The sequence below is a fragment of the Aquarana catesbeiana genome, linkage group LG06 (assembly GCF_042186555.1).
Source record: "Aquarana catesbeiana isolate 2022-GZ linkage group LG06, ASM4218655v1, whole genome shotgun sequence".
Classification (NCBI taxonomy): domain Eukaryota; kingdom Metazoa; phylum Chordata; class Amphibia; order Anura; family Ranidae; genus Aquarana; species Aquarana catesbeiana.
In genome coordinates this window covers 33,906,498-33,978,586 of record NC_133329.1, presented here as the reverse complement: position 1 = coordinate 33,978,586, position 72,089 = coordinate 33,906,498, and the positions used below count along the sequence as shown (strand labels likewise).

Here is a 72,089-nt window from a genome sequence, read left to right as displayed (position 1 = left end):
AAAAAAATGTTGGGTGTCTCATATCCCACTAGATACACTCCAATATGGGAAAATGATAGACTTTCTCAAATTTCGGCTCTTAGAGGCTTTCAGAGATGGGCAAAATTAGGAATAACTACTTTAGCTCAGCTATATCAGAATGGTATACTTATATCCTTTGAAGATCTGAGGGGAGAGTTGTCTGTAGAATACAACTGGTTTTACCAATTCCTTCAATTAAGACATGCTCTACATGCCCAGTTTTCTTCTGCTAAAATATTTTTCCCCCTCTAACCCTGTCTTAGATAAAATAGTACAGGCAGGGTCAACAAAGGGTCTTACCTCGGTTACTTATAGGGTACTATCAGATGGGTTTCTATTGAACTTCCTCATCCATTCTCGGGTTGGCTGGGAGAAAGATATTGGTCCCATCTCTGAGGAGATTTGGGACGATGTCCTCCGGTCCAGGGTGTCTCTTTCTCCATCACACAGACTGACCCAGATTTTTATTCTCCATAGGGTCTATAGAACTCTGCAGTTTCTCTGTGCAATTGGACTGAAATCTAAGCCAGCCTGTGCTAGATGCGGTAACACAGGTACATTAATACTTCTTTTGTGGCGATGTCGAAAACTTCAAAGATACTGGGTGGAGGTGATTGGTACCATAAATAGGGTATTGGATATTAATATTCCGGTTGAACCGCTTATATGTATATTGGGTTACTGTGATACCTCTATCTATTGGTAATACTATAAGGCGCCCACTTTTTGTTGCCCGTAGACAGATTTCTCTTAAATGGACCTCTCCACATCCACCAACTGTGTCTGATTGGATTGTAGATCTCAATAGGATCATTCTTTTTGAAAAGCATATATATTCCCTAACTAAGTTTGATGTTATCTGGTCTAGATGGCTTCAATCTATGGCTATAATGTCAACCAATGTGTACTGTGTACTTTGTAATGCTGGATATTGTTATTCTTTTTTATTGTTTGTCATATACACTCCAAGTGAGTGGGGGGGGGGGGGGGTGTCAGGGCTTGTTGAAGGGAAGTGGTTTGGGGTTTCATTTTTATTTTATTTTTTTATTCTGGGGGGCTTTGGTTTGGTGTGATTTCTATTTTTGTGGTTTTGTCTGTATTGTGTCAATGTCCTTTTCATATAAAATAATAAAAAGGATTTGGTAAAAAAAAAAAACGAGATAGGAATAGAGATGTGGGCTATAGAATGAAATAGAGGAAAAACATCTTTATGTGACTTTTTTAGCTGTATCATTTAATACTATTCTACTCAATTATTATACAGACAGCAGCATTTCAGTAATCATTTAATTTTCCATTTATTCACTGGTGTTCTTTAGAATAAATCATAACCAAATTATAAAATATAATATTTATGTGACATCTTGTATCCTTTAAAACTTTACTTTCCTTTGCTCCCAACTTACAGTCAACTAACGTGGCACCCCATCACCCCTGTGCAGCATAGTATAACCCCTAGGAATTATGGTTAGCAAGCAATTTAGCATCTCAGTGTGGATGCTTAGCTTAGGGTTTTGAAAAACAGTTGGCCACCAGTCACTTTAGTATTAAAGGTGTATTTGTTCAATTTATTGGTAGAGATATGGGTTAGGATCAGGATACTCCCAAATCGCAAAATTTCTCAGGCCTTCTACAACGTATTAGCAGCAGAATTAATTGGTGCAAGTGCATGTAGACAGGAAGAGGCCAAAAGAGACTGGAGGAGATCAGCAGCACTGAGATGGAAAAAATTGAAAATTTTAATTTTATGGAAAAAAAACATAACAATTGTTTATAATAAACATTGCACAGAAAAAAACTATAGTATATTTTATCCATTTAGAGTTTAGCACTACTTTAATAATTCCCGTGTGTTTCTTAGTACATAAAACCTATGTATTCTGTAACAAAAGGATATGTGGAGGGCGCTACAGATTTGCATTTTGAAACTGTAAATTTCCTTTTTTATTCATCACTCAACCTCAAATAATATCTCAAGTGAATGATAATTCAAGCGAATTAATTTTCAATAAAAGGTGTGATATTTATCTAAATGAATAGTAAGTGTATTGAAATCAAATATAATTTCTATAAGCATATTTGTTAAATATATGAATTACACAAAAAATGCCTTTGTATATTATTATTTTTAGATACACAGGAAATTGAAATGTGTACAAAATTGTCCAGTGAAATTATTTGCAATCCTTTTAAATCTTAAAAGACAACAATAGTCACCAATAAAAAAAACAGTATACTGTTTAACAAAGGACAATAGCATGGAATTATTTTATTCCAATTTTTCTAATTTTATTCCACATTTAGGTCTTTGTTTCCTGAGTATTTTATGCTGTCTTAAGGCTCTTAAGAGCTTGATCCTCTGTTATTCCATGCCATTCTTTTGGAATATTCGCTGGTTTGGCCTTCAATAGATCAGAAAAATCATAATGTAACTCTTTAAAAACAAACTTCCAGTAATCAGAGCTATTATCATTTGTGTCTGGGTAAATAGCCCAATCAGGGTAAATCGTTTGGTAATCTTTGTAAGGATGGGTTTTCCAGTTGGTGTCAGCATTCCTAAAACTCCTATTGGAGATAACATTGGTAGAACATATTGTATGGTCCAGAGCTCCTGTCTGTTCATCTTTGTGTTGTGCTAATCCTCTTGGCCGATGTCGTGAAGCAAAATGCTCTTTATGATCAGCTCCTCCAGCTTCACAGGGGGCTTTACAGAATGGACACTGCTTGCCGCATCCGATCACCTTCTTGGCCAGTTCCTCCTGAGGCTTCAAGTTCAGCTGTGAAAGAATAGAACTGACACTTGCTGAGGTCATTTCCATGCGTAATTCCATCAGTAAGTCTGGAAGATATGCCTCAATGTCATTAATAAACTTTCCTATATTAACATTACTTTGGAAAGAGACAACTTTTAAATTATTCTGAGAAATAACCAGATCTTTTTTCAAAATATTGCAAAAGTTTGCTAAAAATACGGACACACTACTGAATTGAACAGAACCTAAATGATTTATAACTTGCATTATTTTCTTAGCCAATGATTGTAAAATTCCAAATTGCAAAGCCTGAAGATGTCTTTGATCCTTAAGGTGTTTAAGAATGTACTGGAAAATCCATTTTTCAACAAAAATTTCATAACCATTGATGTAGTTTGTGTAGTTTTCACATGATTTCTTTTGTAGTAACTCTTCAAGCAACACACTCTGAAATATAGTATGACTCTTAAATTCCCATGGTCCTCCTTTCTGCAAAATCTCCTCCACTATTTCCTTACCAAGATGTCTGTTGACGTGATCAATGATTGCCGGCTTTAAACACAGTTCACAAAATTGTTCGGCTCGTCGCTGGCATTCATTCCTCTTCTCAAACACACTTTGGAAAATAGAAAAGTATTCTGGTCTCAGCATCTCCAGACAGCTTCTGGGGTCATTTTTTTGGACAAAGTCATTGTGCATCTTCTGAAATTCAGGAGCAGCATTTCCTAAAATATGAAGCTTTAGATTCAGTTCAAATCCTTTGATAATAGTTAAATGCCTAACATCTTGTCTATTCAAAGTTCTGTTTATGATTCTTAGCAATTCTTGGGACAACATTTCATTGAAGTTTTCTCTGGTATTAACACACTTAAAGACATAATCATTGCATTTTTGGAGTAAAGAGGAAGCCAGATCATGTATGAGGGTCATTTCTTCACTAAAATTGCTGGAAAGCTCTATTTCATTGATCATAAATCCCTCTTTATATGCAGCAAGGCTTGTGATAGTTTTCAATTTTTTGAGGGCCTGTTCATCATTCTTCATATCATGCGTCAGTTGCTGGATGATGATTTGTTCAATATTCTGTCTTTCCAGTTTACTTAGCCGTAATCTATCTAAAATACTTTTCCAGATCATTTCAAATTCTCTCTTTAGTTGCTCAGGACTGATATAATTTTTGTTCCTTCGGTTATCGTCCATTATTTCTGCCACTTTTGTCTCAATCATATTTATGTATCGCTCTTGCATGGCTTGTATTTCACATTTTTCTTTCTGGATGCGCATTGTTTTCTCACATTTGGTAACCAGAGTATTTTCCAGCTCTTTCCTGAGATAGTTGACACTCCTGAAAAAGTCTCCTCTGAACATGTCCAAAAGATGAGCATTGTCATAGTCATGTTCAAAGTAATTCTCAAGTGATTGTGACATGATTTTCTCCTCTTTATCTAACAATTGATACATTTCATTTATAATTTTGTTCCAGGTCTCCTCCCCTATTTTGTCAGATGACAGATTATAAATTAAAGTCTCAGTTTTTATCATCCAATGATGAACATTTTTCTGGAATCTCCATTCCCAGTCTGAGTACTCCATACAGAGCTGGTTGTAGGCTTCAGTCACCAATCGATTTCTGAAGCTGAAAATAAATTTCTCATGTTTCACAGCATTCCACAAGCTTTTTAACCATTCAGTGAACTCCAAGATTGTTTGTGGCTTTCCAGGCATAGACTGCAGGGATTTAATTATGGACTTTTTAAATTCTTTTATATTCTTACTGTAACCTATGTTTATTGAAGCCATGGGGGGTATGCCATGCCACAGTCCAGGAATGTACCAAGAGTGGCGTTCAAGGTCACAGTAAATGATGTCAGAAAAGCTAGCTATACCACTTCTTTTCTCCATTTTTGCTGCGATCTTAGTCAGTTCATTAAGTTGTTCAAGAAATTTCTGTCTGGCTCTTTGGTTTTTCACATGAGCGGACACATCACTCACATTCTGGTGTACAAACTGGCAGCTCGGTTTCTTTCCTACTTCTTTCATCCTCAGAAATGCATGAACTACAATCTGTAAAATGTCTTTCATCTCCTCTGTATTTTCCATGGCCATATTGATGATGGTGATGTCGCTCAACCCAACCACCACGGTTGCAAGTTCATTATCGTGTTCATAGCTACCATCAAGGGAAGACAGTTCCATAGATTTCAGCCCTTCAGTGTCAATCACCAAGATGAACTGACAGTCCAGCTCCTCCTGGAAATTGCTTTCTACATTTATAAGGGTCATAAATGCTCCTCTTGTACATCTCCCACTGGCTACTGGGAGCTCCAAACCAAACATGGTATTTAGAAGGGTGGATTTCCCTGTACTCTGCACCCCCAGTACAGTTATCACTCTTATTCTACTTTTTCCTCCTGTCTTAATATCTAATTCTTTTAGAACATCAGTTATCCAAAGCAACGGAATGTTAGAAGCATCTCCATCAATCAACTCTAATGGAAACCCATCAAATAGCATATCTGACACTATTTTGGGAAGTTCACTATATTTTTTTTCTGTAGCATGACCCATGAAGTTTGCTGCTTCATAAAATTGCCCCAGCTCACGAAGAAAATGTTCAATGCCTAAACTACTATCCGCTATCCTTTGGTCTATGTTTTTTAGCTCATTTGCATCATTTGATAAATCCTCTAATTTTTCTCTATACTCTCCATGCAACTTTGAAAGATTACTTCTTCCAGTTTTGTCAAGATGAATTGCCAACCATTTTATGAAAAGCCTCTTCTCTGTGGGAGATGTCTTTGCCATTGCATCTTTAAACATTTTAAGGATTTCAGGCATTTTTTGATAACTTTGCTTTATTCGAAGATCATGTATTTCTGTTTGAAGTTTTGATTTATATTGCTCTGGATCTTTATCACCAAGTTCTCTCATTCTGGACAATTCCTTCTCTGCTTTGGTTAGTTGTCTCCAAAGGTCTCCTTGTAGTTTCATTGTTTCCTTCTTAAATTGCGTTATGTCCTTAATCTTATCTATAATATTGTTGGCTTCTTTTGATATTAAGATGAAAGAGCCCTCATCTACTGAAATGTGGTTTTCATTTTCCTGAGCTTTGTTAATAATCTCCCTGTCTGCAATTTCATGCAAACTTAAAACTTTTGTGTTGTTTGTAAGCAACACTTTCATGGTTGACTGCAATTTCAGTACAACCTGTGAGTCATTCACATTTTTATTTTTAATTATCACATTGATTTTCTTCAGTTTTAGATCTTCTGATAACTTGCCTAAGAATTTCAGCGTGTCGTCGCCTGGTTTTACGTTGCTTGCATTAATAATAAAGAAGTACTGTGTGTCTCTTTTTTCTGATAAAACCGAAAGCAGTTTATATTGTTCTTCATTAATAGTCTCAACAAATATGAACATGGCAGATGATATGGATAACAAGAACTGGAATTGATCGTTGTGAGATTTCAGGTCTCCCCGAAGATTGGTGACTGCTAAGGGCTCACTGAAAACATCTACAACTTCCTGCCCTGATGGAAAGTACCAGCTTATCTCTACCAGTCCATCTGAACTCTCCTTTGTAATGTTTCCCCCTTCCATATCTCTATGTACAAAGAAATTGTGAATTTGTTGGGTGGGACTAAGAACCTGATTGAGAATTTTAGACTTTGACAAGCCACATGCACTCAATCTGATAAAAGAGAAGAAAGGCATAGGAATATTTACTAGGTTGTCCTCTCTGAACCCTTTTGTGTCTGTTAAAAATTGAGGTCTCCAACGCTTTACAATGTCCCTCATCGCCCACAGCATGAAGGTCCAGCGTGGCCCCTCATCAGAAGGAAGCAGCAGAGGGATAGCAAACTGCAACATGGCCATTTTTGTTGTAATTATTTGCTGTAACATGTAGTTTGTACAAAATGTATTAAAAACTTCACACAGAATATCACAAGGATTTAAAGCATGAAATGAATTATTGACATCATTATCAAAATCTATGGCTGCCGTAGATTGCCGGTCCATATCAACAGGATTGTTGCTCCGTGCAGTACCATCCAATTCCATTACCTTTTTGATAAACTGTAACAAAGCTGCTTTAATCTGTGTGCAATTCTCATTTCTGATCATTTTGATATCGTATGAAAGATCTGAAAATGGAAGCAGGAGAGAGTCATGAAAAACAGCACCAACAACCACAGCCAAAAAGGTATGAGTGCATTCATATATGATATATGTGTTTAACTATTCTCATCAAATTTGTTTATTATTTTTTAAATATAACAAAGATTGACAAATTGAGTATATATAAGGATGGTGGTACAACATTCAGATATGTTTAACTATTCTTAGCTAGTCTAAAAAGCTGCATTAAAAACATTAACAATCATAAATACCACTAAAGATTTATCTGGTTGTTATCTAAGAAAAGGGCACAGAGTGTCTAAGTTCTTGACTTTATTGTGTTGTGGGATCAAATCCCTATTTTTTGTATTGTTTAACCCTGAGCCTTCTGATTTTCTCTCATAATACTTTCAACTTAAATGAAAATTATACAGGGTAATAGTTAGACTGCAATTTCTGACTTCTGTTTTGAAAGTCCCACTTTCCCCACATACTGATCTACTGATTCCCTTTAAATTGGTACTTTCTCACCTGGAACATATAATCAGATAATCTCTCCAGTTGTATGCCTGTTCCAGTGGCTTAAAATATTGTAGCCAAAGACAGCCAAGCAACTAGCAAATTTGGAAAAAACTCAGCATTGGCAGCATACAATGATTCTTCTAGTACTGTACAGTGTTAACATAAGTAATAAGTGATCCTCTGCGCTACTATGGGAAAATGTATATCCAAATAGCCTTGTGGAGAATTGCTGCAATACTTGATGAATTCACAACTTCACAAGCATATATAATAATAGAGTAGTGATATTGCTCTATTCCATATGTGTAAATATAAAAATCATACAATATACATTCAAAACGAAGAAGTCACGTAACGTAACACGTAGGGCGTGACCGGAGTATACAGTGGACCAGAAGTGATGTAAGAGGCGGAAAACACTGATGTTTTTATCCTTTCAAGTGCAACTTGCTGAATTTAGATGTGAGCAGTTATTGTTTTAATAAATGGTCTTTTTTATTGGTACTACACTATTGGAGGCTATTTTGTCTACTTCGTCTTTATATGTGAGTCTGGATCTCTATCTGAGGATAAGCGGAGGAGTCTCTGGAGGGGTAGACCATCTTACCCGTATTGGAGGTTGATCCAAGGCTTATGTTATGTACCTATGAGGTGGGAGTTCTGCGAGCACTGAGGTGTTGGTGGCAACAGAAAGACTCTTTGGGATTATTATCATATCAAAGGACTACTCTATCAATTCTATTTGAACATGTGAATTTCAAGTCTGTTTTGAACACTTTATCTACACATTTACAATCACAATTATCACTGTTATTTGTGATTTCTCAGAATTTTGGATGTATATTGCATGATTTTTATATTTATACATATGGAATAGTGCAATATGACTTTATTATTATTTATACAGTTTTAACATGCTATTAGGCAGCCCATTCATTTTAATGGCCTTCTTAATGCACCAATATTCACCAAAATAGTTGCGTGCACTATTTATTTTTTACCAATGCAGCATACCTCAGTGCATGGCTTTGCATTGCTCTTTGTTATGGTTTTCTGCATGCAGGTATATTGGGAAAGATGTGTTGGGATAGCAATTAGGGGTCTTTACCACAACACAACTGTGTGAATCTGGCGTAAGCATTGTGACTAGGGATGAGCCGAACACCCCCCTGTTCGGTTCGCACCAGAACATGCGAACAGGCAAAAAATTCGTTTGAACACGCGAACACCGTTAAAGTCTATGGGACATGAACATGAATAATCAAAATTAGGGGAGTTTGCGGCACATTCGAAAGCCGCGGAACACCCTTTAAAAGTCTATGGGAGAAATCAAAAGTGCTAATTTTAAAGGCTTATATGCAAGTTATTGTCATAAAAAGTTTTTGGGGACCCGGGTCCTGCCCCAGGGGACTTTTTTCCGGGAGCAGTGATTTTAATAATGCTTAAAGTCAAACAATAAAAGTGTAATATCCCTTTAAATTTCGTAGCTGGGGGGTGTCTATAGTATGCCTGTAAGGGGGAGCATGTTTCCCATGTTTAGAACAGTCTGACAGCAAAATGACATTTCAAAGGAAAAAAAGTCATTTAAAACTACTTGCGGCTATTAATGCATACACATAAAATACACATTCCCCGTGACGTCAGAGGGGGTCACCCATTATATAACGGGTGACCCCGCCCCCTCTGATGTCACAGGGAATGCCACAGGGAAGTCCCTGTCAAATCCCTGTGCGTCAGAGGGGGGCATGGTTACCGGGTGGCTCTGCCCTCCGTTATTTAAGAACCGTCAGAAGAGGAGAAGCGTCACACAGCGGGAGCCTCCCATCCGATCATGGATGCAGAGCGGCACGAGAAGAAGATGAAGAGAAGAAGATGAAGAGAAGGCGCGCGGTGGAAGATGCCAGACGAGGAAGAACTAGAAGAAGAAGAAGATGGAGGAAGAAACCGAAGGAAGATAGAAGATAGAAGAAAGAAGAAGCATTTAAATAAAGAAATTGTCAAAAACTGTCTCTTGTCATTTTTAACATTTTTGACACTTTTTTTGTGAAATGGTAGGGGTACTTTTGTACTCCCTAACCATTTCACAAAGGGGGGAGGGCCGGGATCTGGGCATCCCCTTGTTAAAGGGGGCTTCCAGATTCCAATAAGCCCCCCGCCCGCAGACCCCCACAACCACCGGGCAAGGGTTGTGGGGATGAGGCCCTTGTCCCCATCAACATGGGGACAAGGTGTTTTAGGGGGCTACCCCAAAGCACCCTCCCAATGTTAAGGGCATGTGGCCTGGTACAGTTCAGGAGGGGGGCTGCTCTCTTGCCCCCCCTCTTTTCCTGCGGCCTGCCAGGTTGCGTGCTCGGACAAGGATCTGGTATGGATTTTTGGGGGTACCCCACGCCATTTTTTTAAAAATTTTGGCTCGGGGTTCCCCTTAAAATCCATACCAGACCTGAAGGGTCTGGTATAGTTTTTGAGGGGGACCCCACACCATTTTTTTTAAAACTTTGGCCGGGGTTCCCCTTAATATCCATACCAGACCTGAAGGGCCTGGTATGGAATTTAGGGGGACCCCCATGACATTTTTTTTTAAATTTTGGTTCGGGGTTCCCCTGTGGGGAACTTTTATGTGTATTGTCAGACCGGTAATTCATTAATAGCCGCGAGTAGTTTTAAATGACTTTTTTTCCTTTGAAATGTCGTTTTGCAGTCAGACTGTTCAAAACACGGGAAGCATGCGCCCCTTTACAGGCATACTATGGACACCCCCAGGTACGAAATTTAAAGGAATATTACACTTTTATTGTTTCACTTTAAGCATTATTAAAATCACTGCTCCCGAAAAAAACGGCCGTTTTTAAAACTTTTTTTTGCATTGATCCATCTCCCCTGGGACAGGACCCAGGTCCCAAACACTTTTTATGACAATACCATGCATATAAGCCTTTAAAATTAGCACTTTTGATTTCTCCCATAGACTTTTAAAGGGTGTTCCGCGGCTTTCGAATTTGCCGCGAAAACACCCCTAATTGTTTGCTGTTCGGCGAACTGGCGAACAGCCGATGTTCGAGTCGCACATGAGTTCGACTCGAACTCAAAGCTAATCCCTAATTGTGACCAATTTAGCCCCAGAGTGTTGTAAAATGTGTTTTGAAATGTATTGTTCTTATATAAATTCAGGGACTACATTGTTTTTTTCTTTTACCTTAGACCTCTCCCTCTCTCTCCTCCTCTCTTTCACTTTCTGTGTCTCTCATTCCCTTCCCCCACCACCATTTGCCTCTTTGCCATAATTATACTGTAAATGCTTTATGAATGAAGGACAGGCGGATGAATGAATGGTCCATCTCCTTCATTTATAGAGTGTTTTCATTCATGGAAGCTATAGTACAGCTTCCATTTTATGAATGGAGGCATGAGGCAGAAAGAAAAGGTATAGCTGGCACTCTAGATGAATGACTTTGAGAGGTCCCTGGGCTTTATTAACCCCCACAGTACTGGAATATTATTGCTGCAGAGTGCATAAGGAAGGTCCAGAGTAGAAAGGATTGACAGCTCTCACCAACGCAGGGGATGTTTTGGATTAAACATAAGAACCGTCACTTGTGCTAATTGTTTTTTTTATGTTTTTCCTGAACTTAGGCTTTAAAGTAGAAAAAAGTAATATGGTTGCCTTATATGTAATGATTCTATCATTCTTTAACAATTGTTTCCACCATGGGATTGAACCCTTCAAAAAAGTTTTGCACTCATTTTAGGACTAAATCAATATTTCATTCACTACCGTACTTCCATTTCGGTCCTTTTCTGGTACTTTTTGTTCACATGTACAATTTTGTTTTGTTAGAAAATGTCTTAGACCCCCCAAACATTATATTTTTTTTTTCGCAGAGGCCCAAGAGAATAAATTGGGGGGTTTAAAAAAATTTGTGTCAAAATGTCACACAGTATTTGCGCAGCGGCGGTTTAACCACCTCAATACTGGGCACTTAAACCCCCTTCATGCCCAGGCCATTTTTCAGCTTTCAGCGCTGTCGCACTTTGAATGACAATTGTACAGTCATATAACACTGTGCCCAAATTAAATTTTTATAATTTTTTTTTTCCGCACAAATAGAGCTTTCTTTTGGTGGTATTTGATCACCAGTTTAGCTCGATATGTATTCGTCTACATATTTTTGGTAAAAAAAAAATCACAATAGGTGTATATTGATTTGTTTGCTCAAAAGTTATAGCGTCTACAAAATAGGGGATAGATTTATGGCATTTTCATTATTATTTGTTTTTTACTAGTAATGGCGGTGATCTGCGATTTTTATTGTGACTGCGATATTGCGGCGGACATATCAGACACTTTTGACACTATTTTGGGACCATTCACATTTATACAGCGATAAGTGCTATAAAAATGCACTGATTACTGTATGAATGTCACTGGCAGGGAAGGGGTTAACACTAGGGGGCGATCAAGGGGTTAACCTTACCTGTGAGGGGAGGGGACTCACAAGGGTAGGAGACCGATCGGTGTTCCTCTGTACTGGGAACACACCATCGTCCTCCTCTCACCTGACAGGACGTGGAGGGTGGCGGGTGGCAAATAGTTAACAGCAATTTTTTGGAGAAAAATACACTTTTTTGAAAATTAATGCAAAAAAACACAATATATAACAAAATTTTTTTGTAAAATATAAAAGATGAAGTTACACCAAGTAAAAAGACACCAAACATGTCACGCTTACAAATTGCGCACACTCGTGCAATGGTGACAAGCACTGTATATTTTACTATCCATAGGCAATGTTTTAAAAGCCCCTACCAATTTGCTGGAATTACTGCCCATGATCTGATGTTTGCGGTAATACCTCATGTGTGGGACAATCGCTGTTTGCGTACGTGCGGGACCAAAGCATGTCTTCACCTTTGCGTGCAAGCACGGGAGGACGGGGCACTTAAATTTTTTTTTTTTTTTTACACTGTTGCTTTAATTTTTTTGTATCACTTTTATTGCTGCCAAAAGATATGTAAACAACCTTGTGACAGCAATAGGCATGAGAGAGGTGCTCTTTATGGAGAGCTCTGGTATCTATAAGACCCCAAATCCCTCCTCTGCACTTAAAAGCATTCAAAACACCAAGATCTGTGTTTTTCAATCCTTTTGATTTTTAAAAAATGGCGCCAGTTTCTGAGTAAACCGAAAGTGATAGGAATGCTTCTGGGTTACTATTGCAAACAGCCAATCAACATTCCAGATAACATCTCAGTATAACCACTGAATGTCCAGCGACTTACCGGTAGTGGTTGAAATGGAATGATATCTGGGCTAAGGGTGGGCCAAATTTTTCCCATTCATTCCTATGTTCGATTGGAGCTGAACGTTATATATAATGTTGTCAATCACAGCCAGTGAGCCAATGAGGAGAAAGCAGGGTGCAGAGTTGTGCCTTGTACTATGTGTGAATGGACAATGTCCATCCACAGGAGTGAGACTCTGGAGTGAGGTTTGCTAATGGGGCACTCAGTAGGGGGGAGGAGCCAGGACCACCAACAGAGGGCCCAAAAAGAAGAGCTTTTTCTGGCCTGGCTGGCCAGAAAGGGGGGACAAGCATGGAGCCCCCTGAACTATACCAAAGCAACATGCCCTTAACATATGGGGGTACCTTGCCCGGGGGACATCCTGGCAAAGCACCTTGTCCCCTTGTTGATGATGACAAGGGCTTTTTCCCCCACACACCTGGCCCTGTGGTCTTGGGACCCTCACAACTACCAGGTCAGAGTTGAAGGGTAGAGGTCCTTTTCTTCATATGTACCCTCATACAGTTGGTTCCCTCCTCTTTTTATGATGTGCCTTTTCCTCATAAAAATTGGGACAATGTACTCTGGCAGGATGGTCCCCACCAGCAAGGTCCCCCCCCATGTTGAAGACATGTGGCCTGATGTGGTTCAGGAGGGGGGGCACACGCTTACTCCCCTGTCCTGGACACCCAGACTACATGCTTGGATAATGCTCTTATGTTTTTTGGGGGCAAACCACACATTTTATTTCTTGATATTTATGTGGGGTTCATTCTTAAATCCATACTAGATCTGATGATTCTGGTATGTTATTTGGGGGACCTCATTTTTTGGGGGCATTGTATGGGACCCCCCTTAAAATGTATGCCAGACCTGAAGGGCCTGTTACAAATGATGGTGGATCCCTACATCATTTTGTGTGTGTGTGGGTGTTCCCCATGAAAATCTATACCAGGCCCTCATCTAGGATAAGGATCTGATATAGTTGAATAGAATCTCTGGCAGCTTTGTTTATACACAGAACAAAGCCTCGGTAACTGTCATTTTGATGGCAATTTGAACACACTTTTTTCTTTGTAAATGCCAGTTTTGATGTAGAAGATTGTACATTGTACAGATGCATCACTTCACAGTTAGGGTCAGGGATCCCCCAGGCACGCTATTTAAATGAATTTTGCAATTTTATTGTTTTAATTTTTGTTTTTCTGTCGGCATTTTCGACGGACTTAGATATAGAGCCTGTTTTAAATTTTTCCATCGGAAATGCCGACTGAGTTTTGCCCGATGCAAAGTCCAGCCGTGTATACGCCGCATAATAGTCTAAAAAATGTCCAGAACTGTTTTTTTTTTTTATCATTTGACTCCCCTTGACTTCAATGGGGTTTGGATTTGGCACCCAAAGTTTGCTCACATCCCCCAAACTGCTTGAACCGAACCCAGGTCATTACTAGTAATAGCAGAAAATGTGTGTTTGCTAAACTCTGTTCTTGCTGAAAGGAATTATTGTTTTTAAGCATTTTAAAGGACCAATTCTATGATCAACCATTCACTTTTTGCTAGATGTATGAGCAGCATTAAAGAGTAACTCCACTTTTGTTTAGAGGAAAAAACAATCCCCTTTGGGTAATTAATGTACATTGAATGATTTTAACAAACGTTATTGCAAATGCCTACCTGTTTATGCGCTAAAGAAAAAAGCTGCTTGATTATGTAAATTTGCACAGTGAATGTGAATGGGAGTGACTTTTTCATTATTAGTCAGTTGAAGCATCTGCAGAAGTCTAATGAGGAAAGCTGCAGGGTCTGTATACCTTTAGAAGTATTTAGCCATTTGAGAGTATCTCACCAAAAATGAAATTTTTGTTTCAGAGGATGCTTAAAATCTGACTTGTATCTTAGTGCAGACTTCTGTAAAAAATCAGCAAGCCAGTCACATAAGTAGAAAGTGACATTTTTGGGGGGCGTTCTGTATACCGTCTATGTATGGAACATCTACAGGTTGCCAAATTGCATTGAACTTTACAGAAAATTACAGCGGCTTCATTACAATATAACTTGTGTAGCAATTGTATATGCTGTGTTATCATTATTATTTTTTTAATTTCCTATATATTTTTTACTATTTTCCTATACCCTTTAAGGTCCCCTTCACGCCTTAACATGCTTTGTGATGTGTTACATGCATGTCAATGTGCATTGTGTCACATGTTAATGTTGTGGTAAGCCAACCTATACCTTTAGAAAGCAGCACACTGCCATGTGCAGCGTATGCATTGTCGGGCACTACAGTGGGGACGTGTGATGTGCTACCGTAACTCTGTGTTGGGATACCATCTTTATTCCATTTTTCATTTTTTTGTTGTTTACTTCGAGGGTCAGATGAAGCTGTAAAAGATGTAAGAAATAATGGTTAGCTATTCAAAATATAATATATACACATACATAATTATATATGACAAAGGCTAAAATAATTTCATAATGCATTTTACCCAGTGCATGCTCCCGTGGTCTTTTAGAACTGTGTTCAGGGAAATCCACCTCTAAAAACAGAAAACACATCAGTTATTCATCCCTTAAAGGACATAAGAGGGGCTGAATAACCAATATACTTGTTATTTTGCAATTTGTGGGGGGAGGATATAATTTTATCTTCCTGGAGGGGATCCAATATTATTAGGGACAATTCCAGGAGAGAAACCAAATTAATTTACACATTGAAATCTTTACATCCGGGTGGTTTAAATGCTGAAATAGGTTTAAATTGTTTCATTAGTGATATCTAGAGTTCCACTTAAAGTGGAAATGTATTTATAACTTGATAAAAAATAATGTTCTTTAGCAAGGAACATGCATTTCACATGAATAATTATGCCACCAAAATGAGTGTGTGCTGTAAATTGCCACCAGCATTGCTCCTGTTTCTTCTTGCTGGAGGCTGCCATTTTCCTTGTCAAATGTGTTTATTGTTTTGAATAAAATAAAGGAGAACAATCTGAATTTTACAAAGATTGTGGTACATATTCAAAGGGTAACAAACTAAAAAGCACCTTGTCCCCTTGTTGATGATGACAAGGGCTTTTTCCCCCACACACCTGGCCCTGTGGTCTTGGGACCCTCACAACTACCAGGTCAGAGTTGAAGGGTAGAGGTCCTTTTCTTCATATGTACCCTCATACAGTTGGTTCCCTCCTCTTTTTATGATGTGCCTTTTCCTCATAGAAATTGGGACAATGTACTCTGCCAGGATGGTCCCCACCAGCAAGGTCCCCCCCATGTTGAAGACATGTGGCCTGATGTGGTTCAGGAGGGGGGGCACACGCTTGCTCCCCTGTCCTGGACAGCCAGGCTGCATGCTTGGATAATGCTCTTATGTTTTTTTGGGACAAACCACACATTTTATTTCTTGATATTTATGTGGGGTTCATTCTTAAATCCATACTAGATCTGATGATTCTGGTATGTTATTTGGGGGACCTCATTTTTTGGGGGCGTTGTATGGGACCCACCTTAAAATGTATGCCAGACCTGAAGGGCCTGTTACAAATGATAGTGGATCCCTACATCATTTTGTGTGTGTGTGGGTGTTCCCCATGAAAATCTATACCAGGCCCTCATCTAGGAAAAGGATCTGATATAGTTGAATAGAATGTCTGGCAGCTTTGTTTATACACAGAACAAAGCCTCGGTAACTGTCATTTTGATGGCAATTTGAACACACTTTTTTCTTTGTAGATGTCAATTTTGATGTAGAAAGTGGTACATTGCACAGATGCATCACTTCACAGTTAGGGTCAGGGATCCCCCAGGCACGCTATTTAAATTAATTTTGCAATTTTATTGTTTTAATTAAAGTATTCACTAAAATCATTGCTCCCAGCCAAACAGTTTTTTTTTGTTTTGTTTTTTTGTGGCTTTCGTATATGTACCTCTGAGCAGTGCCCACTTCTTTCCCATGTTATTTTTTGACAGTCCATTGCCTAATAGTCTAAAAAATGGCCAGAACAGTTTTTTTTACCGTTTGACTCCCCTTGACTTCAATGGGGTTTAGATTTGGCACCCAAAGTTTGCTCACATCCCCCAAACTGCTTAAACTGAACCCAGGTCATTACTACCCTGTTTCCCTGAAAATAAGACCTAGCGTGATTGTCGGTGATGGCTGCAATATAAGCCCTACCCCCCAAATAAGCCCTACCCTGTTTCCCCGAAAATAAGCCCTACCCTGAAAATAAGACCTACAAGGACTTTAACTATGGCTTATTTGGGGGGTAGGGCTTATATTGCAGCCATCACCGACAATCACGCTAGGTCTTATTTTCGGGGAAACAGGGTAGTAATGGCAGAAAATGTGTGTTTGCTAAACTCTGTTCTTGCTGAAAGGAATTATTGTTTTTAAGCATTTTAAAGGACCAATTCTATGATCAACCGTTCACTTTTTGCTAGACGTATGAGCAGCATTAAAGAGTAACTCCACTTATTTTTAGAGGAAAAAACAATCCCCTTTGGGTAATTAATGTACATTGAATGATTTTAACAAACGTTATTGCAAATTCCTACCTGTTTATGCTCTAAAGAAAAAAGCTGTTTGTTTGGTTATGTAAATTTGCACAGTGGATGTTAATGGGAGTGACTTTTTCACTATTAGTCAGTTGAAGCATCTGCAGAAGTCTAATGAGGAAAGCTGCAGGGTCTGTATACCTTTAGAAGTATTTAGCCATTTGAGAGTATCTCACCAAAAATGAAATTTTTGTTTCAGAGGGTGCTTAAAATCTGACTTGTATCTTAGTGCAGACTTCTGTAAAAAATCAGTGAGCCAATCACTCAAGCAGAAAGTGAAATTTTTGGGGGGTGTTCTGTATACCAACTATGTATGGAACATCTACAGGTTGCCATATTGCATTGAACTTTACAGAAAATTACAGCGGCTGCAAATAGAAAAGGAATTTTTAATAATATTGAATTACAACATAACTTGTGTAGCAATTGTATATGCTGTGTTATCATTATTATTTTTTTAATTTCCTATATTTTTTTTTACTGTTTTCCTATAGTCTTTAAGGTCCCCTTCACACCTTAACATGCTTTGTGGTGTGTTACATGCATGTCAATATGCATTGTGTCACATGTTAATGTTGTGGTAAGTCAACCTATACCTTTTGAAAGCAGCACACTGCCATGTGCAGCGTATGCATTGTGGGGCACTACAGTGGGGACGTGTGATCTGCTACTGTAACTCTGTGTTGGGATGACATCTTTATTCCATTTTTCATTTTGTTGTTTACTTCGAGGGTCAGATGAAGCTGTAAAAGATGTAAGAAATAATGGTTAGCTATTTAAAATATAATATATACATATATATAATTATATATGACAAAGGCTAAAATAATTTCATAATGCATTTTACCCAGTGCATGCTCCCGTGGTCTTTTAGAACTGTGTTCAGGGAAATCCACCTCTAAAAACAGAAAACACATCAGTTATTCATCCCTTAAAGGACATAAGAGGGGCTGAATAACCAATATACTTGTTATTTTGCAATTTGTGGGGGGGAGGATATAATTTTACCTTCCTGGAGGGGATCCAATATTATTAGGGACAATTCCAGGAGAGAAACCAAATTAATTTACACATTGAAATCTTTACATCCTGGTGGTTTAAATGCTGAAATAGGTTTAAAATGTTTCATTAGTGATATCTAGAGTTCCACTTAAAGTGGAAATGTATTCATAACTTGATAAAAAATAATGTTCTTTAGCAAGGAACATGCATTTCACATGAATAATTATGCCACCAAAATGAGTGTGTGCTGTAAATTGCCACCAGCATTGCTCCTGTTTCTTCTTGCTGGAGGCTGCCATTTTCCTTGTCAAATGTGTTTATTGTTTTGAATAAAATAAAGGAGAACAATCTGAATTTTACAAAGATTGTGGTACATATTCAAAGGGTAACAAACTAAAAAGCACCTTTCCCCCTTTTTGATGATGACAAGGGCTTTTTCCCCCACACACCTGGCCCTGTGGTCTTGGGACCCTCACAACTACCAGGTCAGAGTTGAAGGGTAGAGGTCCTTTTCCTCATATGTACCCTCATACAGTTGGTTCCCTCCTCTTTTAATGATGTGCCTTTTCCTCATAAAAATTGGGACAATGTACTCTGCCAGGATGGTCCCCACCAGCAAGGTCCTCCTCCATGTTGAAGACATGTGGCCTGATGTGGTTCAGGAGGGGGGGCACACGCTTGCTCCCCTGTCCTGGACAGCCAGGCTGCTTGCTTGGATAATGCTCTTATGTTTTTTTGGGGAAAACCACACATTTTATTTCTTGATATTTATGTGGGGTTCATTCTTAAATCCATACTAGATCTAATGATTCTGGTATGTTATTTGGGGGACCCCATTTTTGTTGGCGTTGTATGGGACCCCCCTTAAAATGTATGCCAGACCTAAAGGGCCTGTTACAAATGATGGTGGATCCCCACATCATTTTGTGTGTGTGTGGGTGTTCCCCATGAAAATCTATACCAGGCCCTCATCTAGGATAAGGATCTGATATAGTTGAATAGAATCTCTGGCAGCTTTGTTTATACACAGAACAAAGCCTCGGTAACTGTCATTTTGATGGCAATTTGAACACACTTTTTTCTTTGTAAATGTCAGTTTTGATGTAGAAGGTTGTACATTGTACAGATGCATCACTTCACAGTTAGAGTCAGGGATCCCCCAGGCACGCTATTTAAATGAATTTTGCAATTTTATTGTTTTAATTAAAGTATTCACTAAAATCATTGCTCCCAGCCAAACTGTTTTTTTTTGGGGGTATTCGTATATGTTCCTCTGAGCAGTGCCCAGTTCTTCCCCATGTTATTTTTTGACAGTCCATTGCCTAATAGTCTAAAAAATGACCAGAACAGTTTTTTTTTACCGTTTTGACTCCCCTTGACTTCAATGGGGTTTGGATTTGGCACCCAAAGTTTGCTCACATCCCCCAAACTGCTTAAACTGAACCCAGGTCATTACTAGTAATAGCAGAAAATGTGTGTTTGCTAAACTCTGTTCTTGCTGAAAGGAATTATTGTTTTTAAGCATTTTAAAGGACCAATTCTATGATCAACCGTTCACTTTTTGCTACATATATGAGCAGCATTAAAGAGTAACTCCACTTTTGTTTAGAGGAAAAAACAATCCCCTTTGGGTAATTAATGTACATTGAATGATTTTAACAAATGTTATTGCAAATGCCTACCTGTTTATGCTCTAAATAAAAAAGCTGTTTGGTTGTGTCAATTTGCACAGTGAATGTGAATGGGAGTGACTTTTTCATTATTAGTCAGTTGAAGCATCTGCAGAAGTCTGATGAGAGAAGCTGCAGGGTCTGTATACCCTTAGAAGTAATTGGCCCTTTGAGAGTATCTCACCAAAAATGAAATTTTTGTTTCAGAGGATGCCTAAAATCTGAATCTTAGTGCAGACTTCTGTAAAAAATCAGTGAGCCAATCACTCAAGCAGAAAGTGAAATTTTTGGGGGGCGTTCTGTATACCAACTATGTATGGAACATCTACAGGTTGCCATATTGCATTGAACTTTACAGAAAATTACAGCGGCTGCAAATAGAAAAGGAATTTTTAATAATATTGAATTACAATATAACTTGTGTAGCAATTGAATATGCTGTGTTATCATTATTATTTTTTTAATTTCCTATATTTTTTTTTTACTGTTTTCCTATAGTCTTTAAGGTCCCCTTCACACTTTAACATGCTTTGTGGTGTGTTACATGCATGTCAATGTGCATTGTGTCACATGTTAATGTTGTGGTAAGTCAACCTATACCTTTTGAAAGCAGCACACTGCCATGTGCAGCGTATGCATTGTGGGGCACTACAGTGGGGACGTGTGATGTGCTACTGTAACTCTGTGTTGGGATGCCATCTTTATTCCATTTTTCATTTTTTTGTTGTTTACTTCGAGGGTCAGATGAAGCTGTAAAAGATGTAAGAAATAATGGTTAGCTTTTTAAAATATAATATATACACATATATAATTATATATGACAAAGGCTAAAATAATTTCATAATGCATTTTACCCAGTGCATGCTCCCGTGGTCTTTTATAACTGTGTTCAGGGAAATCCACCTCTAAAAATAGAAAACACATCAGTTATTCATCCCTTAAAGGACATAAGAGGGGCTGAATAACCAATATACTTGTTATTTTGCAATTTGTGGAGGGGGGATATGATTTTACCTTCCTGGAGGGGATCCAATATTATTAGGGACAATTCCAGGAGAGAAACCAAATTAATTTACACATTGAAATCTTTACATCCGGGTGGTTTAAATGCTGAAATAGGTTTAAATTGTTTCATTAGTGATAACTAGAGTTCATCTTAAAGTGGAAATGTATTCATAACTTGATAAAAAATTATGTTCTTTAGCAAGGAACATGCAATTCACATGAATAATTATGCCACCAAAATGAGTGTGTGTTGTAAATTGCCACCAGCATTGCTCCTGTTTCTTCTTGCTGGAGGCTGCCATTTTCCTTGTCAAATTTGTTTATTGTTTTGAATAAAATAAAGGAGAACAATCTGAATTTTACAAAGATTGGGGTACATATTCAAAGGGTAACAAACTAATTACTTAAATTAGAAAGAGAGAATTAAAATTAAAATGCAATATCGCACTATGGGGGTTATTTACGAAAGGCAACTCCACTTTGCACTAAAAGTGCAAACTACAAGTGCAAAGTGCACTTGAAATTGCACTGAAAGTGCACTTGGAAGTGCAGTCGCTGTATATCTGAGGGGTAGATCCCAAATGAGAGGAAGCTCTGCTGATTTTATTATCCAATCATGTGCAAGCTAAAATGCTGTTTTTTATTTTCCTAAGAGCCCTTACACACTGGGGCAGTTTGCAGGCGCTATTGCGCTAATAATAGCGCCTGCAAACCGCCCCGAAAGTGCCGCTGCTTTCATCCCAGTGTGAAAGCCCCGAGGGCTTGCACACTGGAGCGATGCGCTGGCAGGACGGTAAAAAAAGTCCTGCCAGCAGCATCTTCAGAGCGGTGAAGGAGCGGTGTGTATACCGCTCCTTTACCGCTCCTGCCCATTGAAATCAATGGGACGGCGCGGCTATACCGCCGGCAATGCGCCTCTGCAGAGGCGCTTTGCGGTGGTATTTAACCCTTTCGCGGCCGCTAGCGGGGGGTAAAACCGCCCCGCTAGCGGCCGCATACCGACGGTAAAACGCCGCTAATAATAGCGGCGTTTTACCGCCGACGCCGCCCCCTGCCCCAGTGTGCAAGGGCTCTTATCATGTCCCCCTCGGATCTACAGCGACTGCACTTCCAAGTGCACTTTCAGTGCAATTTCAAGTGCACTTTGCACTTGTAGTTTGCACTTGTAGTGCAAAATGGATTTGCCTTTCGTAAATAACCCCCTATATAAGCATCAAATAGACCGTCAAAGTCAAATGTCGAAAATATCATATAATTGAAAAGAAAGGTAGATTGTTGACTGTCAGTCTAGTTTAAAACCACGGTGATTAATAAATAAGTAAAGCAAAAGTACATTTCAATGGGTATGGAGAACAACCCTGTGAGTACCACATAAGAACTGATAAAAGGGAAAGGGTCATGAAAAAGGAGTAAGAGAATAGAAGAAGTAAAGAAAAGGGAAAAAATACAGCAGGAGTAAAGGGTAAATTTGATAGAGGTAGTGCGGATTCAACTGAATGAAGGTTGATGAAAGGATAAATTAAGTATTATTGCCATGGCAATAATAAAGTGTCATCAAAGTCTGGAGGTAAACAATGTTTAACCACTTCAGCCTCGAAAGGATTTAACCCCTTAATGTCCAGGCCATTTTTTGCGATACGGCACTGCGTCGCTTTATCTGACAATTGCGCGGTCGCAACATTTATGTGCTTTTTTTCACACAAATAGGGGGGGGCAAGAGAGCCCACTCCTGAACCGTACCAGGCCACATGCCCTCAACATGGGGGGGATGCTTTGGAGTCACCCCCAAAGACCTGAGGGGCCTGGTAATGGACTGGGAGGGAACCCATGCCATTTTTTTTAATGAGTTTTATCTATATTGCCAAGACCCTAAAATTCATTACAGTTGCGATCAGTTTTAAATGACTTTTTTTCCTTTAGAAATGTCATTTTACTGTGGTATTGTTCTAAACATGGGAAAAATGTGCCACTTTACAGGCATACTATAGACACCCCGCAGGCACAACATTTAAAGGAATATTAAATTTTTATTGTTTTACTTTAAGCATTATTAAAATCACTACTGAAAAAACTTTTTTTGCATTGATCCATGTCCCCTGGGGCAGGACCCAGGTCCCCAAACACTTTTTATGTCAATAACTTGCATATAAGCCTTTAAAATTAGCACTTTTGATTTTTCATGTTTGTGTCCCATAGACTTTAATGGTGTTCCGCTGCTTTTCCAATTCGCTGAAAACACCGCATAATAGTAATGTTTGGCACTGATGGGTGGCACTGAACAGCACTGATAGGTGACGCTGATAAGCGGCACTAATAGGTGGCACTGATGGGCACTGATCACTGATGGGTGGCACTGACGGGCACTGGTAGGCACTAGTAGGTGACACTGATAGGCAGCACTGATCGGTGGCACTGATTATAAGACACTGATGGGCATTGATTGGCAGCAATGGTGGGCATTGATGGGTGACACTGGTAGATGGCACAGTGGCACTGGCAGCTAGCACTGGTGGGCATAGAAAATGCTGCCGCGACTCTCTGTGTGAGAGACCAATGTCCCTGTGAGAGAAGCCGGTGATCGTCTTTTTTTTCCCCTCATGCTGGAAAAAAATATACTGATTTGCAATCTTCTGTTTACATCACATGATAAGCCATCATTGGCTGACAGCTGATCACGTGATAAGGGACCGGGATCGACCCCTTACTCTAATCTGTGATCAGCTGAGTCTCAAAGACTCGGTGATCACAGAGCACACCACGTGCCTCCCGCGACCCGCAGGGATGTGCAGACAGCGCTTGTCTGGGAGGACATCCATGAATGCCCCTTCAATTAAGGCCCTGCGCTGTAGCCATCTTTTGGCTATAGTGCGGATGGGAAGTAGTTAATATTGTTAAAGTTCTTGTTAATATTTATTTTTGGAACCTAATTCTGCATAAAACATTTAACAGTGTAATTTCATGAGATAATTTAGAAGGGTGTGTTTAGGGGCAGACTTAGGGGCGGGGCAGGGTAGGGGTTGGGTGGGTCAAGTAACTCTTAAGGCCGGGCTAGTGGCTCAGGACTTGAAATTTTGAGCCCTGCATTGTACTTTTACATCAGTCCCTGCCCTCAAAGAGCTTACAAGTAGGCACTTGGTACCCACTTTTAATGTACAGAGGGGAAAAGGTGGAGCCTAAAGAGGAAGGGGTGTGGTTTACAGATGACAGGGTAGGTCTTAAACGTAAAGGGGTATGGCCTTGGCAGGAAGGAGTGGGTCATATTTAAATTAAGGGGTGCACTAGTTTAATCAGGCCTAGGGCAGCACAAAACCTAAATACACCACTGTGTGGAATGCATGCATTTTCAGACCATCTTCATTTTGGAATGTATATGTGTGGATTCTCAACTCCAGTTCTTTATCTTTTTTTTCTGAGGGGAGTCCCGGTTTTGTGAAGTGCTGCCTAACTGGAGCTAGTGTGCTCCATGACAATTTCAATGACCTTCTTGTTCTTGTATTTAAAAATAAAAACATGATGTTCTAGCCTTTCTCTACTATTATCCATTTGTGTTACAGGCATTATTTTATAAATTATTACCAAGTGCAATGTTCATCATATTATTAGTATAATATTGCATGTATTAGTGACTGCATATCCAATGCCATAGTTATATTAAAACTAAAATAAAAAATACTTCATCCCCACATTCTGCAAACTTTACTCTAAACCCCTTTTCTATTCACCACCCCCTCCTATTGGCAAATCTGACTATCAGAAGCAATTCATGTAATCTTTATTGCCCACTTTTTGCAAAGGCTTCATGAAAATGGTGGCACCTGAGCCCCACTGTGCATGCTGAAGCCAGCATTCTTTTGAAAAGGAAGCAAGTCATGGACATGCAAAGAAGGCCTTGCTATCACACAATGGCTGATGCGGCTGCCATTTTCCTGAAGACAAAGGGCATTGGTATCCTCAACAAAATGGTGTTAGAGCAGGACATGCATAGTAGACTGTGAGGCATGTCCTTGATCCCACCATTTTTCTTTGTAGGACATTTGCAGTAAGACATGAAATATGACATGTCCATCAAAGATGACATTTTGTTGAGGACCACAATGCTGTTTTGCCCTAATGTAATTAAACCAGCAGAATGGCACACTTCTTCAAAGACTGTCGATGTAATGACACACTTCACCATTGACGCCAATGTAACAGAGCACATTTCCACTAAGCATCAATATAGCAGTGCACTTTACCTCTGCATACAAATTTAAAGGCACACTTCACTGACTGCTAATGCAATGGCAAACACTGTATGATGTACTGTAAGTAAAAACGTTAGAATGCTGCAATATCTGTACAATGTCTTGTACATTATATAAACTAGACATTTATTTATTTTTTTTCAGGAATTTTTTGAGGTTTATAATTAATTGTTATATTTGAATTGTTATACGATTTACACCTAGCAGAAAATTTGAGATTTTTCATTCAGCACTGTATTGGTTGTCACCATTCTTCATATCATTTGATTCTTTTAATTTGAGCACAGAACTTTATATTTTGAATGTTTGCATTACCGTATATACTAAAATTTCATTTTCCGAACTGAGTTTGGGGCCCTGTATCTCAGAGCCACTTAGAGCTAGGAACCCCAAATTTGGTGTGCAAACCCAGGAGAACTGGTACCACAACATATCCAAAGATGAAGTTTCTAGCACCAAGTGGCCCCGAGATACGGGGCCCCAAAATCGGTTCGGAAAATGTCATTCTCTGCTGCAAAAAAGTGCTTGACATTTTCTGAACTGATTTTTTGGCCCTGTATCTCGGAGCCACTTAGTGCTAGAAACCCCAGCTTTGGAAATGTTATGGTACTAGTTACACTGGGTTTGCATACCAAATTTGGTGTTCTTAGCACTAAGTGGCCCTGAGATATTGGGCCCCACATTCGGTCAACTGTGTCCATCTGCAGCAATGTCTTTTCGGGACCCTTTGGGTTCAGAGACCCCAAATTTTGGCTGCAGCTAGGGGGCATCTAGGAACCCTTAACTACCGAGTTTGAAGTTCAGGGGACCTATGGCTGCAAATGGGCACAGTGAGGCATGCAAATGGGAACAGTGATGCTGCAAATTGGCATTGTTGACCCTCTTTTCCACTTACAGTAGCTGTGCATTTCTCACCCTCGTCTTATACTCGGGTCAATAAGTTTTCCCATTTTTTTTGTGGTAAATTAGGGCCTCAACTTATACTCGGAACGACTTATACTCGAGTATATACGGTAATTTAGAGTTGATTCTGAGGAGCGTGGATTGTCTCTGAATTTTGGTGTTATTACCCAGCTTTAGTAGCTGTAAGACACGCTGTTCTTCCTAAACGTGTATCTAGTATTTATTTAATTATCATTGTTTTGTTTTTTTGCACAGGTTTATCACATAGTCTGACTCACTGCCACTGGGTTCTATATTCTATGCTGTATATTACATACCATGGACCAATACAATATTTTTGCCGGGCTATACACCCTATTTTTTCTACTAAAATGTGAGTTTTCCTACTTTTAATAAATGAGTTTTTAAACCCCGTATACAGTATCACGCTATGTACTCTTACATCTTTTATATGTATACGCTGGATATCTGAGTGGATTTACCCCCTTTGCACAACTGAAGTACCGGGTCACCTGGACCTACCCTCATGTTATACAGACATCACTGTGGATCCCCATAATTACAAGCCAGATTGACCTAGTGGGTGTACACCCATCTGTGTCCAATCTTTCCGGTAAGCCCCTATTCAATAGGGTGGTGGATCTCCTATCAACACACTTATTAGCTGTCTTCACTTTTTTTGGTGTTATCTATCTACCAAGGACTTTAAGGACATTATTAGTATTTTACACTACGGACTTTAAAATTTTTTTCTTCATATAAATTTATATATATTTATGTGATTTATTTAGTGGGCTTAACCATGAATATGGTTACAGACTATGTCTATGGTTGTTAGCGCTACACTTTTCTTTATATTGCTTTATTTACAAGACCAGGTCACTTGTATGTGTTAGCTGCTTACACACGTTTCTTTTGACAGCGCGGTATTTTCATATACATTTTCTATACACCACATACCCCTATCTGTGGAGCTCTGGTGCTCCAATGTACATTCATCACTCTAGGATTTTAATTTTTTTTTTAAGGAAATTGGTAATTCATTCCCTTGAAAAAATCAGGCACACCTTTCCTTATCCATTTTCTAATGGCTCCAGTCTTCTACCTGTTGGAGGCTTGTAGGCTCGTTCCTGAGTTCTTGGGTTTCTTTCCTGGGAGATGTTCCATTGTCTAGGAAGATCCTGAGCCCATCCTTCTTGGGGAAACTTCAAATCACTTCTCTTTTGGTGATAGTTTGGTTTGTGACTATGTCTATAGCTTTCTGTGAAGAGAAAATAAAAAACAATGTTGTGGAGGGGGAGGAGAAGTGTGACTTTGCCTCATTGTGTGCCTTAAAAACTTGGCTCTGAGTGGCTGCACCAAGACTCAGTACAAAGCAGGAGAACCCACATAATGCAGACTCATATGGGACTTCATAGATCCTGGTTGCACAAGGGGCACAATAATCATCAAGCAGCATGGCAAAATCTAATCTCCAAGACAGAGTTTTTTTGTTTTATAAATATCAAATACATGTAAATTGTGTTATTTGGATCCGATTTAAGAAAAAAAAATTAAATACGTGAACATTTTATAGAACAGCTCAAAGGGCACGTGAAATGTGAAATCCAGTATTCTCTATCACATAACTAAATGTGGTAAATTTAAATTGTTGCTAAAGGTTTGTGATAATTGTTAATCAATCAGTGTTTGAAAAAAATACTAACCTTGATTTTCCAACCAATTCAGTCACAATTGTGTGTGGCCAGAGTAAAGGTTTCTATGTGCAATAAAATCATTTATGAAATGTACAGTGTATGTCAACCACATGACTCAGTAGACCTATGAAACAAGCCAAAACATATCTCACAATAAGATTTTGCTTTCCACCAAAAGTATCCCAAAAATCACACTATATAACAAAATAAATAGTGTCCAGTGAATTACATAAATTGCTTATTCTTTATATTCTTCCACCACTGTGCCACATAACAGTTCATTCCTTGATGCACCCAGTGTCAAATGAAAAGAGCTCACTCACCAAACAATGATGACCCCTTGTTTCAAATAAGCAGGTCAACGTGCACTTCACTTTACTGGAAATTTCATGCCACTCTGCTCTGCTTCCAGGATGCCAAGTCTGCAGGAACTTAGCTCTACATCTCCTCACCATGCAGAAAGGTGCTCACTCACAAAACAATGATGATGTCTTAATTTAAATAAGCAGGTCAATGAGCACTTTACTTTGCTGGAAATTTCCCTCCATTCTGCTCTGCTTTCAGGATGTCAGGTCTGCAGGGACTTATCTCCCCATCTCCTCGCCATGCCACCAAGGAGCTCACAAAAATCAACAAAAGAGCTTTCAATGAGCCATATATCTTTATTAAACACTTGTGCTTCCTGAAGATGTGATATAGACGAAGCGTGAGATGCATGTAGGTGGGACTTTGTGTCATCACTTCTGGTTACGTCCCATCTGGTGATGCAGTTTCTTATAACTTGAGTGGGTCACCTATCATTTTATTATTGTGGGCACAAGTATTTAATAAACATATTGTGCAATGAAAACTCTTTTTGTTGGCTTTTGTGAGTTCCTTGGTGGCATGGTGAGGAGATGCAGAGCAATGTCCTTGCGTATCTGGCATCCTGGAAGCAGCGCAGAGTGAAGTGGAATTTCCAGCAAAGTAAAGCATACATTGACCTGCTTATTTTAATTAAGGCATCATCAATGTTTGGTGAGTGAGCACTTTTTACTAGACACTGGGTAAATCATGAAATGAACTGCTATGTGACATAGTGGTGGAGGAATTTGAAGAAAAAGCAACTTATGTAATTCACTGGACATTATTTGTTTTGTTATATAGTGTGATTTTTGGAATACTTTTGGTGGAATATTATTTTGTACTTTGAACTGGACTTTAATAATTTATTTTTTGGGTTCATGGTTAATTTTGAAGGTAATGGTGTTGCATGAATACAATTCTTGTACTATTGCTTCTGTCCTCCACATGATATTAGTTATCGATATTGCTACTTGCACCTGTATCTACCAGATTTGGTCCAAATCATTTGTTTGGTGACTGGCAAAATGAAAAAAATCTCAGTAGCCTTAGTATCGATAGTTTTATGTCTTTGTGCTTTGTATACCTCCATCTGCATTTGGGACTCTTCTTGCTTCTCTATTTATTGTTTCTGGGTCACTTTGGCTTCTGGATTTGTGTTTCTGATAAGGATGAGGTTTTACATTTCCCTCTTCAGACTGAGGATGGTTGTCAAGCAACGTGTGGCAGTCTATGTTACAAACACAAAGTTAAGTATATGCGTTAATACTTTTCTTTGAAAATAAACATTATAGAATACTGTATATATTTGTGCACATAAATTCTGTTTTGTTAAAAACTCTGATTGCCCAAACATATAATCAAGGATATTTTACATACTGGGATCAAGTACAAAGGCATTAAATTCCTTTGACAACACAGGTCAGCAAAATCAAATTGACTTAAAGAGTAACTCCACTTTTGCTGAGAAAAAATCCTCCCCTCTGGGTGATCTATGTACATTGCAAGGATTTTAACAAACTTTGTTGCAGATTCCAAGCTTTTGTTATTATGAAGCAAGTGAATCTGTCTGGGAGTGGTTTTATAATTATCAGCCAGCTGCTGCACCTGCAGGGCTCCAATGAGGAAAATTGTAGGATCTGCATTTCTTTAGATGTGATTTCCTATTGGGGGTGTCTCACTAAAGATTACATATTGTTGCAGGGGATGCCTGATATCTGATTTATATCTTAGTGCAGACTTCTGGGAAAACCAGTGAGCCAATCACACAAGCAGGAAATTATGTTTCTGGCCGAGCGTTCCGTACACATTCTTTATATGGAATACCTCCAGGTCGTCATACTGCATTGCATTTTACAGAAAATTACAGAGCTGAAGATTAAAAAGGAAAGGCAATTTTTAACAACATTCAATTACAAAACGACTTGTGTTTCAATTGTGTATTATATATTGTGACATTGGGGTGTTTAGCTCAGTGGTAGATGCATTTTTCCAGAGAGTCCACAGCAGTCAGTTATCAGGTTTGAGGGCGTGTCAGGCCATTTTTATTAAAAGGAACAAAATAAAAGTTTATACACAGGATTTCCCACACAGGGGTTCTTCTCCAGTAAACTCATACAACAGAAAATGCCAAGCCTCCTGGCTCATAGGCTTACTTTGCCTTGCAGTTCCCTACTAAAGCAGCCTACTCCTGGTCTCAACAGGATTCTCCAGCCCCTGGGTTAGCTCACTGTCCCTCAGACTCCAGGACTTCCTTCAGCCCCCTTGGACTTGCTAGTCGCCTCGGCTCTCCCAGCCTCCCAGACCCTTCTCTGGTGTCACAGGCCCTTGTAGCCACCCCAACCTTCCCAGTTCATCAGACACAAAGTCCCCCTCACCAGGGATGTAGTCTCACACAGGACAGACAGCTTTCCAGAAACAGGTCTGTCTTCACACAGTAGCAGCAGTAACAAGCTGCACACACTCCACCTTCCTCTACTCACCAGTCACTCATTATATTGGCTGTGTGCACCTAGGCACACACCCTGCTAACTGTCCACAAGAACCGGACAAAGGGTTGGAGATCCCATCCCACCCAAGTCTCTGAGGGATCTCTAAACTACAGAGCCCCATCTGAAGATAGCAAAATCTGGAGAAAGATGCCAGAGCAGATTTCTCTTCTCAAAATAACTGCTCTGTAGGCCTGCAGTCACCTGACATGCAAACTCTGTGTCCTTATTCCATCCCTTTTCATAGTGACAGAGCCTCATTCTGTCACAATATATATATATATATATATATATATATATATATATATATATATATATACTGTACATATATATATAGATATATATTTTTTTTATTTATTTGTAATTTTTATGGGGCAAAAAGCAATATTCCCCACGCACACATTCAAGAAACTGGCTGTTCAGTAATGCTGGGTGCTGTAATGACCATAGGCTGGAAACTATGAAGGATCAAAGTAAAGAAAATGCAATCAGCAAGGTCCATAAAAACATGGATGAGCGAGTTTGGGGTGGAGGAACTTGACTGGCCTGCAGATAGTCCTGACCTCAACCCGATAGAACACCTTTGGGATGAATTTGAGTGGAGACTACGAGCCAGGCCTTCTCATTCAACATCAGTGCCTGACCTCACAAATGCTCTTCTGGAAGAATGATCAAACATTCCCATAGACACACTCCTAAACCTTGTGGACAGCCTTTCCAGAAGAGTTTAAGCTGTTATAGCTGCAAAGAGTGGGCCAACTCAATATGGAACTCTACGGACTAAGACTGGGATGCCATTAAAGTTCATGTGCGTGTAAAGGCAGGTGTCACAATACTTTTGACAATATAGTGTATAAATCTGAGCGGAATACTAAATACAAAATCTGTGTCTGATAGTGTCCCATTTCAGCATTTGGAATTTAAAAGTGACATTTGCCTTTAAATCATTGTGTCTTTCAACTTGGATTGCTCTTTTTTTTTTCCATAAAGATTTTATTAAGCATCAAGAAGTAAACATACAAATTATCCTCACGCAACATATGTTACAGCATGTTTAGGACAAACATTAGTACCTTCAGACAGAAAAAAACTAGGGAAATAAAACTTGAAGAGGCGAGTCCAGGAGCTTGAAGGGTAAACCCAAGCATTAGTGACTATGGGCAGAGGGTCACATTATCAATTTTCACCTCCCCCCTGTTTCCTCTCCCCGCACCATTAGGAAGAGGGAAACCAGCAATAAAATGTACCTGGGACTTAACTTAAACGTCATAAAGCCTTTGAAGGCTTGTAGGGTACTATAAATGATAATACTCCGAGTGGGAAAAGGTGTCCAACTTGTGGGGTCAGAAAGTGGGGTCAGAAAGTGAGGGATTAGAGTGTTCATTTAGAATCCCTAGCTCTCTTAGAGAAGCCAAACTAGGGTTGAAAAGAGAGAAGAAGAAGAGAAATAGTAGAAACGGAGAAAGAGGAAAAGGGGTGATCAAGAGACAGAGGGGGGAAGGGGTGATGAGGGCATAGGAAGAGTTATGGAAAGAGGGGAGGGAGGTCAAGAGGCCGCCCTCACCCGCCCGCCCGCCAAGCGCCGCCTGTTATTCAATTTCAAGGTCGAGGGGCAACCCTATTGGGTATACTGAAGGAATTTATCAGTAGATGTATAATGGATCCAACATGCCCAGGTGACTGGGAATTTGTGCATTTTGTCTTGCGAGATATATATCAACTCCTCCATGTCTTTTATTTTGGTGATTCTCGCGAACCACTCCCTGATCGTTGGGGTGCTTGTGGAACGCCATAGTTTGGGAATGCATAGTCTAGCTGCATTGACCATGTGCATGGCCAAAGACTTATGGTATACTTTTTTGGAGAGAGAGGTGTGATGTAGGAGGTATTGGGCTGGAGTGTAGTCTAGCTTAAAAGTAGTGACCTGAGTGATGATCTCATGAACTTCTGCCCAAAAAGGCTGAAGTTTCTCGCAGGCCCACCAGACATGGAGCATAGTACCTCTTTCCTTCTCACAACGCCAGCAGGTGTCGGGTATATCTGACGAGAATTTATTGAGGCGAGAGGGCGTTCTATACCATCTGGTAATTACCTTATAACAATTTTCCTGTATTGTCACATTTAGCGAGCCTTTATGGGCACATTCATGAATTGTATTCCAGTCTTCTGTTGTAAGGTGTATTTGTAAGTCTCTGTTCCAGGACTCTTGTGAGGGTACAAGTGTTCGGGTTAGGTGTTCCGATAAAAGATTGTATATGAAGGAGATCAAATGTCTTTGCGGGGACTTACGATGGCAGAGAGACTCAAAGGGAGTGAGGGGTCTCAACCAACATGATTGATGGGCTTGGGTTTCAAGGAAGTGACGAATTTGTCTGTATATCCAGAAGGGGAGCAGGGCCCTTCTGGTCTGCTCTCTGAGGGTATCTAGTGAGGTAGGTTTTCCACCTGAGTAGAACTGAAGGGCTAGGACGTCCTCAAAGGGCCAGTCATGTTGTAGAAAGTTCTCAGAGTCCCCTGGAGGGAAGTCCGAGTTCCCTCTTAGTGTGGTTAGGGGGCCTGGGATAGAGGTCAAAGTTCCCTCTCGTGCGGCCTTATTACATACTAAAAGGGAGGGGAGGATGAGTGGATGGGACCTTATAGGCTGTGGCCAACTTTTTTGAGGTAGCCAAGGCAGAAGGTGTAAGGGTCGTGACGAAAAGTTCTTTTCAAGGGATACCCACGCCTTTTTAAAGCAGTGGATATTCCAGTCAGCGATCCTTGTGAGATGGCAAGCAGCATAATAATTATATAGATCTGGCAGGCCGATGCCTCCTCTAGACTTGGGTAAAGTGAGGCGCGAGAATTTGATGCGAGGTGCAGAGTCTCTCCATAGGAATGAAGAGCATGTTTTTGTATAGAGAAAAAGCTTGGTGGCAGGAGGATCGGGACTGCTTGTATCAGGTATAGCAAACGTGGTAGGATAATCATTTTGATCTGGGCAGATCGTCCAAACCACGAAACGTTTAAACCCATCCACTCCCTGAGGTCGGTTGGCGTTTTTAGGATTGCCGCGTGGTGGTTCAAGGTATAGAGTTCTGATAGGGTCGAGGGGATTTTGATACCAAGGTAGGTGATCACTTTCTTCTCCCAATGGAAGAGGAAAGCTTCCTGACAATGTGCAACTTCCTGGGCCGGTAAGGTTATGTTGAGGGCATGGGATTTGGTGTAGTTAATTTTAAGATTTGATATTTTACCGAAAAATGATAAGTCTTTGAGGAGGTTGGGTAGTGAGGTCCGAGGCGATCTTAGAGAGAGTAAAATGTCATCAGCGAAAGCAGCGACCTTAAACTCTCGCTTCCCCATTATCACCCCCTGGATGTCGGGGTTGAGCCGAATCTTATTAAGGAGTGGTTCCAGGGTCAGAATATAGATTAAGGGTGAAAGTGGGCAACCTTGGCGCGTACTGTTACTGATGGGGAAGGCGTCCGACAGGTGTCCGTTGACTTTTACAGCTGCAGATGGGCCGGAGTATAATGCCATGATGAAAGAGAGCATGCGATTCTCTAGACCAATGGCCAGGAGAACTTCTCGCATGTAGTCCCAGGACACCCTGTCGAACGCCTTCTCGGCGTCCAGCGACAGAAAGAAGCCTTGTGTTTTGGAGAGTGTGAGCCAGTGATGGAGGTTGAGCGTACGAATGGTGTTGTCCCTGGCTTCACGGCCAGGGACAAATCCCACTTGATCCAGGGAGACCAGGCCGGGTAGAAGGGGAAGCAATCTGTTCGCAAGAATTTTTGCGTAGATCTTGATATCCACGTTGAGGAGAGAGATCGGTCTATAGTTAGCAACCGAAGAGGGGTCTTTACCCTCCTTGGGGATCACAGTGATATGTGCAGCTAACATTCTATCCGGCCTAGTCTGGGGATCTGATAAGGTATTAAGAGTATCGAGCAATCTTGGGGAGAGGACCTCGGAGAAGGCTTTATAATACTGTAGGGAAAATCCGTCAGGGCCCGGACTTTTGCCCACCTTCATTTGTTTGATGGCTGATTGTAATTCTAACATGGATAATCGGCTTTCAAGCTCGAGTGATAGTTGGGGGGTTATGGATTTAGAGCTATAGTTGGCCAAGAATTCTGTAATAAGGTCACAGCGTTTATCGGGAGTAGATTGGGTAGTTTGATCGATTCTCAGGTTATATAGCTTCGAATAGAAACTCTCAAATTCTTTGGCAATATCTTCGTTCTTGACCAGAGGATTCCCCACGGTATTGTGAATAGTATGAATTATTGAGGATTTTTTAGACGATTGTACCGTGCGCGCCAAAAGACGGCCGCTCTTGTTTCCGTGTTCATAGAAAATCCTCTGGCCAAGAACGTACCGCCGCTTAGCTCGTTTATCAAGTTCCTCCAAAAGGAGAAATCTGGCCTGAATTAGATCTTGAAGGGTGGATTGTGCTTGTGTTAGTTTGTGGGTTGTTTCAAGGGCTTTAATCGAGGAGAGAAGCTCTTGAATTCTTTCCTGATGTAGCCTTTTGTTTTTCGCCGCTAGGGCCATGAGTTCACCTCGGATCACACATTTATGGGCCTCCCAAAGGGATATTAGAGAGATTTCAGGACTAGAGTTTTCAGTAAAGTACTGTTGGATGCGGGTACGTATGTGGTCACTGGAGGTTGGGTCTTTAAGCAGAGAGGCGTTTAGACGCCAGAGCTTCATTTTAGTAATAGTGTCTGGGAAAGAAAGCGTGATCGTAATCGGGTGGTGGTCCGATATAAACATGGGTTCTATCGTAGATTGAAGTAAGTACGGTAAGTCAGTCTGGGATAAAAAGAAATAATCAATTCTGGAATATTTTTGGTGTGGGGCTGAATAAAATGTGTAGTCTTTGACTGAGGGGGCCAGTGTGCGCCAGGCGTCATGCAGGGTTAGGCTTTGAAGTTGCATCTTGATCTGTTGTAAGGCTTTATATGTCAATGCGGAGGTCCCAGTCGAGGAGTCCAGCAGGGGATTTAAAGGAACATTAAAATCCCCTCCTAGTAATACCAGCCCTTTCTGAAATGAGGCTAGAAGGTCGCATATTTTTCTAAAAAAAGAGACCTGGTGTTCGTTTGGGCTGTATATGTTAGCTAAAGTTATGGGTTTGGAAGCGTATGTGCCCTTGAGAAAGATAAATCGACCTTCAGGGTCAAAAAGGGAGTCTTCAAGATGGAAGTTTGCATGTTTGGCTATTAATATAGAAACCCCTTTAGTCTTACTGTCCGGATTTGTGGCATGAATTGCCGTGGTGTAAATATGGTTAGACAGTTTAGGAATGGCGTCCGAGCGAAAATGTGTCTCTTGTAGGTATATAAAATGTGCTCCATGTTTGGAAAGGGATGACAGAACTTTGGACCTTTTTTCCAGAAGGTTAAGACCCTTTACGTTGAGGGAAATGCACTTTAGTGACAGGGGTGAGTTTGTTTTGTGTTTGGAGTTCATGTTTATGTGCCAGATAGTGGAACGGGACTATGGGGCTGAAAGTATAGCTGCGGGCGGGGGGGTGAGCGCCGCCTCAAGAGAAAAGGGAGAGATCAAGGGTGTTAGATGAGAGGGACTTTAAGAAGAGAAAAAGGGAAGAAAAGAGAAAGGAGGAGTAAAGAAAAACAAGAAGAAGAAAAAAAAAAAAGGGGGGGGAGATTCCCCGGAGGGGAGGGCAAGTGAAAGTCACAAAAGAATAAAGAAACTGGACAGAGAGAAAGGGGAAGAGAGAGGGTAGAAAAGACAGACAGACTACTCCAGAGATGGAAATAGAACCTCTATTCCACCTTAAGAAAGAAGAAGAGGATCTGGGATGTCAGCAGTTGACCCAATGGGACCGCTGCGTGGGGATGAGAGAATGGGCGGGGATCACCGAATGTCTGCCACCCGGGAACCAGAAAAGTAATTGTGAAAAAGATGCACTGGAAGTGCATTTACCTGTGTGCATAGTGGGACCCTGCTAAAAGCTCAAGGTAGGCAAGAACAGGTATAAGGAAACCATCATCAATCATCTTAAATATAACAAAGAGAACCTTGACACATCTAGTGAAACTGTTGCAACATAGATGATAGATACCGATCCAAACTAGGATAAAGGGAGAACCTTGCTTCCAGTGTGCATACTCTTGGTAAGCCTGAATAGTTTGTTCAGCAGATGTTATCAAATAAAAGCACAATCTACCTCTCTAGTGCAGTATTGGAGGGTAAGTCTCAGGGCGGGGTAAGGTGACAGAGGGGAGGGAAGGAGGGCGAGGGGGCGAGGAAGCCAAGGGCGGAGGAGAGGGGCGGGAGGGAAGAGTGGTACAGGCCGAGAGTTGGGGGGGACCCGGGAGAGGACCCCAAGCTGTCTGGGGCATACTCGTATATCCCTTTGCTAAACATTTGTGTAAAAGTGGTGGAAGAATCTATCTTTGTTAATGAAAATGAAACATCATAAAATTAATCAGGCAAAAAAAAATATATATATATATATATATTACGCTGGTTGGCCACTCAAATAAACATAGCAGACGAGCCATGGCTTAGTCCCGTGCTGTGGCAGCGTATTGAGGAAGCCGTGGTGTCAGGAAGCGATAGTTAAAAGGGGTTAGTTGTGCATCTTCTGATAGTATCACAAGGGAGTCAAGCATGTGGGGTAAAGTTGACTATGTCGTGTCGCTGAATTAGGTGATCAGAGTACCTTTTTCTTTAGGTGTAAACCTTCCTGTTTGCTTAGGCTATAGATTGCGTAGACATATTCAGAGCTCAACTTTTTACCTGGGAGACATAAAAGTAGAAAGTCAGAAGCCGGGAAGATCCGTGGATGGGTCCTCTTCATGTACGTCCTGTCGGATATGGGGAGAATTCCCGTGGAGACGAGGTGAGGAACAGCTATGGGGCTGGAGAGAGGATTAGATGTGTGCATCAGGTGAGAGTCCCGCATCCACACGAGGAGGGGATCCGGTAGTGTCAGGCTGTGTACTTACGAGCGGGAGCACTGGAAAGCAGGGTAGGATTCTTAGGCCTCCATATGGCCCCTCCTTGTCGAGGGCGAGGGGGGCGATTCCGGGCTACGTTGGTAGAGATCCCGGCGTGAGGATCGGGCGGATGAGGGGCCTGAGTCCGTTCCCCGTCTGCGCAATCTTTGCCGCTGTGCCTTTGGCGTTGGGTTCGTCGAGGTTGGCATCCACGGCTCCGAGGGGAAATACAGCGAATACCAGTCCGGAAGATCCATACGAGGAAGATCAAGTTGCTCGCAGAAGTGCTGTAAGTCTTCCGGTGTTCTCAGCAGGGCGGAGCGCCCCCTGGCGGATGCCGAAAGACCAGACGGAAATTTCCAGCGGTATTGGATGTTGTGTGCACGCAGAGCATCCAGCAGGGGGCGTAGAGCTCTTCTGTTTTGGAGCGTTATCTGGGACAGATCCTGGAATAGTTTAATTTCCGCGCCATTGTGAATAATTCTGCCTTTTTCTCTTGCTTTCCTTAAAATTTCCTCTTTCAGCGGAAAATTTACCACGCAGCAAATAATGTCCCTGGGGGGTTCGTTTTCACGAGGTTGTGGGCGTAAAGCTCGGTGTGCTCTTTCCATGTCAATGGGTGAGTCAGCCGGGCGGTCAATTAACTCATTAAAGATCACACATATGGTTTGCTGTAGGGATCCTGGGTCTATGCTCTCGGGGACCCCCCTCACCCTAATATTGTGCCTCCTACCTCGACTGTCGAGGTCTTCCACGTGTCTGTGTAGCTCAAATAGTTGGGAGAGCTGCGTGTCATATGTGCGCTGGACCTGCCGAATGGCCGCCACATGTATCTGGGTAGTTTGCTCCACGTTGTCTATGCGGTGAGCCACTGCCTGGATGTCGGTCTTTATTTCTGCTATCGCCGCCGTAACAGTGCTTTTGATGTCTAAAGCGAACCTTTCTAGATCTGTCAGACTTGGTAGCTGGTCCCGAGCCGGATCGAAAGTGGGGGTTTCCCTTCCTGCGTGTGTACCGCTTGTCACGCTAGGCGAGCTCGGGGTCTGGGCCTGAGAGGCCGCAATGGCTGACTGGCGCTGTGTCCAAAAGATCTCAGGAATGTTCTTACTCAGCTGAGTACCGGGTTCCATGGTGGCCCGGGATGTAGATGAGCTCCGGGTGGTTCTGTTCATACTGGGTTTCGGTGTGCAGGGTGCCCAAATGGTGAGGTTTGGTTCCCGGGTTGCAGGAGCAGTCAAACTATGCTGCCATTCAGGTCTCCGGCCAGGCCACGCCCCCCTTGGATTGCTCTTTATGTAACCCCCATTTAGTGCTCAAAAATTGAAACAAAGTATGTCTTTCTGAAACAAAAAAAATCCTAACAAAGTGCTCAAAATGAAATGCAACTGAAAATTCAGTTTTTCATTAAGCAATGCAATACGTCAATGAAATATTGTGAAGAAATTCTGTGCAAACATTCTCCAGAAATTGAAGTCAATTAGGCTGTAGTCAAATGATATTTTGCCAATAGTGATGAGTCAAACATACAGGGTCTAAATTTTCCGTTCAAGTGGTTGCAAAGGTGAAAGGCTTTTACCTTAAAGCGGAGCTCCACCCATTTAAAAGTCAGCAGCTACAACAAGTGTAGCTGCTGACTTTTAATAATCGGACACCCACCTGTCCCACGGTCCAGCAATGCGGGCGAACGAAGCCCCGCTCCTCTCCCCCCTCCTCTCTGCGGCGCCGGCATTCTAACTGTGGGCGCCCTGCTGTGGCTTCACAGCCAGGGGCGCACTGCACATGCGTGAGCTGCACTGCACGCTGTGAATGGCCAGGCAATCTTCTGGGACGTGAGAGGGGAGAGGTGGTTTTCCTTCCGGTGCCGCGGAGCCCGGGGAGGAAGTGGGAGCTGGGTGTCCATAAAAACTGATTATCCGCCCCCCCCCCCCAAAAAAAATGACATGCCAAATGTGGCATATCAGGGGGTCACCAGCACTTAACGCGGAAGTTCCATTTTTAGGTGCATTTTCTGCATTAAGGTAAAAAAACCTTCAAAAATTGGCTCTCCTCCCAGCCCTCCATAAATATTTACCTTAGCACGATCTTCATCCAGGACTATGCCCATCTTCCTCGGCTCTTCTCCCCTCTTCCCAATCTCACAGGCTTGGCTGAAGGCAGCGGGAGTCATTGGCTCTTGCTGCTGTCAATCAAAGCCAGTGATTGGTGTAGGGGCTGAGCCAGGATGTTTGTCTGAAAGCACACAGCCTGGCTTGGGATCAGGCATGCGCAAGCACCCCATAGGATGTGGCTCCCTATAAGGGTACTTGCCAAAGAGGAGGAGTGTTGGTGGGGGACCCCAGAAGAGAAGGTTTGGAGCTGCTCTGTGCAAAACCATTGCACAATGCAGGTACGTATTACACGTTTATTATTTTTTAAAAATTAACTTTACAATCACTTTAAGGCAAATTCATATGTCAAATCCGAACCCCATTGGAGTGAAATGGAGCAGAATGCTAAAAAAGTAATGGTCATTTTCTAGGCTAATAAGCAAGGGATTTTCAAACAAATGGCATGAGTGGGGTAAGGTGATGTTACTGGTTGCTAAAGACACTGCAGGGTCTCTTTACTAAAGACAAATATACTGTGCACTGTAAATATACCCGCAGTTGCTCTAGATCTGAGGGGAAGCTCTAAAATGAGGGGAAGCTCTGCTGATTTCTATCATACAATCATGTGCAAGCAAAAATGCTGTTTTTTTATGTTCCTTGCATGAGATTGAGTATTCTTTGCAAAGTGAAGCTTTATCTTATTTTCTAAGCTCCAGAGCAGATGCTACAGTGCACCGCATATTTGCCTTTAGAAAATCAACCTATGTGGGTGCTGGAACATGTTGCTACCTTAAAAACCATTGACAGAGGAAGCTGTCATATATAGTAGTGGTAGAAAAAACTACTATATATGACACTGGGCAAAAAGTCCTGTGTTTGGCTGAATGCCCAAAAATGAGCAAAGTTCAGTATGACTCTAGGTTTGGACCAAACTGAAAGTTCATCCCTGGTTGCTAACTTAGAAAGCCTTTACTGAGAGGAACATGGAGGCTGCCATTGCTGACGTGAAAATGTTAGCCGCAATGGCCGATGGCCTCACACGATCATTCTTGGGAATGACAGAACGGCGGTCTGCTGATGTAAACAAAGCAGACCTTCGTTCTGTCAGACAGGAAAAGAGAGATCTGGAACCAGAATCAGGAACATGGACCTCTCTATTCCTGCAGTGAGTCCACCCCCACACAGTAAGTAAGCACACTGAGGGAACACATTTAACCCTTTGATCGCCTCTGATGTTAACCTCTTCCCTGCCAGTGTCATTTATACAGTGACAGTGCGATTCTTTTTAGCGCTGATCACTGTATCAGGGTCACTGGTCCCCAAAAAGTGTCACTTAGTGTCCAATTTGTCTGCTGCAATGTCGCAGTGACTCTAAAAATTGCTGACCACCACAATTGATAGTAAAAAAAAAAATCCCAAAATCTATCCCATAGTTTGTAGACGCTATAACTTTTTTGCGCAAACCAATCAATATACTCTAATTGGGATTTCTTTTACCAAAAATATGTAGCAGAATATATTATATTATTATATACCTAAGTTGATGAAGAAATTAGATTTTTTAAATTTTTTTATTGGATGTGTTTTATAGCAGAAAGTAAAAAATATTGTGTTTCTTCAAAATTGTTGCTCTTTTTTTGTTTATAGTGCAAAAAAAAAAAAGATACCACCAAAATAAAGCTTTATTTGTGGGGAAAAAAAGACATCAATTTTGTTTGGGTACAACGTCGCACAACCGCGCAATTGTCAGTTAAAGCGACGCAGTGCCGTATCGAAAAAAAAAGGCCCGGTCATTAAGAGGGTAAATCCTTCCAGGGCTAAAGTGGTTAATTTCGCAGAGAGAGTCGAGTCAACATCGGAAGAAGAACAGAGGGAGAAGACAGCAGAGAAGACCCATCAAAAGAGCAAGCAAAAGAGCGAGAAGATAGTGGAGGAGACCCGGCAGAAGACAGCGAACAAGAAGAACTGGAGAGAGAGCAGAGAAGAACCGGAGAGGGGAGAAGAACCAGCAGAGGCAGAAGACATCAGCGGAGGACACAGAAGAGCCAGAGAGGGGGAAAGAGATCAGAAGAGACGACGGAGCTGCCTTAATAAATTACTTTAAAAACCTGTGTAATGTGTTTTATTTTTGACACTTTTTTTTAGGTGAATGAGTAGGGGTACAATGTACCCCATACTCATTCACATAGGGTGGGGGGCCGGGATCTGGGTTCCCCCTTGTTAAAGGGGGATTCCAGATTCCGATAAGCTCCCTGCCCGCAGACCCCGGCAACCAACGGCCAGGGTTGTGGGGAAGAGGCCCTTGTCCTCATCAACATGGGACAAGGTGCTTTGGGGTGGAGGGGGCGCAGGGCCCCCCTGCCCCAAAACACCCACTCCCCATGTTGAGGGTATGTGACCTGGTACGGTTCAGAAGGGGGGCTCGGACAAGGTTCTGATATGGATTTCGGGGGTTTTAAAATCCATACAAGACCGAAGGGCCTGGTTTGCTCTTGGAGGGGGAACCCATGCTGTTTTTTTTTAAACTTGGCATGGAGTTCCCCTTTAAGATCATCAGACCACAAGTCGCATGCCAAAGTCTGATCAGTCAAGACAGCGATCCGACTTTGATCCGACTTCAGTGATATTCAATGGGCTGAAGTAGGATCAAAGTTGGACCAAAGTAGTGCAGGGAGCATTTTCAAAGTCGGACCGACTTGTGTCAGACCAGTTAAGACGGCTAGGGAAACATTGTCATACCAGTGTGAACCTGGCCTTACTCTGACTTTCCTGATTGATTGCAAGACTGATGAGTTATGCCACGTACACACGAGCGGACTTTTCGACCGGACTCGTCCGACGGACCGAATCCGGCGGACAATCTGACCTTGTGCGGACCTTCAGCTGACTTTTTCTGTCAAAAATCTGACAGACTTTAGATTTGGAATATGTTTCAAATCTTTCCGGCGGACTCGAGTCCGGTCGAAAAATCCGTTCGTCTGTATGCTAGTCCGATGGATGAAAACCGATGCTAGGGCAGCTATTGGCTACTGGCTATCAACTTCCTTATTTTAGTCCGGTCATACGTCATCACGTACGAATCCGTCTGACTTTGGTGTGATCGTGTGTAGGCAAGTCCATTCATTCGAAAGTTCGTCAGAAGTCCGTCAAAAGTCTGTCAAAAGTCCGTCAAAAATCCGTCGGAAAGACCGTCGGACCTTTGTTGCTGAAAAGTCTGCCTGTGTGTACATGGCATAACTCAGAAAATCAGAGAGTCAGCATAATAGTGAGACAACTACTACTTCTAGAAGGGACTACCATTTCCAGACAGTGCCTGTGCTTTTCTCAGGAAAGATTATTATTATTATTATTATTATTATTATTATACAAGATTCACTTAATCCTGAATAATAATAATAATAATAATAATAATAATATTAATAATAATATAAAATTGTTATTATTATTATTACTATGATCTATTAGAAGGACAACAGGACAGCAAACTCATATAAATGTTTGTATGTCTGTATATTCCATAGCTCCCAACTGTCCCCGATTTCGAGGGACTGTCCCTGATTTGGAGCAATGTCCCTCTGTCCCTCTTTCCTCCTCATTTGTCCCTCATTTTGGTCTGATCTGTATAAATGTATATAAAATACACTTTTTATCTTTCAAAAAGTGTTTCCCAGTGCTAAACCTTTCATCCAATTTGTAAATTGCTGCATTTGTACATTTTAAAAGCCAATATAAAGGAATAGTAGTGGTAAAAAAAAAGCCCTTGTGGATTTAATTAACTTTTTTTGGGTTTATTTTCTTTCAAGGGGGTGTGGCAGGAGGCGTGTCCTATGCCTATATACATTTGTTAGTAGGTGTCCCTCATTCCCATCTCAAAATATTGGGAGGTATGATGTTCTGTTACCTGAATGTTCAGTTCTTTGCTTCCTGTCTTTTGCCACATTGGATCCAGAAACAGACTCATATTTTTTTTTATGGCCGGGGACCATGTTCTTTGCAAGGGATTTGTTTTCTTCTTTTATCCTTCTGCTTCCTGAACAAGAAAACATACATTAGGGAAAGAGCTAAACAAAAAGGGAAAATTATTATATGTACGTTAATTTAAAGCCCAACCCCAGACAAAAATGAAATGTAAATAGTGCATTGTGTATTAGTTACCTTACTCCTAGCAGCAAGTGACTGACATGCACTTCATCCGTCTGGCGCCTCCTCTGTTTCTGGAAGGCTCTGGAAAAAGGGCAGGGCAGAGGGTTGGAGTGGCATGGACATACTTGCCAACAGTCACAATTTTCCCGGGACAATCTCGACTTTGGGACCATCGTCCCAATCAGAGGCCGTCCCAATTAAAATCCCGGGATTTTGCCTTTGCCCTGGGAAATCGGGAATGTTTTTGGCTCCGCAGCTGCTTCTGGCTCAAAAAAATGGCTGCCGGCGCTGCCGCGAGATCTCTTTCTGGGCTAGCAGGTTCTTTCCCCTTGTGTTCAGTGGAGAGGGGAGGGGCCTCAATCCATGCAGCCAATGAATCGGCTTCTCTCTTCACAATTCTCCTTCACACTGAAACCAGGGTTAGCTGCACGGATCGGCCCTTCCCCTTTCCACTGAACATGAGGAACGAGACATACACATGGAGCTGCAGCCAACCCTCTGTCTCATGGCCGTGGAGTTTGACAGGTTGGAGCTTTTGACAAAACACCGATCTGTAAGAGGTACTGTACTGGGGACACTGATGTAAGAGGCACTGTACTGGGGACACTGATGTAAGAGGAACTGTACTGGGAACACTGATGTAAGAGGCACTCCGCTGGGGACATGGATGTAAGAGGCACTGTACTGGGGACACTGATGTAAGAGGCACTGTACTGGGGACACCTGATGTAAGAGGTACTGTACTTGGGACACTGATGTAAGAGGCACTGTACTGGGGACACTGATTTAAGAGGCTCTGTACTGGGGACATTGATGTAAGAGGCACTCCGCTGGGGACACTGATGTAAGAGGCACTGTATTGGGGACACTGATGTAGGAGGTACTGTACTGGGGACACTGATGTAAGAGGCACCGTACTAGGGACACTGATGTAAGAGGCACTCCGCTGGGGACACTGATGTAAGAGGCACTGTATTGGGGACACTGATGTAAGAGCAGTGGCGTTGCTATGTGGGTGTGGGGGGGCAGGCCGCACCGGTTGACACCCACCAGAGGGGTGACTCCCGGGCCTCCACCCACCGCTACATACTGTACTAAATTGCTTGTGGTTGCGAGTGTGAGCAGAGCACCAAGCCGTGTGGGGGAGGCTGCCTGTAACCAATCCCCATCTTAAGCTGTGGCTGTGTGTCACTGTGTGATCTCCAATGTCTCCGGAGGCAGCCAGAGTTGGTGGACGGAGCTGGGGGTGTGGCTGCCTCCTCCACTCCTCCCACAGACTCCTTCACTCATAGCTGATATCGCAGATGAAGGAGAAAAAGGTGAGAACAGAGCAGTCCGAGCGTTTTCATCTCCGGGCATGCTATAAGTTACTGTACACATCACTACATTGAGTACTAACCTGACACTATACCACCCCAGCCTGTCCTATGCCACCACAACCTGCCCTATGCCACCCCAACCTGCCCTATGCCACCGCAACCTGTGCTATGCCACCCCAACCTGCTCTATGCCACCGCAACCTGCCATATGCCACCCCAACCTGCCTAATGCCACCCCAACCTGCCCTATACCACACCAGCCTGCCCTATACCACCCCAACCTGCTCTATGCCACCCCAACCTGCTCTATGCCACCGCAACCTGCCCTATGCCACCGCAACCTGTCCAATGCCACCGCAACCTGCCCTATGCCACAGCAACCTGCCCTATGCCACCGCAATCTGCCCTATACAACCCCAACCTGCCCTATACCACTGCAACCTGCCCTATGCTACCCCAAGCTGCCCTATACCACCCCAACCTGTCCTATACCACCGCAACCTGCCCTATGCTACCCCAACCTGCCCTATACCACCCCAACCTGTTCTATATCACCCTAACCTGCCCTATACTATCATTCACAGGGGCCATTCGGGGATGCGCCCCATGACCGTGCGCTGCCTGCAGGGCAGGATAGTCAGGAGGGGGGTGACACCATGTTTTGCCGCACCAGGTGACACCAACCCTAGTGACGCCACTGTGTAAGAGGCACTCCACTGGGGACACTGATGTAAGAGGCCCGCCGCTGGGGACACTGATGTAAGAGGCACTCCGCTGGGGACACTGATGTAAGAGGTACTGTACTGGGGACACTGATATAGGAGGTACTGTACTGGGGACGCTGATGTAAGAGGCAATGTACTGGGGACACTGATGTAAGAGGCACTCTGCTGTGGACACCTGATGTAAGAGGCACTCCACTGGGGACACCTGATGTAAGAGGCATTCTGCTGGGGACACTAATGTAAGAGGCACTCCGCTGGAGACACATGATGTAAGGAGGCACACCGCTGGCGACACATGATGTAAGGAGGCACTGCACTGGGGACACCTGATATAAGGAGGGACTCTGCTGGGAATGCCTGATGTAAGGAGAGACTCCACTGGGGGCACATGATGTAAGGAGGGACTCTGCTGGCAATGCCTGATGTAAGGAGGGACTCTACTGGGAATACCTAATGTAAGGAGGGACTCTACTGGGAATGCCTGATGTAAGAAGAGACTCTGGTGGCATCTGGTGGCAGCCGACATGGCAGAGGATGCACTCGGGGCTCCCACTGATTCTACATTATGAAGAGTTGAACTATTTCATTTTATATTACAATGTAATAATAATGCGCTTCAATCATCCTGACGCCTTAACAACCATGGTGTCGGGATAATTAAAGCGCCAACACCAGGTGTTTGGAGTATCTTTATCTGCTGCTTGTTAAACTTTATGGAATACACATATTTCTACTGTGGTGTATTATCTGGGCCTGCTGTCCCTCCATCCCTCTTTCTTTTCTTCCTTCTCTCTCCTTCCCTCCCTCCCTATTCCTTTCTTTCTCCCTCCATCCCTCGTTCATCTTAGACTCGGACCACACTCCCTTTGAGCCACACCCCTTTAAGCTACGCCCCGCTATTCCATTAAAACTACACCCATTTTTCGATGCGGCGCATTTCGCATGCCACATTTTCCTTTCCACTCTATGCCACGCCGTAACACACATGCCCCGCCCCTAATTGTAATAAGACTCCACCTACAGACAAAAAAGTGTCCCTATAATTTCTTTTACAATGTTGGCAACTATGCATGGACTGTATCTGGGAGCCCCGACCAATCACCAACTAGGAATGGCTGGGGGCAGGCCTCCTATATATACTTATGGTCAGCCTGTTGTGGGAGGAGTTGTCGGGTGGAAGAACTAGTAATGGAGTGTTAGGCTGTCATGGCTCTTAAGGGAAACCCCTTTCTTAGGGGTGGGGATGACCTCGGGTCTGGAGCTTGGGAGCTGGGAAGGAACCTCTCCATACAAGGTCATCGAGAGGTGTCTGGAACAGGAGCAGGAGGAGGACAGCGGGCAAGTCACTAGGAGGGATCCATTCCGGGTTGGTGAGTGACAGGCACAGTGTGGAGATCTGGGAGAGACATGCCAGGATTCAATGTGAAGCCATAGAGAGAGACTGTGATGTCGCTGGGGTTTGAGTCAATTTGCTGCAACCAGGAGAGTTGGCGGGATTGGCACAGGACTTACTGGGACCAGTAGTCCACCAAGATTCAGTTAGCACAAATACTTCTTCTTTTATCGCTTTTGGCTGCTGCACCAAAGGGGTCTGCAGACCCCTGCCAGCAAATGGCGGCTATTGGATAGTTAGGACTTATTCAGAGTGAGGCCTAACCATGTGTTAACTGTGACAGGATTCCAGGATTGTGCAGTAGAGAAAGTGAAGTTGACTCAAGTGATGTGCTGGAGGAGTATGGAGCTTTAGAGACTGCCAATATAGATCCAAAATCATTGTTCAAGTTACAAAAATTAATCATCTGGGTATCCCATGTCCCTTTTCCCCAATCCAAGTTAAATCCCCTAAATAAAGACAAAAAAACAAGCTAAAGAACTGTTCATTGACTGGTGATGTGTGTCTGAAAATGTCTGGCCAAGCAGGGTGACGTGTGGAACTACTACATTCAGTGACCCCACGGGGGCACCGCTACACCAGACTTCTATACCCCTCTGATACACCACTCATTCTATTTTACCTGGATAATCATTGGGAAAACCTCAATGACAATGCAATGCATCTACTGTCCATTGCTGTGTGATTGCAAGTGCTAAACGTGGAGTACCATGTGCATGAGCACAACACATTTGTGCAAACAGACCCCTAAGTGTGCTTCTTTAGCTGCACTTGCAAGTTGTGAAGATTGGCTCTATGTTTTTGTTGCGACGAGTGGTACAATTATGTTGTGGTATTTCTCTGTTTGAATTGTTGACTCCTGGGCTTGTGTTTAAAGTGGTTGTAAACCTAGATACAGTGATACGTTCAAAAACGCTTCTGTTCACGAACAACTCGGTTCGCGAACAGAAGAGTTCACAAAAATTTGCTTTGGTTCACTGACTCCACTTTGGCCAACGAACACGAGCCGCGGCCATCTTTCCTGCTCTGACACATTCATTATGAGAAGAGCAGTAAACCAATCCACTCAGCTAGGGGTTTCTGCCCCCTGACTACCATGAGTGTGGGCTCACTTGATTGGAAATCATGGAAAAACAATTTGTTTGAATTCTACAACTTTATCATGCCCTTGGATGAACTTTTCCTGGATGCACAGTGCATTTTATGGCCCCTCGATTAGTTATTAAAATTGGGGTTTGGGATTGTTTCAAACAAGGATTAAAGAGGAGCTATAGGTCTTTTTTTCTTTTACGATGTACACATGAAAGAGGTCAGCTTAATGTAAAAGACCGTATGTAATATATGTTTGAAATCCTTTTTTTGTACATACATTTCCTAATTTTACTGTATATATTGAATAACCACTTCAGCCCCGGAAGATTTGGCTTCTCAATCGCAATAAGCATATATTGATGGGTTTTCGCAAAATTTATAGCGTCTGCAAAATAGGGGATAGATTTATGGCATTTTTATTTTTTTTTTTTTCTAGTAATGGCAGCGATCTGCAATTTTTTATTGGGACTGCTATATTGCGGCGGACAGATTGGACACTTTTGACACATTTTTGGGACCATTAACAATTATATAGCGATCAGTGCTTTAAAAATGCACTGATTACTATATAAATGTCACTGGCAGGGAAGGGGTTAACACTAGGGGGCAATCAAGGGGTTAACTGTGTTCCCTTACTGTGTTCTAACTGTAGGGGGGATGGGACCAACTAGGGGAAGAGAGAGAGATCGGCCGAAAGGCAAAGTGACATAAGGTAACGTCGCTTCGCCCAGCCGTGCCATTCTGCCGCAGTAAAACTGCGGCGGCTGGTTGGCAAGGAGTTAACATTGAACCCTATGGGAAAATTTGCCTCGGTTTACAACCAATTCGCTTCACGACCAGAGTCATTTCACAAACTAAGTTCCTTAACCTGAGGTAGTCACTGTAGTTTGCAAAAAGTTAAAGTGGTTGTAAAGGCTCAAGGTTGTCTACCTTAATGTTTTCTATGAATGAAGGTAAAAAATTTCTGTGTGCAGCAGCCCCCCTAAAACATTCCGAAGTCTCATCTCAAGCCAGCAATGTTTACAAAGAAAACACTTTTACCACTTAAGCCCCAAAGGTTTTGCCCCCTTCATGGCTAGGCTATTTTTTGCTATTCTGCACTGCGCTACTTTAACTGGCAATTGCTCAGTCATGCAACGCTGTAAGAAAATTACATTTATATCATTTTTTTTTCCACACAAAAAGAGCTTTCTCTTGGTGGTATTTGATTACCAATAAAAAAATAATATTTAAAATGTAAAAACATATATATATATATATATATATATATATATATATACTGATGTACTGACAACCGATATGTTTTTGTTAGTATGTTATTCAACACTGCCGGATTGTGCACGAAGGTGGGAGCCGATCAGCTGGTACCGCAGACTCGATGTCCGCTGGCATCTGGCGATTATTCGTTACACAGGCAGAACAGTAGTCTGCCTATGTAAACACTGCAGATCGCTGTTCTGTCAGCGGGGAAGACATGGATCCTGTGTTCCTACAAAGCAGGGACAAGGATCTATGCCCTTCCCTAGTAAAAACACATCCCACAATTTAGAAAAACACTAGTTAGGCACACATTTAACCCTTTGATTGCCCCTGATGTTAACCCCTTCCCAGCCAGCGTCATTAGTACAGTAACACTGCATATTTTTTAGCACTGATCACTCTATTAGTGCCACTCATCCCCAAAAAGTGTCAAAAGTGTCAGTTAGTGTTCCGACTGTCGCATATCGCAGTCCCGTTATATGTCGCTGATCACCACCATTACTAGTAAAAAAATAAAAGTATCCCATAGTTTGTAGATGCTGTAACTTTTGCGCAACCCAATCGATATACGCTTATTGGGATTTGTTTACCAAAAATATGTAGCAGAATACATATTGCCCTAAATTGATGAAGAAATTCAATTTTTTACCATTTTTTTTTTTTAGTGGATATGTTTTATAGCAGAAAATATTGAAGAGCAGAGGTGATCAGATAGCACCAAAACGAAAGCTCTATTTGTGGAAAAAAAAAGGACATCATTTTTATTTGTGTACAGTGTCACACGACCGCGCATTTCTTAGTTAAAGTGTTGCAGTGCTGTATTGCAAAAAATGGCCTGCTCGTGAAGGGGGGTAAATCTTCCAGGGGTCAAGTGGTTAATAAGAGGCATGGTGAGTTGTTTTACGTTGTACAGTAATTTTTGTCACAATTTTTTGGAAAATAAAAATATTAAATAACATTTTTTTTTTTTTACATACTGTCACCAGTGCAGTACAGCGTCATCATATGACTGGTTTGACAATGATCAGGGTTACTGACTAATGACAGTATGTAAAATAAATAAATAATTTTTCATTCAATTTTTTTTTACATTTTTTTAATTTGTTTTTATTCATTTTTTATTTTTTTTCCTCTCATCAGAGTGGTTCACTGCCACCAGAGATTTTTTTTTTTTTTACACTGTTATTGCTTATACAGTGAATATCACTGTATAAACAATAATTGTACAATAATTGTAGCTGTATAAATTTTTTATCCATTCATGAACAGCTGTCCCGTGGACACAGCGGTCATAGGAGGGTCACGCATCGCACCTCAGATCACAGCAGGCTCAATCACATATATTTATATATGATTAAGCCATGACGTGCCGACCCTCCACAGTATGTTTGCAGGAGTGGGGTGGTAAGTGTTTAAAAAAATAAAATAAACTACCATTTTTTATCTGTCATTTCTAGATCATGACTTTTTTTCACCTAATTATTGCCCAGGTTGGGTTGCATGTAAGTCACATGTCTTGGTGACGTTGCTTCAACTTTTTCAGCCCTTCTCCTCGGGCCATTCAGAGTGGAGCTATCAGTCAAATACTTGATTGGCCCCAAAAGCTGCAACACATGTGTGATGAATCGGAATCAGATTCTTGACTGACAGCTCCACTCCACCTGCAGCTTAGCCCCCCCCCCCAATTGTCAGCGTGGTAAATTACCAGTAAGCTGTGAGTTAGAACAACTTATCTAATAGAAGAATGAGAGTATGGACACTGTGGTAGCGACACTGTAAAAACTCTATGAGCCTACAAAACTTTCCCGCCAAGAACAAAGAAGTAACTGGCAGGAACAACAGGTAGTTTATCTTTTGGGAAAGTTTTAATAAATAAACAAATGGCACAGAAACAATTATTAGGAAGGTTTTAATTTTTTTGGAGCCTTTTTGAAACTTTGGGGTTGATTTACTAAAGGTAAATACACTGCGCACTTAGTAAAGTTGTTCCAGAGCTTAGTAAATGAGCAGAAGCTCTGCTAAATTCTATCATCCAATCATGTGCAAGCAAAAATGCTGGGTTTTGTTTAGTTTTATTTATTTATGTATTTTTTTTTTCCTTGCATGTGATTGGGTACTCTGCAATGTGAAGCTTTACCTCACTTACTAAGCTCTGGAGCAACTGCACAGTGAGAGTCTATTTGCCTTTAGTAAATCAACCCCATTATATAAATGTTTTGGTGTGGAAACCATTGTGCTGTCTCATCTATTTTGCCCTATCCTTTATCAAATTAGATTTATGTTTTCTTTTCTGCTTACCTATTCTCAGGCATAATGTGGTGATAAGGATGGATCCTATCACAGCCAGTACGAAAACCGCAATCAGAAGCCAGTGATGTCTTATATTTCCGAAGCTGTCACTTTGTTGTCCTGTAAATTGAATGTCATAAGAAAGAAAAACACATTTTCAATTTTGAAATAACACAAATAAAATAATAAAATTAAAAGTGGGTCAAATGATATTGAACAGAACTTAAATTGAACCTGCGTCTTACCCATGCTGGGCAATAAAACAAGTTCACTTCAATGCCCCCTTTTCTTCCTTTCATTTCACCACTGCTCTGTTCAGATAGGAAAACTTGTGCAAACTCCAAGTTATATTTTAGAGCTTACACAACGCATTGCATTTTGCACTAAGTCTGTGATCTACAAGGACCCCCAAATCTTTTTCCGTCATGATTCACCAAGAGGAGTCCCTCCCAAAGAGTATTTTGCACTCATATACACTATATTGTCAAAAGTATTTTGACACCTGCTTTACACACACATGAACTTTAATGACATCCCAGTCTTAGTTCGTAGGGTTCAATATTGAGTTGGCCCACCCTTTGCAGATATAACAGCTTCAACTCTTCTGGGAAGGCCATCCACAAGTTTTAGGAGTGTGTCTATGGGAATGTTTGACCATTCTTCCAGAAGCGCATTTGTGAGGTCAGGTACTGATGAGGTCGAGAAGGCCTGGCTCGCAGTCTCTGCTCTAATTCATCCCAAAGGTGTTCTATCGGGTTGAGGTCAGGACTCTTTGCAGGCCAGTCAGGTTCCTCCACCCCAAACTCGCTCATCCATGTCTTTATGGACCTTGCTTTGTGCACTGGTCTAAATCATTTGGTGGAGCGGGGATTATGGTGTGGGGTTGTTTTTCAGGGATTGGGCTTGGACCCTTAGTTCCAGGGAGGGAAACTCTTAAGGCGTCAGGAGGAGAAGGCTTGGCTTGCAGTCTCCGCTCTAATTCCTCCCAAAGGTGTTCTATCGAGTTGAGGTCAGGACAGTCAAGTTCATCCATCCTCAACATCAGTGCCTGACCTCACAAATGTGCTTCTGGAAGAATGGTCAAACATCCCCATAGACACACTCCTAAACCTTGTGGACGGCCTTCCCAGAAGAGTTGACACGGTTATAGCTGCAAAGGGTGGACCAACTCAATATTGAACCCTATGGACTATGACTGGGATGCCATTAAAGTTCATGTGGGTGTAAAGGCGGGTGTCCCAATACTTTTGACAATATAGTGTATTTAGCACACAAGTGCATAACCTTAGATATTTTTCAACACAGAACATCATTTTCCATGAATCTGCCCAACACCCTATTTTATCTTGATTTTCCTCTAACCATGAATCGCAAAGAAAGAGTTAAAAATTAATCTCAGAGTAACTGTAGAATCGGATTCAAACACAGGTAAACAGAACATGCCCAACTTTTGCTGTTTTCTTGGTTGCACTGGTAGTGTACCAAAGGAAATTAGCTTTTCAAATATATTCCCCATCAAATTAAAATTGTATAAGTTTCTCCAAAGAAATAAAATAGAAATCCTGATAAAATCCACTAGGCTACCCTGCTTTTGACATAATAACTTCATAACATCATATATCTTATCACTAGAGAAAAATAAAGTATGTTACTTAAAGCAGAGCCTCGCCCAAAAGGGGAAGCTCCACTTATTTTGACAGGTACCCAATCCCACTTCCGGCTGATGTCACCATGGCAACCTTAGCCTGAAGTTTGGCCCCCTCCTCCTTCCCCCGCCACCGGACCATTCACAAAGCATAGTGCGCTTCCCGCAGGGAGGGGAGTATGGAGCCGGCTGTGTAGTTGCAAGGCTTCACTGCCAGTTTCCCTTAGCCGAGATGGCAGCAGTAGCGATTGAAAAATTGTCTAGGGTGAAGACATCGCTGGATTCCAGGACAGGTAAGTGTCCTAATATTAAAAGTCAGCAGCTACAGTATTTGTAGCTTCTGACTTTTAATTTTTTTTCTGGAGGGGCCTGGAGCTCCGCTTTAAGCTGGCCAGAGATGGATCAAAATTCAGCTGGTTCAGCAGGCACCAGCCAAATTTTGATCTATATGTGGCTGCTGCAATTGAACAGAAGTCAGTCTATTGCCCTGTTGGATAAAAGCCACTCGATCAGTGGCTGAAGCCGGTGTTGATCTGTGTATTCTGACAGCAGAAAAGTCCCCCACACTGCTGGAATACAATAGCGCAGCAGAGAGGTTTCCCACATCCATTGAATGTGTGGATTGGAGGTATTTTTTTCATTCCTGGCAACTAAACAAAAATAAATAAATAAAAAATGAATCGTGCATGGCCAGCTTTAAACTTGAACTGTCCTTTTGCCTGGACCAAAGTTTGATATATTTGAAATTATCAAAGATTTACATTTATTTTCTAGAAGCTTCTTATTCAAAGCATTACATGATTTTAACTGGAAGGTTTCAGTAAAAATGTTCCATGATCAATGGAAGGGAAGGGGATCGATGGAATGGAATACAATTTTGCATGTCACAAGTGTGTATCTGACACTCTGGGGGTTATTTACGAAAGGCAAATCCACTTTGCACTACAAGTGCAAACTAAAAGTGCAAAGTGCATTTGAAATTGCACTAAAAGTGCACTTGGAAGTGCAGTCGCTGTAGATCTGAGGTGGACATGCAAGGGAAATAAAAAACATCATTTTAGCTTGCACATGATTGGATGATAAAATCAGCAGAGCTTCCCTTCTTTTCAGATCTTCCCCTCAGATCTACAGCGACTGCACTTCCACGTGCACTTTCAGTGCAATTTCAAGTGCACTTTGCACTTGTAGTGCAAAGTGGATTTGCCTTTCGTAAATAACCCCCTCTGTCAGAAGTATTCCTTTTATTCAACACTTTAGACTCCACAGAAACTACGAATAAGCATCCAAATGATGTGAAACGCGTTAGCAGTCTACCACCTTGTACGTCTCTGCAATTGACTGTATTGTTGGATTTTATTGAAATAAAGATGTCCTTATCCCAGAGTGCGGCTATCCAGGATTTCTTTCTACCTCACTAGAACCTCCAACCATTATATTTTTTTTATAGCAGAGACCCTAGAGAATAAAATGGCGGTCATTGCAATTCTTTATGTTCACGTTTGTTGCGCACCGGTTCTCAAGCAATTTTTTTTGGAATAAATACACTTTAATGAATAAAAAAAATAAAAATAAATAATATATACCCCGATGTTTTGTATAATATGAAAGATAGTGTTATTCTTAGTAAATAGATACCTAACACGTCAGGCTTTAAAATTGCGTGCGCTCGTGGAATGATGCCAAACTACAATACTTAAAAATCTCCATAGGCAATGTTTAAAAATTTCTACAGGTTACCAGTTCACAGTTACAGAGGAGGTCTAGTGCTAGAATTATTGCTCTTGCTCAGACGTTCGCAGCGATACATCATGTGTTGTGCAAACACTTTTTACATATGTGGGTGTGACCTACATATGCGTTCACTACTCCACGCAAGCTGCATTTAAATGTCTTTATTTTTATTAATTGTATTACCTATTTTAATGTTTACGTGTTTTTTTTTATCAATTTTATTGCTATTGCGAGGAATGTAAACATCCCTTGTGATAACAATACAGCATGGCAGGTCCTCCTCATAGGGAAATCTGGGGATTTTAAAGACTCCAAATCTCTACTTTACCCTTAAAAGAAAAAGATAAGAAAAAAATATACATCTTTTGCTTTAAGAAAAAAAAAAAAACTTGTTTACATGGCCTGAGAACCGGAAGTGACGTTGACATTGTGCTGGTCCTCCAAGGGCATAGAGATGAGTGGTGGCCGTCTTGCCATTGCTTATCTCTCTGTGTAGAAACTACCGGCATTGGATGATTCCCGGAACTAACGATCAGTAATGTTAGCCCGGGAACCACCACAAAGCGGTGGGGGGGGGGGGGTGGCCCTCTCCCCCTGCTTCTAAAAGTTATCCTGTGGTGAATACAATTCAGGGATCACTTTTATTGGAAAGCCAGCCGCCTAAGGGAAAAAACAATACCAGGGTTATGGAATCTAGCTGCAGACATGACACCGGTATTTAACCTCAAAGTCATGACATACATCCCCAGTTAGGCGGTGGGCAAGTGGATAAAGAGACCCTGTGCTTCTGACCTTTTTAATATTGGGCCCCATTCACATCTAAGTGACACTTTGTGTATTTTTTAGCGCGACAGTCCATTGACTTCAATTGGCTGTCTGTCGTGCAAAAAACAGGCCAAAGAAGCTCATGTATCATATTTTGTCGCTGAGCCAAATGATGAGCAGTTTAACCCTTCTTTTGCGTGTTTTATCAAGTTCAAAAATTGCACCATGTCTGAGGAGCTATTAAGAAAAATGGCACCGAAAGCGCATCGCATGTTTTGCTGCATTTGCTGAAAATGCAGGCAGAAAAGCAAGATTCAGCCAGCGTTTTGAGCATACCATCTTGAGCCCGGACAAAAGGTCTCCCCCTATGTGATAAGTGCAGTATTTACATATTCAGATATTCCATTCCCCACTATACTTAAGAGGACTGATTACTTACCCATTTAACAATTTGGTCTGGTATCCATGGGCCACTTTTCGGTACTATTGATACTGTATTGAACACGCTTATTGTGGGAATCTGTGACCATTATGTGTGATTTTTACTCTAATACCTATACATGACCACTATATACCAGTGGTATCTACCATAGACCACATGATACAGTGCCTTGCAAAAGTATTCACCCCCTTGCCATTTTTCATGTTTTGTTGCCTCACAACCTGGAATTAACATGGATTGTTTGAGGATTTGCATCATTTAATTTACAGAACATGCCCACAACTTTGAAGATTTTATTTTAATTTATTGTGAAGCAGACAACAAATAGGACAAAATAACAGAAAAAGTAAATGTGCATAACTATTCATCCCCCCTAAAGTCAATACTTTGTAGAGCCACCTTTTGCGGCTATCACAGCTCCAAGTCTCTATGAGCTTGCCCCATCTTACCAATGGGATTTTTGCCCATTTCTCCTTGCAAAACTGCTCCAGCTCCTTCAAGTTGGATGGTTTGCAATTGCAAGCAGCAATCTTTAAGTCTGACCACAGGTTTTCTATTGGATTGAGGTCTGGGATTTGACTGGGCCATTCCAACACATTTACATGTTTCCCCTTAAACCACTCAAGTGTTGCTTTAGCAGTGTATTTGGGGTCATTGTTCCGCTGGAAGGTGCACCTCCGTCCTAGCCTCAAATCACACGTAGAGTGGTACAGGTTTTGCTCAAGAATATTCCTGTATTTAGCACCATCCATCTTTCCCTCAACTCTGACCAGTTTGCCAGTCCTGACTGCTGAAAAACATCCCACAGCATGATGCTGCCACCACCATGTTTCACAGTGGGGATGGTGTTCTTTGGGTGATGTGATGTGTTGGGTTTGCGCCAGACATAGCGCTTTCTTTGATGGCCAAAAAGTTCAATTTTAGTCTCATCAGACCAGAGCACCTTCCTCCATACATTTTGGGAGTCTCCCACATGCCTTTTTGTAAAACTCAAAATGTGCCATTTTGTTTTTTGCTGAAAGTAATGACTTTCTTCTCGCCACTCTGCCATAAAGCCCAACTCTATGGAGTGTACGGCTTATTATCGTCCTATGTACAGATACTCCAGTCTCTGCTGTGGAACTCTGCAGCTCCTCCAGGGTTACCTTAGATCTCTGTGCTCCTCTCTGATTAATGCCCTCCTTGCCCGGTCCGTGAGTTTTGGTGTGCGGCCGTCTCTTTGCAGGTTTTCTGTTGTGCCATGTTCTTTCCATTTGGTTATGATAGATTTGATGGTGCTCCTAGGGATCACCAAAGATTTGGATATTTTTTTTATAACCTAACCCTGACTTGTACTTCTCAACAACATTGTCCCTTACTTGTATGGAGAGTTCCTTGGTCTTCATGGCAGTGTTTGGTTAGTTGTGCCTCTTGCTTAGGTGTTGCAGCCTCTGGGGCCTTTCAAAAAGGTGTGTATATGTAATGACAGATCATGTGACACTTAGATTGCACACAGGTGGACATCATTTCACTAATTATGTGACTTCTGAAGGTAATTGGTTGCACCAGAGCTTTTTATGGGCTTCATAACAAGGAGGTGAAAACATACGCACATGCCAATTATCATTTTTTTATTTCTGAAAAATAGTTTTATGTATATATTTTTCTAATTTTACTTCACCAACTTAGACCATTGTGTTCTGATCCATTACATATAATTTAGATAAAAAAAAATTGAACTAAAGGCTGTAATGTAACAAAATAAGTAAAAAGCCAAGGGGGTGAATACTTTTGCAAGGCACTGTATATGTGTATCCTACTACCATAGACACACGTATGCAATTTCGTTTTTTCGGTTGTCTGTCAGTTTGGTCAAGTTCTCCCCTACCCTGAACCACAAGTTTACCAGCACCTACCCAGTATGTGTCCTGAGGAAGCTAATATTTTAGCGAAGCGCGTTGATGAGCAAGTTTTTGGAGGCATTACTGGATCAGAAATTCTTCTCTTACCTTGATACATTATTAAATTAATTTTTGGACCATAGGTCCAGTCCTCTATACAGTAACTGCATTATTGGGTAATTGATATTTTTTGACTTGGTCAATCCTTAAATATCCATCCATATATAGTTTGATGATCATCACAAAGAAAAATGTTTCTTTTTTAAATCAAATTTAATTGATGTTTTCATAACATCTCATGCACATTTTTTTGTTTTCTACAGTATGTGTCAGATTATTGTCATTTTAACTTTTAATTGTTTGCACACATTTTTTTATTATTATTGCTGTTATTGGAGCGTGGTGCAATTTATTTATATGCGCTTTGACAAAGTTGGTTAACACTTAGCTGTGGTGAGTGTGAAAGTGTTTTATTAGTAATGTATAGCTGATAAGATAAGAAACAAATGCCTCAAGAAGGCCTATCAAAAAGCATTCAATAAATCTCAAAAAGATTTGTTATTTGGTCACAAAAAAAATAAAGATAAAATTGTCACATTACACATGTGACCAGAAGATGATTTGATCTATTATCAGAAAATACTGGTGCAGTACCCTCCTAGTTAGGCTGCAAGAGTTTAGGTAAATGTAGTTGCGGCTTCCCTTTAGCAGGCGAGCAGTGTTCAATTGCTTTTGGCTGTTCTGGGTTCTGCTGGTGCAAGTTCAAACTACATCCCCCTGCATTCCACTGAGTTCTGGAATATAGTGGGTGGGAGAGTCAGACCCTGGCCTGCATGTTCAAACAGCCTCAGCCAAACGCTGGTCAGGGGAGAGTGTCCAGTAAGGCTGGGGTATAAATAAGTTGGGGCCAAGAACAGCAGTCTCTTGTTCCTGGGGGAGTGACCCGCTGGGCTGCCAGCAACGGAAGAAATCCTTTTTTCAGATCCAAGCTTCAGCTAGATCTCAGGGATCTCCACCCAGTGTACCCTGAAGCTCAGGAAGTTTTGCAGAGAATCCAGACTGGAGGCATCAAGTACAGGGACTGACTGATATTACAGGAAGCAATAGAAGGACCCAGGTCACGGTGAGTACTAGCCTCAAGCATCCTAGAGACTTTCCTTAAAACCTTTGGGGAGCTCATTACAGTTTTTGACTCAAGACCAGTAGCGACAGGGTTATTTATATTTTATTTATGTGTTTGCTTGTTTGTTTATTTATTGATTTATGTATTCATTATTTTGAATTAGAGTTTTGCTTTACAGCTCTTTCACACTGGCAGACTCCCCCAGTGGATCAACCTGCTCAGCAGGGGATCTCTCTGCTGATCCCTGCTGAGCAGGCAGATGGCTGGTCCGTGTCCTCCCTGCTGATGCAAAGCGGACATAGACACAGCCCACTTTCTTCTATGGGCGGTTGGATTTAAACGGACCGACTGTATATTTACCTCCGACTGTCATCCAATCCGATCCACCAGACAGATGGGGAATGGGTCCCCCATCCATCTGTTTTTAGGGGATAGTATCAGATGTCAGCAGGTGTAAATGGACAGATGTCCATTTACATCCACCGCTCCATAGTGGGCATTGAGTCCGATCAGGTCCCCTTGTGTGAAATGGGCCTTAGATGTGCATTTTTCACAAATAATACCTTTACCTTCTCCAAGGACACACGGAATCAGCAAGAAAACATTTATGAGGCTTTCCGTCCACCACCACTGAAGACAGGCATTGTGACCCTTCCCTATTGAGGGAAAAAAAACAAACAAACTTTCAATCATAATGTATCTCATTGTGTCCAAAATGAAGCTGTCGACAAAATAAAAACATGACACATATGACCTTTAACATAGTTTATTACATAATGATTCTGCCAGTTTAACAGACCAACCTTTCATTTGTTAGTCACTTATGAAAATTCAATCTAACACTACTAGGTTCACAATTTGAAAGTGTTGCTGCCCAAGGGTGACTACACTGCTCTTCCACAGATACAGTGGTGGAGTGAGTGGAGCCACCATGAGATCAGAAAGTGTGTTACTGGCTAAACACCTGGTGAAAATAAAAAGAAGAAGACTGAAAAAAAACTCATGCAGGCATAGCTAAGGACTGGTAAGCTGAAACATTTTTTGTTTACATAAAACAAATGTATGGGTTTGGGTTTAAATACACTTTGGGCCAGGGGTAGGCAACCTCGGCACTCCAGCTGTGGTGAAAATACAAATCCTATCATGCTTCTTCTTCTAGGAGTCATGCCTGTGATTGTCAGTGTCTTGCAATGTCTCTTGGGGCTTGTAGTTTCACCACAGCTTGAGGGCCGAGGTTGCCTACCCCTGCTTTGGGCTGATCATATATGCCCCATACAAAATATCCTAATGCAATACTCATGTAATGACAGGTAACTTAGGGGTACTAGAATGGATTTCACTTCCTGTCTAACATCCATAACTTGCACAGGAAGTCGGAAGATTTCTCTTCTCTCTCTCTGTTCTACCCAGGAAGTGAGAAGAAATCATCCCAAGGTAAACACAGCAAAAAAATGTTGACATCTTTCCCACTTATATCTAAAAAAGCTTCTATGATTGAAATGTGATCTATGAATGGAGAATGGGTGGATCCCCCCTCTGCCTCATCCATTCATAGTTTCATTCATAAAAGCAGTAGTACAACTTCTAAGAACGGAGGAGTTGGTTGTAAATGGCGGGCATAGTTGGGCTCTCCTGATGAGAGCCTATGACAGCCCCTTAGCTGTATTACCCCTGTAATATTGGAAAATTAAGGTGGGGGATGGATGGAGGAGGATTTCACCTAATAGAAGAGACATCACCACAAAGGGCATTTTCTACTGATGGTAAGTTATGTCCCAGTGCTGATTTTTGTTTTCCGTTTTGGCTACACTTAGGCTTTAAAACCTCTGTCAAAGTATTTTCATCTGTGTCTTTGTCAGGAACGTGCTGGCCATAGCACAGCTGAAGCTCCGAGGCACATGCAAATGCACATCCGGTGGTCTGCTGGTGCCCGTCTTACTGTGCTCAGACTAACACATATGTGCACGCATGTGCGAGTGCGAACGCCTATACGCATGCATGGGTTTTAGTCATTGACATTGGCACCAAGTGGCCTATATAATTGCAGCAGCTGCACTAGCATATTTATGTACCCGTGTTCTGGTGACTTCTGTATTTCACCTGGCTTGCTCCTGACTTCACTTGAACGCTACCTGCCCTTACCTTGGCTTGCCTCTGGACCTAGCTCTGCCTTCTGCTTATCTGCCTGATCTCCTGTTGCCAACCTCTGCCTGCACCCCGATGATTCCCTGCCTGCAGTCTATGCCTGCACCTGACCGTTTGTTGCCGACCTGGCTTGTCTGACATCGCATCCTGCTTTTCATCTGCCCTACCTATACCTGCCTATCTCCCGCTGGAGCTTTTGCCACTGTGGGCCACCAGCCTTCCTGCACCTACTACCAGCCACTGTCTTCTGCTGCCTGCTGTCTGCCATCCCAGGGTCTGCAGCTCCTTCTATCATCTGCTGTACCAGCTATCCGGCCAACTCTGGTGACACACCTGTTAGGCATCACTACGTCCAGCGCACTGTCGCAACATCAATGGTGCCCAAGCTAGGGCTGTATGAGAGGCCTTCTCTCTGCATGTCAGGCTCAGCCGCAAGGTACCTGACAGTCTTGCTGTCCCAGTAACAGCAGGTCATTTCCATTCCTGCGATCACAGAGACAGGAAATGGGGTGAAACCTCCCCAACAGGGTCACCAATAATAATAAACACTTGACACAAGTATTGTATTGTGATTTTGTACATATTGCCAGCACTTAAATATTACTATTGTTTTACTCAGATAAATTTGACATATTGGCGTTGATTTACTAAAACTGAAGAATACAAAATTTGGTGCAATTGCGCATTGTAGCCAATCAGCTTCTAACTTCAGCTTGTTCAGTTAAGCTCTGACACAAAAAAAAACTGGCAGCTGATTGGTTGCTATGCAGAGCTGCACCAGATTCTGCACTATCCAGTTTTAGTAAATCAACCCCACTGTGTAGTCAAATTTTATATTTATTTATTCGTCACCAGGTTTCTTTTGGTTCCTTTTCAACTTTCAGGCACTCCCTTACGGTCTGTTGTTTATAGAGCTCAATAACTCAAGCTGAAATTTACACACAACACTAAATTACTTATTGCAGTGATCCCTTCTTATCAGACAACAGGGTTTGTAGTTTTAGTGATTACAAAGAAAAAGAAGTAGTTTTAGCCAGACAAACTGAGCCTTCAAACAGGCAGTGCCAGTAAAAAAAAAAAAGAAAGAAAACAAAGAAACATAAAAATGCAACTACAGAGAATTTGACCAAAAACTATTAAGGCTTATTCACACCTATGTGTTGTGGTAATGCACACATTACCACCGTACATTTCAATGTACCACAGAAAATTTTTCAACAGTGCATGATAATGCACTACTGTGCTTTGTGGTGCACTGCGTTACAAAGATGATGCATATTCAGTTTCCAAGTTGATTATAGTGCATTGGCAGAACATAAAATGACATGATGCTGGCAAAGTGTGAATGGGTGAATAGAGTCTCTTTCTATTTCCATTTCATTTTTTCTATTACAGATATTTCCAATTATTATTATTATTATTATTATTATTATAAATATACAGTATATATGCAATATACTTAAAAAGGTTGTTTTCTGTTTCTGACTTTTAGCAGAATGAAGGGGGATTTACTGAAGGTAGGGGCACGCTATTGAGGTCTGTGTAGTCCCTGGATGACAACTATGATTCGCCTATGATTCTGGAGTTGTGCTATAATTATTAGTTTTGGAGTTAGTAGGTAACAGCAATTTCATCTACAAGTAACATTCTTTTGTGTAATTTCAGTTTTAAAATACTTTATCTTAAGAAATATGCAATACACACGGCACACACATTTATACAAGCACATACGCTTAAGTATCTTTGCAAGTAGTTACTTCAAATGACTTACCTGTCTTCATTTTGTGGTCAACAAATCAGAATTGACACTCTCTGCTTTATATTGGACCTCATATATCTGGGCCTTGGATTCTAATTCCTAGTTTTAACTTGTCTTTTTGTGTGTTAACCTCCTGGATAAAGCTCTCTCCCTGTTTTCTGCTCTCTTTTACTCTTTTGATTCTGGTGTAATCACATTACTTTCTCGTATGCTAAGGTGTGGATTTTACAATACATAATGATTAACAGACGCTGTGCCTGTAAAAGTTATATCTCGTGCAATACGATGTACAGTATACAGTATCATTCTAAAGTATATATCATGATGTTGGGGAACTTAACTCAAAGGTGTAGAGCAAAAGTGAGCCCAAAACATTCAGGAAACGCAATTTCGGGGGTTTACATAAAAATAAAGTAAAGTTGCTTACATCAGGATTCCCACACAGGGGTTTCATCTTCATATAGCATTCAAAGCAAAACAGGAAAAGGACAAAATTATACCAAGTCTCCTGACTTCTTCTCTTTGCAGAACCACTGCTCAGGCCTTTTGCTTTGGTCCTTCAGATTGACCAACAGTACACCTGTGCTCACGTACAACAGCAGCTCTGCTCCATAGGTCAATGCCAACGCCTCCTAGAGGATCTTCTGGCACCTGTATGAGGCCCTCCTTTCTCCTAGCCTGAGACCTCCTGGCTTTTTTGGTTGAGCATACCTCCCCTCAAAACAGTGTACTTGTCTCCTGAATGAAGCACTAAACTATGCCTAAGCCTTTGGTTATAAAGGCTGTGCGCACCTGCACACACACCCTGCTGGTTCCCAGTAGAACCTGGACACTGGGTTGGAGTCTTCTTCTTTCTCACAACTCTTATTTTTTTTGTTTACAATAGATTTTTATTATTGTAGAAGGTCATAGTTTAGTACAAATGTATAACAGAAACAGTTACATCCAATATATCAATTAAGTACTTAATATGAGGTGAATGGTACATATAAAAAGAACATAGCAATACAACATAAGAACAATAATGGTGAGATCTAAGTATACATTTTTCCTATCAGGTTATATAATTGACATCACAGTTTTGTCCTATCCTGATATTTATTTTTAGGCTATATTAGGTAATATTTAGGGAAGTGGTATGTCCCATGGGGACCATTTAATTAAGTACTTAATATGAGGTGAATGGTACATATAAAAAGAACATAGCAATACAACATAAGAACAATAATGGTGAGATCTAAGTATACATTTTTCCTATCAGGTTATATCATTGACATCACAGTTTTGTCCTATCCTGATATTTATTTTTAGGCTATATTAGGTAATATTTAGGGAAGTGGTATGTCCCATGGGGACCATTTTTTTTTAAATGTGCATGGAGTTAAAAAGTACATGGTGGATACGCTTTGAGAGTTTTATTTGTTCCATTCTACGCAATGCCTGGGGACCAAAGGAGTATTGATGAATGCCAATTAAAAGCTATCATTAGGTATAGGTGCAAACAATAAACACATCTTAGGGATGAGGGGATTTTTTTTGCCTAAAATATGTTCAATCTTAGCAGCTTCTTGTAGCCATATGGGTTTCAAAATTTTGCAGTTCCAGAAGGTATGTACGATGGTACCTTGATCTGGGCATCCCCTGAAACATGTGGGAGATACCGATGGATAAAATGAGTTTATTTTATATGGGGTTAGGTACCATCTGCTGTGTATCTTGATGGCTGTTTCTCTCACCAAAATTGAGCGAATACATTTGAGTAGAATTTGGATCATAGCGGTCCAATATGGTAGTGTAAAAGATTGGTCCAAGTCAATTTCCCATTGAAGCATTGGTTTTGACTTTTCTGAGAGAGAAAATTAATTTAAGCAGCAGTAAATATGAGAGCCCAATCTCCTATCTCTCGGTGAGGAGATGCAGATTTGTTCAAATTGAGAATAGGGGGGTTGTAATATAAGAGAGAAGTTATTTTGGCAGAATTTTTCAATTTGAATATACTGGAGTAATTCTGATATTAGGAGATTACATAGTTCTTATAAATCTGAAAAAGGGCGACATTTGTTATTTAGGGATAGGGATTTCAAAGTAGTGAGGTTGTAAAGTTTCCATATACAGAAAGTACTGCTATTTCTAAAGACTGGGGAGAAGCAGGGGTCTCCAATATAGGATGCTGGGGGGGGGGGTTGAAATCAAGTCAAATGTATCTTTATATCTGTGCCATAATTGATATGAGTGAGCCCCCACCTTATTTAAGGGGAAGATCTCTCTGGGTTGAATGGACTTGGACCGTAAAATACCTTGAAGTTGGAATGGTATAATTGATTTTTCTTCCAAATGTAACCAAGGAACTTGATTTGAAAGAGCAAACCATTGAGCTGACTGTGCAAATCTTGCTGCTAGATAATAATACCATAAGTTAGGAAGGCTCAAATCACCATTAGATTGAGATCTGTGCATGAGAGAGTAACCAAACCTTGTTTTTTGTTGAGCCATATAAATTTGTTAATTTCTCTTTAAAGGGAGTCTAGAGTGCGTTTAGGGATCAGTATGGGTAAAGCTCTAAAATAAAATAGTAGTTTAGTTATAAAATCACCATTTTGGTAACTGTTATTTTCCCCAAAAAGGAGATGTGATAATTAGACCATAATTTTAGTAGTGTTTTAATATTTGTGAATAGTGGTGGATAATTGGTTTGAAAAAGGGGTTTTATAAGATGGGGTAAGTAGGATGCCCAGATATTTAAAAGAGTGTGAAGTCCAGGTGAAAGAAAATCTCTCCTGCAAAGAAGCCGTTAACAATGTTGAAATATTTATAGGCATTACAGTACATTTGGATAAATTAACCCCTAGGCCGGTGAGATCTTGGAATGTTTCTAGTTCTTTGATAAGGTTTGGAAGAGAAATTAAAGGGTCTGAAAGGAACAGCAAAATGGCTCAATTTGAAGTCTTTTAAGCCTTTGGAATAGCCTTAAATATTAACATTATTTTAAATGGCACATGCGAGGGGTTCAATGGCCAGGGCAAAAAGGAGAGTGGAAAGGGGGCACCCCTGTCTAGTTCCTCTACCCAATGAAAAGAACTCTGAGTTTTCACCTGGGAGTCTAATTCTAGTTTGAGTATTTTGATATAAAACTCTAAAGCCATGCATGTATTCATTGCAAAGCCCATAGTTGGGGAGTAATAGCTTCAGGTACAACCAACTGACACTATTAAAGGCTTTGGGGATATCAATGCTAAGTATAAATACTGGGTTTGCATGTAAGTTTTTTTTTATTTATTTAATCACTTTTTATTGCCATTTCAAACACAAATACAAAAAGAACAAAAAAATATAGTCAGGCATTTTAGTTCTTACAGAATGAAAAAAAAAGGAAAAATTCAAACAACAGCAAATTTATTATTTAAATATTAATACCTATGCTTATAGAGCATTTTTTTATTTATACCAAAACAACAAAAGCAAAAACAAAAAGAAGAAGGGGGAGGAATAGGGAAGGAGGGAGGGAGGATGAAAAAAAAGTGGGATAAATGTCAAGCCTGGGTTTATAAATAACAAGAATATTGAACTTCTATTGCACCATATTTATCCAAACATTATATATTATATCATCTGACAACTTTATGTCATTAGAATACTATAATATCAGGGATCTGATATCGTATTATAATATAACGAAGTAGTTTTAAAATCATGTCCACCATGCCCTTGGTATTGTACCCAAATTCTTCTTTATGACATATATCATCTATTTTTCGTAACCATTGAGCTAAGTTCGGTGTAGACTTTTGCTTCCAGTACATCAGTATTAAGGATTGTATCATGTTTAGCAAACGCAGGGTTATTGAGTTTTTATTATATCTAGATATTGATTGTGAAGTAAGGTGAAATAGAATAACCCAAGGATCAAACTACATTATATCTTGTTGTATTATAGACGCCATATTAATAACTGTCTGCCAAAATTTTTGAATAAAAGGGCATGACCACCAGATATGACTGTGAGTAGCATGGCCTCCACATTCTCTCCAGCATAGAGGAGAATTAGAAGAAAACATCCAATGTAACTTAATAGGCGTAGAGAAACATCTAACAAGAAATTTATAGTTCATTTCCTCTATTCTGGAAGAATGAGAGGTAACGTGAGAAAGTATCAAAATCTTGTCTCTTTATGTATTATCAAGACTGGATTGTAGGTCTGTTTCCCAACAGGTTAGATACGCTGGAAATCCAGTCTTTTGGAAAAACAGCAAAGCTTTATAAAATTGCGATATACAATGCTGGGGAAAATCTGCCCGTCAAAATATTGCCTCTACTTTAGTTAATTTGTTTAATGATCGAATAGGTAGTGGTAAACTGCCTATAAATTGAGATAACTGAGTATATCGCCACATATCCATGTACCTATATCTTGTTGGACCACATATAAATCGCATAGATTTCACTTTAGAGTTTTAGGTCACATGGTGAAGTTGCGGTTTGTCCTCTAAAAATCATGACAACATTGGAGCACAGTACACAATACAGTGCAGCCGTGGTACAGTTTCTAATACAGTGCAGGCGGTGTACACAGTATCTAATACAATGTGTACAGTTTCTACTACACTTCTGGTGGTGTACACAACACAGTGCAGCTGTAGTACAGTTTCTAATAAAGTGCAGGTGGTGTACACAGTATCTAATACAGTGTATACAGTTTCTACTACACTTCTAGTGGTGTACACAGTATACAATACAGTGCAGCCATTGTACAGTTGCTAACACAGTGCAGGCGGTGTACACAATATCTAATACAAAGTGTACAGTTTCTACTACACTTCTGGTGGTGTACACAATACAGTGAAGCTGTAGTACAGTTTCTAATAAAGTGCAGGCAGTGTACACAGTATCTAATACAGTGTATACAGTTTCTACTACTTTTCTGGTGGTGTACACAGTATCTAATAAATTGTGTACAGTTTCTATTACACTTCTGGTGGTGTACACAGTACACAATACATTGCAGCCGTTGTACAGTTGCTAACACAGTGCAGGCGGTGTACACAATATCTAATACAATGTGTACAGTTTCTACTACACTTCTAGTGGTGTACACAATACAGTGCAGCTGTAGTACAGTTTCTAATAAAGTGCAGGCAGTGTACACAGTATCTAATACAGTGTATACAGTTTCTACTACTTTTCTGGTGGTGTACACAGTATCTAATAAATTGTGTACAGTTTCTATTACACTTCTGGTGGTGTACACAGTACACAATACAGTGCAGCTGTACAGTTACTAATACAGTGCAGACGGTGTACACAGTAGTTAATACAGTGTAGTGTGGTGTTGCAAAACAAATAATACATCATGCCTGGAAGGCCACCAAGGAGTGGCAGAGGCTCACAGGCCACTAAAAGAGGGCAAGCAGCCTCTGTGTCTACAGTCAACAGTGGTGGTCGTGGACATGGTGCATCCTCTGCAGGTGGCCGTGGGGCACGCTTGTCCTGTTTTTCTGCTGCTGGCCGTGTTACTGAGCCACAACATGCAGAAGAATTGGTGAAGTGGATAACAAAGCCATCCTCATCCTCCTCAACCTCTGTCACCCAGGTTCAGAGTAGTTTGCCTATTCCACCGGCTCCTTGTCCACAGTCACTCCTTCCGTAGCCCCACCATCATGCACGGAAGAGTCCCCAGAATTATTCGACCACAGTGTTGGGTACATGCTGCTGGAGGATGTGCAGCAATTTGAAGGCTCCGATGTTGGTTCCCAGGTTGAGGAAGCGAGTAACATGAGCCTAGAGAGAGGGGTGGCCAAGAAGGACAAGAAACTGGCAGTCATGTTCCCCCAGCTGCAGCATAGTGCCAAGTTTGCTCCAGTGACTAGGAGGAAGGGGGTGATGAGGTCACTGACTGTACTTGGGTGCCTGAGTGAAGAGGGGAGGAGGAGGAGGCACAACTCCAACTAGGCAGGATGTCCTCTAGGGGGCAGCTTAGGGACAGCCACCTTATTGCATCACACTGCAGAGCTCTGCAGGTGCAGGGCGCTGCTGACTCCCCGCTGACTTTAAAAAGTTCCTTGGTGTGGGCCTTTTTCAACACGTGTGCAGCAGATTGCACTGTTGCTGTTTACAACCTATGTCTGAAGTGGATCAAGCATGGCCAGAACAGCAGCCGCTTGGGCACCACATGCTTGACCAGACATATGACGACCAGCCATGCAGTCCATTGGCAACAGCACTTGAAAGACCCACATCAAAGAAAAAGGCAGACTTTTCCTTGCTCCTCATCTGGGATCTCCAACCCTACTATACCTCCAGTCCTCTCAAAAACCTGCACTGAGAGGAATGAAGGTATAGCAATAGGTGTCCCAAATACTTGCAGCCAATCTGCTAGCAGTACACCACCATCTGATTTTAGCAGGCAAATTTCCCTACCCCAGCTGTTGAACCGTAAAAAGAAATTCGGTCCCAGCCATCCACATGCTCAGCTTCTAAATACTAGCTTGGCCAAATTGCTAGCACTGCAAATGCTGCCTTTTCAGCTGGTAGACTCTGCCTCCTTTCGTGAATTTGTGGAATGTGCTGTACCTCAAAGGCAGATTCCAAAACACCATTTCTTTTCACGGAAGGCCATTCCGGCTCTTTACTGGCATGTGGAAGGCAATGTTTTGGCCTTGTTGGACAGGGCGGTCAGCAGTAAAGTTCATATTACCGCTGACTCATGGTCCAGCAGGCATGGGCAGGGACGTTACCTTTCCTTACCGGTGCACTGGGTAACTCTGCTGGCAGCTGGGAAGGATGCAGTACAGGGTTCAGTGTTGTTGGAGCTTTTTCCTCCACCAAGCCTGCAAAATGCTAGTTGTGATTCTGCCACAGCTCTCTCCTCCATCCCCTCCTCTTTTTTTTTCATCTATAGCCTGTCATGCAATGCCAGTGCTCGGCTGGCTGACATTCAAAGGTAATGCAACTTGCCACCCAACCGCCGCATTTGTGACATGCCCACCAGGTGGAACTCAATGTTGACAATGTTGCAGTGCCTGCACACACAGCAGAGGGCCATCAATGAGTACCAGGACAGGGTCAGGGGAGCTTGGCTTCTTTTCACCACACCAGTGGCTACTGATCAAGGATGCATGCACTGTCCTGTCACCATTTGAGGAGGCCACAAGGATGGTGAGCAGCAACAATGCATGCATCAGTGACACTGTCCCTCTAGTCTTCCTGTTGGAGCACATGCTTCGTGGAATCATGGACAGGGCACTTTGAGGCAGAACAGTGGGAGGAAGAGGAGGACTTCCTTACCTTTCAAGGCCCCCTTTATCCAGATAGCATTTCTGCGGGCCCGCCAAACACACATGAAGAAGAGGAGGAGGATTGTGTCAGCATGGATGTAGAAGATAACACTCAGCAGCAGTCTTTAAGGGATGGTTTTCAGTCCCTAGAACCCTAAGGAGTTGTACGAGGCTGGGAGGACATAGTTAAGGATCATGTGATCCTTAGTGACCCAGAGGACTCAGAATCGAATGCCTCTGCAAACTTACGCTGCATGGCCTCCCTGATTCTGCAAAGCCTGACAAAGGACCCTAGGATTCGTGTATCAAGGAGAGGGATCATTACTGGCTGGCAACCCTTCTTGATCCACGTTACAAGGGTAAGGTTGCAGAACTCATCCTGCCTTTGCAGAGGGAGCAGAGAATGAAACATCTTCAGGAGCCTTGAAGAAAGGTTTGTGCAACGCATTTCCATACCCTGGGAGGTTACAATTTCCTGGTGCTGGACAACTTGTTGCTGAGGCTTTGTTCAGTCATAGGAAGAGTGGTGGAGAAGGTGGCCGGCTGACCGATGCCTTTAAACAATTTTTCAGTTTTCAGTGCCAAGGTCTGATCGATTCAAGCAACCATTACATGGTGCAGGAATATCTAGGGGCAAGAGCAGACTTGGAGACCTTTTCAACAGAGCATCCACTGGGTTACTGGGTCTTGAGGATGGACCACTGGCCAGAACTTGCTCAATATGAAATTGAACTACTGGCCTGTCCTGCATTCAGCGTGTTTTCTGAACACACATTCAGTGCTGTTGGAGGGTTTGTAACGGATCAAAGAGTGCGCCTGTCCACAGACTCCATTGATAGGCTCACATTCATAAAAATGAATCTGTCTTGGATCAGCAGCTATCAAGCACCTGATGCTAATGTAACTGATTGAATTTGCTATGTATCTGGGATCCCTTGAAGACTGCCTATTCTGACTATTCTATTCCTCCTCAATCTTGATGATTCTAGCTTCCAACATTATTTTTGGTTTAGGGCACCACCACCTAACCCCAATTTTTCTGCCCCTGTTTAACAGGGGCATGTAATTACAATTTTTGATCTAATATTTCACAGTAGGGCCCGTTCCTGCGCCCAACAAGAGTATCTGTGAGGGGTTACAGTGTTGTTGCACCACCACCACCACTCAAGGTCCAATTTTTCTGCACCTGTTTAACAGGGGCATGTAATTACTGTTTTTGATAAAATATTTTAATGCAGGGCCTGTTCCTGGGCACAACAAGAGTAACTGTGAGGACTTACAGTGTTGTGGCACCACCACCACCCAAGGCCCAATTTTTCTGCCCCTGTTTAACAGGGGCATGTAATTACAATTCTTGAAATAATATTTCACAGATGGTCCCATTCCTGAGCCCAACAAGAGTTATGCCCCGTACACACGTTCGGACTTTGTTCGGACATTCCGACAAAATCCTAGGATTTTTT

General features: G+C 41.5%; 2 protein-coding genes across 3 annotated transcripts; both read right to left on the bottom strand.

The window, feature by feature from the left end:
• Positions 1 to 1,319: 1,319 nt before the first annotated feature.
• On the bottom strand, positions 1,320 to 6,911 carry LOC141148292 (interferon-induced very large GTPase 1-like). The gene has a single exon (XM_073635585.1). The coding sequence runs from the start codon at positions 6,897 to 6,899 to the stop codon at positions 2,346 to 2,348; it is 4,554 nt and encodes a 1,517-aa protein (XP_073491686.1). The 5' UTR covers positions 6,900 to 6,911; the 3' UTR covers positions 1,320 to 2,345.
• A 7,918-nt stretch (positions 6,912 to 14,829) lies between these two features.
• Positions 14,830 to 63,527, bottom strand: LOC141148291 (uncharacterized). 2 transcript variants are annotated; one of them, XM_073635583.1, is made up of 12 exons: positions 63,368 to 63,527; positions 60,021 to 60,107; positions 51,875 to 51,985; positions 43,546 to 43,674; positions 29,203 to 29,346; positions 27,182 to 27,337; positions 20,779 to 20,829; positions 20,525 to 20,674; positions 18,100 to 18,150; positions 17,849 to 17,995; positions 15,188 to 15,238; positions 14,830 to 15,083 (listed from the first exon to the last, which is right to left on the bottom strand). In XM_073635583.1, the coding sequence occupies exons 1-12, from the start codon at positions 63,375 to 63,377 to the stop codon at positions 14,854 to 14,856; spliced, it is 1,317 nt and encodes a 438-aa protein (XP_073491684.1). In that variant the 5' UTR covers positions 63,378 to 63,527; the 3' UTR covers positions 14,830 to 14,853. The 2 variants fall into 2 exon arrangements, with proteins under 2 accessions (XP_073491684.1, XP_073491685.1); XM_073635584.1 differs by lacking the exons at positions 20,525 to 20,674; positions 20,779 to 20,829.
• Positions 63,528 to 72,089: the final 8,562 nt, after the last annotated feature.

Excerpts from the sequence above, each read along its gene's own strand:
- LOC141148292 (XM_073635585.1), bottom strand. The coding sequence starts at position 6,899 with ATGATCAGAAATGAGAATTGCACACAGATTAAAGCAGCTTTGTTACAG.
- LOC141148291 (XM_073635583.1), bottom strand. Across the intron at positions 29,347-43,545 it reads GCAAAGAACTGAACATTCAG|ACTGCCACACGTTGCTTGAC; the intron begins GTAACAGAACAT and ends TTTGTAACATAG. Across the intron at positions 20,830-27,181 it reads AGCCTACAAGCCTCCAACAG|AGGTGGATTTCCCTGAACAC; the intron begins GTAGAAGACTGG and ends TTCTATTTTTAG.